This window comes from Sphaerodactylus townsendi, linkage group LG02, assembly GCF_021028975.2.
Source record: "Sphaerodactylus townsendi isolate TG3544 linkage group LG02, MPM_Stown_v2.3, whole genome shotgun sequence".
NCBI classification, from domain to species: Eukaryota; Metazoa; Chordata; class Lepidosauria; order Squamata; family Sphaerodactylidae; genus Sphaerodactylus; species Sphaerodactylus townsendi.
The window spans coordinates 155,054,414-155,111,250 of record NC_059426.1 but is presented as its reverse complement, the minus strand read 5'-3'; the positions used below and the strand labels follow the sequence as shown (position 1 = coordinate 155,111,250).

The following is a 56,837-nucleotide window of genomic DNA, read 5'->3' as shown; positions in this document are numbered from 1 at the left end:
GAGAGGGCCTGCTCTGTGCCCAACAATTTCAAAAAATATCACCAGAACCGAGAGATAAACTCCCCCCCCCATCTGAGAACACCTTCTCGGGGGCTGAGTGCAAATATTAGATGTGTTGCAGAAAAAGTTGAGCCAAGCGGCTTGCTGTGGGCAGCGATGAGCACGGGACAAAATGGGCCTGTTTGGAAAAAAGGTCTACCACCACCCAATTACTGTCTTGCCCTGGCTCATGGGCAAATCGGTGATGATATCCATAGATATCATTTGCCAGGGGTCCTTGGGGGTGGGGAGTGACTGGAGGAGACCCTGCGGCTTTTCCTGAGTCCGCTTGGCCCCCGCGCACACCGGCCACCCCCTAACATAGGCTTCTACATCGCTCTGCAGCGAGCGTCACCAAAATTGTCTGCGTGCTAGGTGCAGGGATTTGATGAACCCAAAATGCCCCGCCGACTTGGCATCATGACATAGCTGGAGAGCCACCTTCCTAGCCTGTGATGGGACATACAGCTTGCCTCCCTTCCACCAAACTCCTTCCCTCAGTTCCAACTCCTCGCTATCACAGTTTTCATCCGGGGAACCAGCTGCTTCCCGCCCTCCTTCAATGCCTACTCCAGGCCCACTGGTACAAAGGAGGGCCGCCACGAATATTAGGTCTGGCTCCGGTGACTTACTGGGGCTAACTGGGAGGAGAAAATGGGCAAGGGGCGGTGCCTCACCAGCTCCAGGAGGCGCGACAATGCGTCTACCAAGACATTTGCCAGGGAAGAAATGTAACGTAAACTCAAAACAGGAAAAAAAACTCGGCCCAGCAGAGCTTCTTGGCCGACAGCACCATTGCGCTGGCATGAGTTTCTGCATTTAAATTCAGACTTCAAATGGAAACTGGGCCCCCTCCAGCCAATGGTGCCAAGTGCTCAACGCTAGCTTAATTGCCCCAGTCTCTTTATCTCCCACCGTCCAATTTAACTCTGCCCCCGAAAACTTTTGGAACAGGTACGCGCAGGGGCACAACCGCCCATCCTCTCCCCACTGCAACAAACCTGCAGAGGGGATGGAGCACCGTATGGCTTTCAACACCAGACTAGGCCAGTTTGACTAAAGGCCGCTAGCCTTCAATGCAGGAAACGCATCCCCATGGACGAAGGGCGAGGAATTACATGTCTGCTTACAAGGCTCCATCATTCAGGCGTACTTCAGTGCCGCGAATGCAGCTTCGCACTCCGTGGACCAGACCAACCGTGCCCCAGGCTTCGAGGCCCCCGCCCCCTTGTCCTTAGTCCTAAGCAAGTTGGTGAGGGGAAGAGCAAGCTGAGCAAAATTCGCAATGAAGTCCTGGTAAAAGTTGGCAAACCCCAGGAACGACTGCAGTTGCTTGCAGGTGCAGGGGGCTTTCCATTGCAAGACATCTTGCACTTTCACAGGGTCCATTTACAGCCCCTCCCGGGAGATCCGGAATCCCAGGAAATCCAGCTTGAGCTTATGAAACTCACATTTGGAGAGCTTCACGAATAACTCATTGTCCAGCAACCGCTGCAATACAGCCCTGACCAAAGTCACATGTTCCTCCAGTGAATCCGAGTAAATTAAAACATTATCTAGGTAAACCACCACCCACTTGAACAGGAAGTTCTGGAGCACCTCGTTTATCAATGACATGAACACCCCGGGGGCCCCGGCTAACCCCAATGGCATTATGCAACATTCAAACTGGCCTACTCTGGTGTTGAAAGCCATACGGTGCTCCATCCCCTCTGCAATCTGTACCCGGTAATAGGCTTCCCGCAAGTCCAGTTTTGTGAATATTCTCCCGCCGCCCAAACAAGCTAACAAGTCCTTAATTAGGGGCAAGGGGTACTTGTTGCAGGCCAAGACCGCGTTCAGGCCCCGGTAATCCGTACAAAGTCTCAAAGTCCCATCCTTCTTCACAAACAGTACTGGGGCCACAAACTTGCTGGTGCAACACCGGATAAAGCCTCTATGGAGGTTTTTATCAAGGAACTCCCGCAGGACCTCTGCCTCTGCGGGACTCATCGGGTAGAGCCGACTCTTTGGCAGTTGGGCCCCTGGACGCAGCTTGATTTTTCAGTCCATGCTCCGGTGTGGGGGTAGCCGATCACACTCCCCCTCCTTAAAAACCCTAGACAAGTCCTGGGATTCTGGGAGAATAAGCTCCACTGCTTCCACCACCCCGGCCAATTCCCCGGGGGGGCTGGGCTCCTCTGGCAGTGACCCAGACAGGTGGGCTTTGCAGGGAGGCTTCCAGAACTGAATGGGCCCCGACCCCCAGTCAATCAGCGGGTCGTGGTCCCGAAGCCACTGCAACACCAACACCACTGTGTACTTGGTGATGGGCATGACTACAAAAGAGCGTCTCTCCCAATGTTCCCCATACTGAATCAGTACTGACTCCATCTTATGGGTTGCGGGGCCCCCCCAGCCTATCCATCTGCTCAAACTATATGGGACGGCATAGGGGTATCTGCTTCAAGCCCATTTGGGTGATTAGGGAGGGGTGCATCAGGCAACGGGTGCACCCCAAGTCCACAAGCGCATGCAAGTCAACCTTGACCCCGCAGCTCCGGTTGCATAGGCTAAGGGGGCCAGAATGGGTTGGTGTAAACTACTCACCAGTTGGGTGACACCCTGCATGGGAACCTGGCCTCGGGTGTAACTACCTCGGCACATACCAACATGACAGCAATATATCGCTTTTTTTACAGTAAAGGCAATCAATACATTCCTGCGGCTTTGAAGGTTTTTGAGGCTAGGATTGGCTCCTTGCTACTGTACGGTTCCCCCATTTGGATTTCGGCAATAAATAAATCATTTAATTTATTACATTCCAAATTCCTTCGGAAACTAATGGTGCTCCCTAGATGTGTGCCTTATGCTGCTTTGTGCATTGAGATGGGCCAAACAACTCTAGAAACCTTGGCATGGATAAGGGCCATAAAGTATTGGCTGCATATACATTTTCTAGTGGGATCCAATAGCTATATTCCCTCTCTGTTATCAGATCACTTTATTTCAGAATGGTATCACTTTGATCTTTAGAAAGAGTTGAAATATTGCTCACAAAAGGTAGAAAGCCTTCAGGAGCTGGTTAAGAATAGGCTCTTGGATCTTGATTTTCATGAATTTGACTCATGCCGCCGAGAGACAGCCTGTTCTCCGACTACATTATTAATCCCATGCGAGCGTGGAATTATGGCAGCATATCTTAAGTCTGCTTTGATTGTCCCACCCAGAAGGAGGAGTATGCCCAGCTGCAAGACGCAATGTGCTGCCATCGAAATCTGCTGGAGGGAAGATTTAAGAATATGGAGCGTTCTAAAAGAGTTTGTTCATGATACAGGACTTCACGGTTGAAACACTTGACCATTCTTTGTTTCTATGCCCTAAATTACAGAACGCAGATATGCATGAAATACATTAATTCCATTTTTCTTTGCAATGTTCTCCAGTGACATGGAGTGTTATAAAATGCCCAATCTCCTGAACGCGGCTCTGATTATTGCTCTTTTGTGGGAAACTTTATTTGCAAAATTTTTTATACTGGAAATTAAGTAATTTTAGCAATTTTAACTGTATTTCTTAATCTTGTTTTGTTTTAAAATTTTGTCCTGTTTTATATGCCAATAAAGGAAGCGTATGTTGTAAAACCCACGAAACCTAGCCTCGGGCGCTAGTCCAAAACCAAGGTTGCCCTCGGGCCGTTTCCACGCCGCCAGCCACTGCCACTGCTGGAGTCAGAATCGACCGACTCCTCAGAGCCAGGATCGTCCAGGCGCAACCCAACCCCCTTCTCCACCTTGCTCTTACTGACTGGGCGCCTCCCACCTGGCATGCCCCCCACTCCTCGGGGGGCCCACCTACACCCTTCCCTTTCATGGGGCAAGCGGCAGTGATGTGGCCCTCTCCCCCAAATGATAAACACAGCCCCAGCTGCTGACACTTTGCGTACTGGGACTCTTTGGACCCCGAGTGACTCTTAGCTCTGGCTCGGGGCTTTGCTGGGGTGCCGCTCTGCCTAGCCCGGGGGGGGGACGTCTTCTGGGACTGGTCTGGCATTGGTAGCTCTGGGTCTTGGTCAGGCGGATCTCTGTTTCACCCGCTCTCCGGTACCATCCCGCCAATGTTTGGGGGTCACCGCTCATTGTACCCCACTGTGCGATCTCAGGATCCAGGGCCTCCTTGTAGAAATGTATCAACATTGGCTCGGGCCAGTCACGTATCTGCCCCACCAGCTGCTGAAACTCCAAAGTGAAGTTCGCCACCAAGCGCGTGCCCTGGCGGAGGTTCTGCAGCTTTCACTTCGCCCTTTCCTCCTGAAAGGGGTCCTTGAACCGTTGCCACAGTGCCGTCATGAAGCGAGGGAACGCCAGGAGTTCAGGCGCGTGCCCCTCGTAGAGCCCCATGTACCAGGCTGCCGCTTCTCCTTCCAGGAGGGACCCAACCTCGTGGATCTGCTCGATCTCATTGCTGTATGACTCACCATAGCGCTGCATGTGTGCCTCCACCTGTACCAGGAAGTAGGGGAGGTTTTCGACCTTGCTGTTGAACCGGGCCTTCAGGTCCCTCCGCCGCCGCAGCTTGCTCCTCAGCTGGGCAGGCTGTTGGGGGGGGTTCCCAATGGTTGCAGCAGCTGCGTGAGTGTTGAGCCCACCAGCTGCCCTGAGTTCCCCGGGTCTGGTGCACTTCTCTGCTGTGTCCACAGACGCTCCACTTCCCAGCGGAGTTCTTGTTGCCCCTCCGCCCGAGCTGCGTCCCTCACCCGCAGCAGCTCCATGTCCCAAGATAACCTCTCGACCAGCCACCATAGCTTCTCTTGTTCCTCATGCCAGGGCTCCGCTGCACGCCAAGGCACTCACTCATAGTTGTCCCAGGCCATCTTGTCTTCTTCCTTTAGGTTGCACAGGAACCAGTCTGACTCTCTTCTCTCCCGCCGCTGATGCCACACTTGGCCACGTTGTGAGTGGGTGCAGGCAACAGGTAGGGTGAGCCCTGTGCATCTCCTGGCCACCGCGAGTCATCAGGCCACATGCAGGTGGTCGCCCCGCCACTGCCTCCACAGCCGCCATTGCTCCTTCCATCAGCGTCACCTCCGCCTCCACGAGGACGCCCTCATTTTTCAGGTCATTGGTAGTCTCCTCACCTGAGGTCCCATCCATGGCAGGTATAGGTCTCAGGGCAGTGAGAAATCATCTAAGTGTGAGACCTCAGTCCCAGAATAAAGCAATCTGTAGAATTGTAACTAAAGGCTTTATTGGTGAACAAGGCATAACGAGAGATAGACGATTTCTGAGAAAACATAGTAAGAATAAGAACTTAAATCTCTGCTGCCCTGGGCCTGCCCTTTGCCGGGTCCAAGGTGTTGCAGCTGCAACAAGGTAACAAAAGGGACAATACATTATTCAATTACAAAGTAGTAGATACAAAAGGTGGGAGCCAGGCCACACCCTGGAGGGCCGTGGCTCCATCTGACTATCAGTCCTTCTTGGAAGAGGAGGGGGGAGCAGATGAGCATGTGACAGGCCAAGGCCAATGACTCTCCAGGGGGATGGGAGAGGGCTCTTGACCAGGAAAAAGCCCATCCTGTCACAGCAATCCCTTTATGTAATTTTGCTAGGAATACACGTTTGTGTGCTTGACATGAAAGGGAGATGCCCCAAGCTTTGTTTCTTGTGGTTGCATTGGAGGGTTTTTTTACTTTTTAAATTCTTCCTTAATATCAACTGCAGCTTTAGGTAATGTCTATGTTTAATCCTAGTTCGCCAGTCCGTTTTTTTCCCTCCAGTAATTTTCCCATTTGTAAAGATAACGGGAGCAGCGGCTCTGCTCAGCTGTATTTTTCCCATTCGCTTGCCTTGCTTATGATGCGTTCTCCCACTATCTTCTCGTTCTCTCAGATAGAGACCCCTTCTGGGCTCCCTTCCAAGACAACAAAACAGAGGGGGTATGCAGCGTTTTGTTGCCTAGTTTCTCCTCTTCTTGCACAGTCACAGAGAAGTTTGGAGAGCCCCGCCAGTAACCCCCAAATAAGAATAAGCAAGACTTGGGACCGCAACAATCTCAGTTGCAGCTAGCCGTCTCAGAGCCAAACCGGAAGTCAAGTCTTGTAAGTTTCAATATACATTTATCTTCTTATTTTAATCTGTTTCACTTCAACTAAAATTAAGCAAACCTTCCAGAGTCTTTTTGTTTCCAAACTTTATATTAAGATCCTTTGCTTATTTTGAATTTTTAAAAATCACAGTTATTGCAGGATTTTTATGTCTTCATTTCGTTAAGTCCATCAAACAGCCAGTCTTTATACTTCTTGTCTCCTGAGATAGCATCTTTTTGTAAATTCTGATACGATTAATATAGGTAGCAGAAATCTGATTTGAAGCAGCTTAATTCCTTTCAGTTCCACAGTTGGGTTTAGCTAAGATGGTGGTCCCACTCCCAGGTTTCACTCCAGGGCAGAAAAAAGCGTCCTCCGACACTCCCTTTTCTCAAGGAAGCCTTTAAGGGATACGTGGTTGATCTTGAGTCTATCCCCTAGATTTAGAGATGGCCTCTCAAACCTGATAAACCCCCAGCTGGGTCTCTCTGCTATCACAGAAAGCGATAGTCTCCTTAACCCCACATCCAAATCAACGTTTACAGTTTACTATTTTCACTGATTTTGGTGCTGTATTTTGGTGCTTACACTCATTGTCTTACTGAATATATTATGGGAGATTTAATCTTGTTCTACTGTTGGTGACTTATAAATAACATTTAAAAAAGAAGATATGATCAATATTGCAACACAACATTGTTCCTCAAATGAGTCTCTGATACCATTAAAAGCAGAAAATAAGCCATCAAATAAAATAGAATACACTGCTTTTGGTTGTGTGATTTGGGCACAACCAAATCACGAGAATAAAAGTTCTAAATTATGCATTGTGTGCATCTCAGACAATTGAAATATTTGATCCTGAACATCCTTTTTTGTGCTTTTCTCTTTGTTAGCTATGAACTAGTGAAATCAATCAATTCAATTCAATTCAATAAGCCTTTATTGGCATATACACAATAGTATAAAAATACAGTTCCAGTTAAAAAGTGAATAGTAAAAAACTTCGCGTTTGTCATACATTCAGTTTACAAACTTCTGACAAAAACTTTGCCACTATAAGGCAACAATGAAAACCCTGACAATTTAAAAGCGTAACTACTTTATTTGATTCAGTATAATCAATCATAGAGTCTATGGCTTGGGATAACAGACTGGATCGGAGTTCTTGGTATAATAATAAACAGTTCAGGAGAATGTGTGGGATGGAATCCAGCTGTCCTATGCTACAGGTACAGAACCTCTTATAAGCTTGGAAGACCTTTAGAGTCTACCTCTATGCTTAGCCGAGGAGATGGCATGATGTTAGAAATCTAGCCAGCATATAGGCTCTCCATCTAATGTATGGGATTTGCTTTAGGCTGTAATATAATAGGCTGGGTATCCCTGCGTGAAAGGAATTGACTTATATATTAATTGGTGAACAAGATTGTATTTGCCAAGCTCTGCAGTTGTTGATAGTCCATTTGCTAACAGCCTCTCTCTCTCTCTCTTTAATGAGGGCAAAAGTTTCAGTAAAGGTTAGCATGTATTGGAAGAGTGCGCTGTATCACTTAACCCAGTTCCCCGATCTTCTGCTGTAACTATTGTGCACCATTTTGAATGAGTGGAGTTCACTCAAAGGTAAGTTGGGTCCAATGAGTTTCTGGAACCCGGCGAGTGAATATTTAACCAAGAATTTTTTATAGCGATTGTGGAAATAGTGGCCTCTATAGAAGATATTGGCCCAGATTCCCTACTAGCTTATAAGACCTAGCATTACCCGGCCCTTGGTTTGTACTGCTCAAATAATTTGTGCAAGAATTTGGAGTGGAAATGATTTGATAATGCTGTTATCCGGAGATTAGCCAAATAGGAGCTCCATATGAGTAGCCCTGTGCTCTCACCTGTAAGCTTGGAAGACTTGCAGAGCTGGGGGAATATATTGGTTAGTTACCCCTGGAGTAATAGAACCTCTTAATGGCGCTAATACTTGATTGAGCCAGACCAGTCACATATTTTAGATAGGTGGACCACTTGAAGCAGATTGTTGTTAAACCAGAGTCCTAAATACTTGAAAGTTGTTACTTGCTCAATATAATGGCCCTTTATCTTCGGGTTTGCTTTTTGTTACTTTTCCCAAAGACCAGAATCTTAGTTTTATCATAGTTTACCTGCAGATCATTTGTCTCGCAGAAGTCGACAAATTTATGCAGGAGTCTTGTTAAACCCACACGAGTGAGGGACAGTAGGGCTGCATCATCCGCAAATAGCAGAAGAGGGACATCCGCAAATAGCAGAACTAGTGAAATACATTTGCATATTCAAAAATTTTCCCTTTCTGGATTCTATGATGTCCAAGATTTATTGCAGAGACAGGGTGTGAAGTGAAAAGCAATCTCTGAGGTTTAGGTTGGTTTTTACATCTCTGCTGTGGTGGAATTAACACATGAGCATGTGCCAAACACTGTTAAATGCTTCAGAGACGGTGCTTGTCCATAAAGCATGAAGTCAGGCGTTTGATTTATACTGACACTCCACAGTCTGTTAAGACTGTGGCCTGTACTGCCTCACCCCAAAAATGAAAAGGGAAATTGGCATCTGCCAACATGGCATCTCTCATATATTTCAGAAGTGAGATTCTCCTCTCAACCAATCCATGTTCAAAGGAAGCATATGGATTAGACCTTCTGTGGACTATCCCTTTCTGAGTTAACCACTGTTGAAAACGATTACCCATAAACTCCCCGCCACGATCCATTTGCAGCTATGCAGTTTTGTAGGGAAAGCTGTGTTCTGCCATCTGAACCCATTGTTTAAACCTCTGAAACGTTTCATCTTTTGACTTAAGCAGCATACAGAAAGTGAACCTGCTATAATAATCTACAATGAGTAGGATATACTTAGCACCACCCTGCATTGGTTTAAAAGGACCTGAAAGATCAGCATGGACGAGGGCCAATGGGTGTGCTGATTGGCGTTTACTCACTGTGGTAGAGGGAAAAGCTTTTACTTTTACTTTACAGTCCAAGTACTTATGACAAGGTTTTACCTGTATATCACAGACCTTAGCCATGTGTTTAATGGTGGAAAAACTTGCATGACCCAACACCCTATGCAACGCATGAACACAACCATCATGCAGGGGTTTGTTTGTTAAGCTAGATACTTGCTTTGGACTCATTTTGGACTCATTTTATACAGGTTTTGGTCAAGTTTGCCTTTAGCACACACAACCCCATTCTTTTTCACGTAACAGACATCATTTGCAAAACTCAACTCTATAACCGTCCCCAGTTAAGGCTGCCACACTCAACAGACCGAATTCCAGAGTGGGAACTAGGAGAACATTATTTACAGTTTTCCCCAAAGAAGGAGCATACACAGACTTGACAATGAAAACCAAGTCTATAGGTTGAAAAAGTCACTTTATGGGCTGGTTCAATCTTCATGAAATTGGAATCAGTGTTTTAATGATTATTTACTGAAACTAGTTTTCAAACAGTGTATTGCAGACGCCTGCATTTATACTAAAGGGGAAAATGATGATCAAATTATGGTTCTGGTGTATGTTGATGATGTTTGCGTAGCAGCTAAAACCGATCAGAACATTCAAACTGTGTTCAAGGAGCTTAGCAAGCAATTTAAACTTAAGGATCTAGGCTATCTCAAGAATTATCTAGGCATTGAAATATTATTTATAAAAGTGAAAAATAGATGCAGATAAACGTTCCAGCCCTGTGTGTATTAACTGCAACTTACACAGTACTATCAACAATAGGAACATAACCCTTTAAAGAGTAATACTAGGACTGTACCCTTAGACCTTCAGCAGATTGGGAAATTGCCACAACATCATCCACGAGTTGCAGCAGATCTGAGCAATTCCTTTATACTAAAATTGTAATGAAATATGGTTGATTGTGAAAGAAGTAACAGTCAGGATGGAGACAGAGATCTCCCTAAAAATCTTCTGATCAAATGATCAGTTTGTACAGGGAGCTTGTACAGTGTACTTGCACTGGGAGTTTATCAGTGTTCATTTAAGTATTATTGTCAATATGCTTTGAAGTTAGTTAACATCTGTTGTGGCTGTACAATCACATAGTGTCTATGTTATGGGATACTTTTGGCAACCCCACCATGGGGCTCTCAAGCTAAGTGAGAAGCAGAGGTGATTTGTTATTGCCTTCCTCCACCTTGGTGGTCTCCATTCCAAGTACCAACCCAGCTTAGCTTCCAAGATCGGGCAAGATCTTCACCCAAAATGGTTAAATAACTGAGCCATGTTCAAGGTTTGGAAGATCCATCTAGGATATTCCACAAGGTATCAGCAACCCATTCCAATAAAGAGGCATTTCTTTGATGGTAGGATGTTGGTATGTAATAAAGATACTCCATAAAAGGGTATAAAATATGAATTAAATCAGATCCAGAGGTTGTATATTTGTTTGTCAGCTGTCTAAGGTTGACAACTTTGGGTTAGTAATAGTATATATCTGAAGATTTGAGGGTGGCACCTGGTAGAGGGGGATTTAGGGAGGGAAGGGACAGTGGTAGAATATACTGACATTCCACAGCAGCCATTTTCTCCGGGAGAAGTGGAATAATTGTTTTAAACAAGCAAGCAATTTATGTATCCTAGAGATCTGTTGTAATTCAAGTAAAACTCCAATCCCTAGCTGGATGCTGGCAATCATAATATCATCTTTTCTGAGAGGCTCAAAGGTTGTTGTTGGAAGCCTCCCAATCCCACTGTACAAACTGCAGAGACTAGCTAAGAATCCAGTCAATAAATGATCAATATTTGCTCAGCTTAATGGTTAATAAGGAACACATGCTAGATAAGTGGTCAATGAAGGAATATCATAGCATAACTGAATGTGAGAATGTATCTTCAGAAGACTCTACATAATATACATCATTCTACACTTTGATCCATCAGTATTCAGGCTGTTTGATATATTATGCTTTCTGCAAAATATGATTAACGCAAATGACTTGAACCCCTAAGTTGAGACGTTAATTTATTTCCTAGTTCAGCTGAACATGCTGCTTTGTTATGCATGGATCAAAGTTTGGGACAGAGTGTTCAGGACAAGATAGCATAGAAATCTCTCTCACGTTGAACACCAAAGTGTAGGCACTTTGAAAGCTGGGACAACATTCCAGATAAGCCCAATTTAAAAAATGCCATAAGGCAAATAATGGGGTTTTCTTCAAGTCAAGATATTCTTATCCAAACAGTTGTTTCTGTCTTCATGTAGTATAGAATATTTATTCAGTTGAATGTACGGCTAAGAACCTAAAATGTGTCCCATGCAGAAACATTCAAATCTGTTAAGGACAACAAAAGATTTAAATGGATTCTAACTTGTAACCATCAAGCTTAAATTTTGGTAACAATGAAAACTGAAGCTGTCTGAAGGTTGAAGGTATAGCTCTGCAAATAAACCTGAACATTACTATAAAATACTTTTACTCTTTTAATCTTTTGGGATATTTATAAAATCAATTTTTAAAAAAAATGTAAATTAACCATTTTAAGAAAATAGTAGAGTTGTAGGTATATAACTGTAATACAAGGGAGAACAACCGCACACTTAACCAACCCACTAATTCAACACAGATGAATACTGGGAACGTTTTGTTCATAGAAGACTTGTTGCAATTGCTACTCAAATTTCTGAAAACATTCAAGAATCAAGGTAAGGACATAGAATAACTGAATGTGAGAACGTTTCTTCAGAAGACTCTACATAATATACATCATTCTACACTTTGATCCATCAGTATTCAGGCTGTTTGATATATTATGCTTTCTGCAAAATATGATTAACGCAAATGATTTCAACTCCTAAGTTGAGAGGTTAATTTATTTCCAAGTTAAGCTGAACATGCTGTTTTGTTATGCATAGATCAAAGTTTGAGACAGAGTGTTCAGGACAAGATAGCATAGACATCTCTCTCACGTTGAACACATAACTTTATTCCCAAAATGTAGGCACTTTGAAAGCAGGGACAACATTCCACAGATAAGCCCAATTAAAAAAATGCCATAAGGCAAATAATGGGGTTTACTTCAAGTCAAGATATTCTTATCCAAACAGTTGTTTCTGTCTTCATGTAGTATAGAATATTTCTTCAGTTGAATGTACAGCTAAGAACCTAAAATGTGTCCCATTTAGGGAGGGAAGGGACAGTGGTAGGATATACATACCTACAGACCCATACAGAAACATTCCAATCTGTTAAGGACAACAACAGATTTAAATCAATTCTAACTTGTAACCATCTGTAAGGCTGAATGCACTCAGATGAAGTCGACTTTGAAACAAAGGAACGAACTTTATTGAGATGTATCGCTCTAGGTACAGGGTGCTGGAACTGAGGGTTCTTGCCCTCAGTTCCAGTATATATACAGGTGGGAGTGGGCGGTCCTTTCCCGTGGTGGGAACGGGGGAAACCTGGGAAACCAAAACTTGATATACAACAGAGGTTTAAATGAGGGTCGCAACCCTGACATCCCACTCCCCTTAAGGCCCCCTCCTGCCCGGTTTGTCGGGATAAGTCCGATGGAAGGCTCGGAGGAGCCGTGGAGCTGCGACGTGCTGAGCGGCCACCCACTCATTGTAGCCAGGGGGAGGTCCTTCCACTCGACCAGATATTGCAGCGTCCTCCTGTGCAGCCGAGAGTCCACAATGGCCGCCACCTCTTGGTGCACTTCACCATTGACTATATACACTTCCGGTGGCGGCGCATCCGGGTTCCAGTTGTCATAGGGGGCAGCCTTCTTCAGGAGGCTGACGTGAAACACCGGGTGCACACGGGAGAGTGTCTTTGGGAGTTCGAGCTCCATCGCGACTGGGTTGATAACTCGAGAGACGCGATAGGGACCGATGAACCAGGCACCTAGTTTACGGGTGCCTGGGAGGCCTTTCAGGTTCCTCGTGGATAAATACGCGCGGTCGCCCACCTTATAGTCCACGGGGCGGCGTTTGTGGTCCGCGAATCGTTTGTAGTCCGCCTTCGCCTTGGTTAGGGACTCCAAAGCAGCGGACCAAGTGTCGCGTAAGGAGACAATCCATTCCTGTAGGTCCGCCGGCCCATTCGAGGGCTCCCCCTCCAGGGGGAAAGGCGCATTGTCATGTCCGTAAATGACTTTGAAGGGCCTTTGTCCCATACTGGAGTGAACGGCGTTGTTATAGGCATATTCCCCGAAGGGGAGGAGGGGGGCCCAGTCGTCGTTGTGCCGGTTCACATAGCAGCGGAGGTACTGTTCCAAAATGCCATTAACACGCTTGGTCCGGCCGTCGGTTGCCGCGTGGTACGCCGACGACAGCCCCAGCTCAACCCCCAGCAGCTTCATGAACTCCCGCCAGAACCGGGAGACAAACTGCAGCCTGTGATCAGATACAATCTTGCGGGGGGGCGTGTAGGCGGTAGACATGTGTGAGGAACATGCGCGCTAGTTTTGGAGCTGACGGGGGTCCATTGAAGGGGATAAAGTGAGCCTGTTTGGAAAAAAGGTCCACTACCAACCAAACAGCTGACTGCCCCTTGCTGGCTGGCAAGTCCATGATAAAGTCCATGAAGACATGCCGCCAGGCCCGGTTGTCTCCCCGTGACATTCTTCGCAGACACGCAGGTTGGGCACCCCGCTACTTACTCAGCTACGTCTTTGTGGAGGGACGGCCACCAGAACTGCTGCCTCGTGAGATGGAGGGTCTTAACGAAACCCCCGTGCCCCCTGACTTTGCATCGTGGCAGCCCATGAGAACCCTCCCACACAGATCTGCAGGGACGTAAACTTTGTCCCCCTGCCACCAAAGACCCCCCTTCTCGGAGAGAGTCCCCGCTTCCTGATCAGCCTCGGGAATGGACGCCGAGCGCGTGTGGAGATCCTCCTCCAGGCCCAGGGGCAGGGGCGGCGCAATGCCAGTAGCTGACCTATGTGCATTGGAGCGGGACCTGGTAACTACCTGTAAGCCCAGTTGTGAGGGGGAGAACACAGTCCCTACTGGTCGCTCCTCCGCCAGGGAAGAGTCCAGGAGGCGGGAGAGCGCATCAGCCAGTGGGTTGCTTTTCCCTGGGAAGAAGTTCAGAGTGAAATTGAACCTGGCGAAAAAGTCCGCCCAGCACAGTTGTTTCGCGGAGAGCTGGCTGGAAGATTTAAGGAACACCAGGTTCTTGTGATCTGTCCAGACTTCGAATGGTAGGGAAGCCCCCTCCAGCCAGTGGAATGATTGAAGGTGTCTGCGAGTGCGGGGTGCCGGCCAGTCGACGACCGCCTGCACTTTACCGGGGTCCATCTCCACCCCACACCCTGAAATCTGGTAGCCCAAAAAGTCCACCCGTTCCTTGTGGAACTCGCACTTTGAGAACTTGGCGTACAGCTCATGATCAACGCCGTGTGCGACGCCATGTTGTCTGAGTAAATGAGGACGTCATCCAAGTATACGACGACCCCCTTGAACAGGAGGTCATGGAGGGCCTCATTAATTACGTTCATAAACACCCCGGGGGCTCCGCTTAACCCGAAGGGCATTACCAGATATTCAAATTATCCTAGGGGGTATTGAAAGCGGTGAGGTGCTCATGCCCCTCCACGATGCAGACACGGAAGTACGCCTCTCGCAAGTCCAGTTTCGTGAAAATACACCCCTTCGTGAGATGGCCGAGGAGATCTTTGACTAGTGGGAGGGGGTATTTATTTGTCTTCGATACTGCGTTAAGGCCCCGGTAGTCCGTGCACAAACGCAAGGTCCCATCCTTCTTCCGGAATAGGACCGGGGCTCCCATGTGCGAGGTGGTCGGCCGGATAAAACCCCTGGCTAGGTTCTTATCCAGGAACTCTTGCAAGGCGTCGAGCTCGCAGGGGCTCATCTGATAAATCCTCCCCTTTGGTAGTTGCGCCCCTGGGATCAGTTCTATGGAGCAATCAGTGCTCCAGTGGGGTGGAAGCTTGTTACACTCCCCCTCATCGAATGCCTTGGCCAGGTCACGGTAGGGGGGTGCGAGAGGAGGAGAGTTGTGCGCCGCCCATGCGGAGCCCGACACCAGTGGGTTGGCTCGCTGCGCTTTCTGGGTCATGTTGCCGGGGAGGGACACCTGGTGCTCTGACCACTTGATGACCGGGTCATGGTGGGCCAGCCAAGGCATGCCCAGGACAAGGGGAAAGCTGCCCAGTTTGGCCACCACGAACTGTTGGCGTTCAGTGAGTCCTGCAAATGAAACAGTCACCGGTTCCAATTTGTGTGTGGCCAACGTCCCCCCCAGTAGGGACCCATCCATCTGCTCGAAGCGAATGGGGTTCTTTAGCTCGACCAATTTCAGGCCTAGCGCTTCCACCAGGTCGGGGTGGATCAGGCAACGGGAACATCCAGAGTCTATGAGGGCGTCGGATCGTGTGGTGGAGGGAGATCCCGGGACTGATAGGGTGACGGACAGCACCACAGGCTTGGTGGCGAGGGCACTCACCTGAGTCGTTGCGCCTGCTGGTGTGACCTGGGCATCGGCGCTTCTCACACCAGGTCGTTGTCGTTTCCTGCCGGGTTGTAATCCTGGGACACTGAGGCCTCCGAGTCACTTGAGTATGCCTTGGAGGTGGCCTGGGCGGAGGCGATCGGGGCAGTGACGGTCCATGGGTGCGTTGCTGGTTTTGGTGCTGGCGGTGGGTTCCGGGTGTGGTTCCGGTTGTCGGTACCCCCAGGAGCAGGTTGAGGGCGACGTTCTGGGCACGATGCGGCACAGTGGCCCCCCCTCCACAGAGCAGGCAGAGGCCCATGCGGCGCCGCTGAGCACGGCTGGATTCCGGGGTTGTCGTCCGGGGAGTTCTCTCGTCGGTGGGTTGGGAAGCTGGGCGGCTTGGCGGACGCAGCGAATGGTTCCATCGGTGCTCCGACTGCTCTACCTGCCGGTTTCTGAGTTCGGCTTCTCCCGCTCTCCGTATCCATTCCAGCAGGGTCTCCGGATCTTCGTTTATCAGGCTCCATTGGAGAACTTTCGGGTGGAGTGCGTCCTTGAAGAGTTGCACTAAGACCATCTCTGGCCAGCCCGTAGGCGGCTGGCGAGTCTATGGAACTCCGCAGCGAAGTCGCTGACGGAGCGGGTTCCCTGTCGTAGCCGTTGGAGCGCGGCTCGGGCCTTCTCTTCGGTTAGTGGGTTCTCAAACCGCAGTCGTAGGGCCAGTAGGAAGTGCTCCAAGTTGTGGAGTTCTGTGGCGCCTGCCTCCACGAGGCCAACTAACCAGTTCGCCGCTTCCCCCCTCAACTGAGTCCCGAGTTCAAAAACTCGCTCGCAGTCTGTGCGGAAGCCGGCCCCATGGACCTCCATGTACGAGCCTGCCTGTATTAGGAAAAAGGCTAGGTCATCCGAATCTCCGCTGAAGGTCACCCGGAAGCTTCTGTGGGGTCATCGGTTGGTGCCTAAATTGGCCAGGTAGTAGGGCGTTGGATTGGTCGTTCACCGAGCAGGAGGACTGGAGGCCACGGTCAGGTCATCAATGGCGTAGTCCATCCTTGGGCTCTCGGCCTGAGAGGGTCTCTCTCGGTCGAGGTCGGCCATTAATGACGCCACTTGACACTGTAGGGTCGATAGGTCTGATCAGAGTTGGTCTCGCTCTCAACTCAACTCCGAGGTTCTTTGTTGCAGTACTGCGTAGGCCCACTGCTGCTTATCCATTTCGCGATCCGTCCATCGCACCGGTTCCTCGGATCTCACCAGGAATGACGTTAGGCGGGTTCGCTCCACCGTTCCCACTCTGTGGAGGGTGCCTACTCTCGTCCACGACTCGCGACGAGGGAGCCTTGTCCCTTCATGGATCGGTGAGAATTCTATTGGAATGGAACACTCTCCTGGTCCAGCCATTCTGAGAAGATCTGGTTGCCGTAGAGTGTAGAAAGTGAGTTCCAGCACAATGTAAGGCTGAATGCACTCAGACGAAGTCGACTTTGAAACAAAGGAACGAACTTTATTGAGATGTATCGCCCTAGGTACAGGGTGCTGGAACTGAGGGTTCTTGCCCTCAGTTCCAGTATATATACAGGTGGGAGTGGGTGGTCCTTTCCTGTGGCGGGAACTGGGGAAACCTGGGAAACCGAAACTTGATATACAACAGAGGTTTAAATGAGGGTCGCGACCCTGACACCATCAAGCTTAAATTTTGGTAATAATGAAGACTGAAGCTGTCTGAAGGTTGAAGGTATAGCTCTGCAAATAAACCTGAACATTACTATAAAATACTTTTACTCTTTTAATCTTTGGGATATTTATAAAATATTTTTTTTAAAAAAAATGTAAATTAACCATTTTAAGAAAATAGTAGAGTTGTAGGTATATAACTATAATAAAAGGGAGAACAACCTCACACTTAACCAACCCACTAATTCAACACAGATGAATACTGGGAACGTTTTGTTCATAGAAGACTTGTTGCAATTGCTACTCAAATTTCTGAAAACATTCAAGAATCAAGGTAAGGACATACCTGTAAGGAATCTATGGGCTGCTAGACCCTGTAGGTCAGCTATCAGAGAGGCCAAAGCTCACAGTGAGCCCCCGCAAGTGACATGCTTATTAGATGCTGGCAGTCAGCTGATGTTGGCCAGGGAGTCTTGCTGCAACAAGAAAAGCTTCTTCAGATATGTGAAGAGCAAACATGAGGTGGTGATAGACCCACTGTTGAGTGGAAACTGAGAACCTCTGATAAAGGACAGAGAAAAAACAAAACAGCTCAATGCCCTTGTTGCCTCAGGTTTTTTCCCCTAAAGAAAACAACAGGCTCATTTAGAGATGACAAATTGTCTCCGTGGGGTGCCACATGGCTCAGTTATGGGCCGAATACTTTTCAGTCTCTCTCTCTATATATATAAAAAGCAAACCATGAGTTTGTTCACGATGGTCTAACACAGGAACTGCTGGGTCAACTCCTCTGAAAATTCCCAGCCACTGTAGTCAGCCAGGTGAGAGTGTTTTTAGATGTTCAAATACCTGAAATTTTACACCTGGCCCAGGTAAAACATCTTTTTCCTGGCAATGAAGCTGGTTGTGTTCGACTGTCACCCTTAGAATGTTTGTGTGGCATGTCTGTGGACTATGGGGTTGCTATGCCCTTAGAATGTTCGTCAACATCTCTGTCAACATTTTCTACCCCATGAATAATTTTATAGACTTCAATCATAGCCCCCCTCAATATGTCTCCTCTCCAAACTGAAGAGTCCCAAACGCTGCAGCCTCTCTTCAAAAGGAAGGTGCTCTGATCCTTCAATCATCCTCATTCCCCTTCTCTGCACTTTTGCCTACCTCTTCGATATCCTTTTTGAGATGTGGCGATCAGAACTGAACACAGTACTCCAAATGCGTTCGCACCATTGCTTTATATAAGAGCATGACAATCTTTGCAGTTTTATTATCAATTCCTTTCTAAATCACGAAGCATAGAGTTTGTCTTTTTCACAGCTGCCATGCATTGAGTTGACATTCCCATGGAACTTTCAACTAAGGCACCCAAATCCATTTCCTTGTTTCATGTGAATAATCAACACATCAGATATCAAGAGGATATCAAGAGGATAACAGCTTTCCAATATGTGCAACTCCCCTGGGAAAAAAAGCCAGTGTTGTGATTTAATAGTTGTAGACTAGAAGCTATCAGCGATATTGTTTGCCAAAAACCTCGGGTAGCTGGCCCAGGCTAGCCTGATCTCATCAGCTTTTAAAAGGTAAACAAGATCAACCTTAGTTAGTACTTGGATGAGGGACCACCAAGAAAGTTAGTACTTGGATGGAAGACCACCAGCATTGCTGTGCCAACCACCCCTGCACATCTTTTGACCAGAGAATCACGAAGGGTCACCAGAAACGGGCTGTGACTCAAAGATAATTTACACACACAACAAATGGTAAAAGTAGTCTCTTCTGTGGGTTTCTGATGTTGGGCTTCCTTGCCTTGTCATGTCTTCCTGCATCCTCCAAAAACATGCAGTGGAAGAAGTGAAGCTATTATATACAAGCACCCCTGGGCAAGGTATTGTGAAGTTTGATACAGTTCCAAGGAAAATGATGAAAGGCAGAGTCTTCTCCCATTTTCTTCAAGACAAATATAGGAAACAAATTCCTATCCTAGGAAACTGAGAGTAGTTTCATTGGCTTAGATTGGACTCGCGGAGTATTCATAGAATGAGACCTCCCGGTTAGGAATCATTCAGATGACCTTTACCTTGAATGCTATATAACTGTGCAAACTGCAAAGGCAAAACTATTGCTTCACATTGTTCTGTAAATCTCTTTCATAATGTATGTTTGTGTTGGTTTGTACATAGATTAAGCTTGGCAGACAAGGTCAGACCATCCAGTGGTTGGTTTCCAGAAAAGCTACATAACACCATGGCTACTTACCATTGATACTTACTTACTTGTTGGTTCTCCTGAAATTGTTGCTGGTGGCTTTTTAAACCATTGTCCATGGGACCCTTAAGAGAGTCCAGCTGAGCTGGGAGCACTACCCTTCAATGATTCTGCCTCTAATTGGTTGAAGAATTTCAGTCTGTGGAGTTGAGGAACTGCTGTTCAGCTCTAGAACATGTATGCTTTGGGATTGCTTGGGGACCCATCTTGTCCTCTATGCTCTTTAACATCTACATGAAACCACTAGGAGTCATCATCCAGGCTTTGGAGAGAGGTGCCGCTAACCAGCAACACACAGTCCTATTCTCTTGGACAGCTTTGATCCACTGATTAGTATAATGCATAAATATTGCCAGTTCAGCAATGAATATCTTTTTCTGATACCCTGCTCTGTGTCCCCTCACTTGTACAGGAGAAGAAGGTGGTGACCAGAGACAGGGTTTTCCCAGTGGTGCTGATCTCCCCTGGAGACTCAACAGAATAGCATCTCACAACATAGTGGCCTATTATGCAAACACTGTTTACTGACCATTTCTCAGAACAGCAAAACAGAGGTGTTAGTAAAACAGTGGCCCATTATACATGGAACACCTAACTCAAGGCTCTTCACTGCACAGTGGCATTGTAGTGGGGTGTCTTCACACTTCTCTGTTTACATGACAGGAGGCATTCACGCTTTGCTGCACAGCTTTTCTGCTGAGAATTCTCCTGGACCTGGTTCTGTTAACTCTTCCCATCAACTCATTTCTTTAAGGCACAGATCTCATCACACCTGATAGTTGCAAGATTGCTAGCTAAGCCGGTTAAAATGCTTTTATATTGATATTGCTGTTATTGCAGCTACATTGATATTGTAGCCCTTTCCAAAAGTAACCCCGCCCCCACCTAATAAAAGGTATAGCAATTCCCTGTACCACACACTGCTGAAGAAGGGGACCATGTCCTAGAGCTGACATTCTCTCCCCTCCACACACACATATACTTCCTGTCACTGTTGCCACCACAAGAGGAAGGCTGCGGAGGGGCAGCAGGACAGGCTTCTCAGGGGGAGCCAGAGCGCCACAAAAAGAAGATCGCTTCTGGTGCTTCTAGCACTTGGCAAAATGCTCCCCCCCACCATTGCCACACACCCCCGCTCCGCCCCCAGAAAAAATCACGTACTTTAGGCTTCAGGAACCAGCTGAACAACCTCCACTCCTGTTCTTGCTAAGCTCTGCCTTGTGCTCGCCTCGTGTTCTCTGCCTTGGTAAGCAGGAAACTTTCCCCTCCGAGCCTAGGCCAACCCAATCCTCTCACTACTGAGGTGCTGTAGCAGCATGCATGCCCCTCCCACGATGCAAAAGTGATTGGGCAGGGAGGGTGCTTTAGTAACCCCTTCTTGGCACTCAGAAAAATATAGTAACCACTTCTAGGGAACCGGTGGAAACCGGCTGGATCCCACCTCTGGATGGATGGTATATCTTGCTGTGGGCCCAGGCACAAGGTCTGCTGCACTGAATTTTTAAAGTTTAAAGTGTTTAAAGGGATAGATGTGCCAAGGGCCAGGGAGCTCTCTTTCTTTCTCTCTCTCTCCTGTACTCTACTCCCTACTGTTTCACAGCTCTGCAGTCTCCTGGGAGGTGAGGTAGGGAATTTTAATTTTTAAAGGCATGATTTTGGTTAGTGGGAGTCCAGTTTTCCAGACTGGTGAGTAGTGTTGCCTCTGTGAATCACCTTATGGGGACCCCCATTTTTGGTCTCTTTGCACATGCACATCTTAGGCCACGTCCACACATGCAGAATAATGCACTTTCAATCCACTTTCACAATTGTTTAAAAGTGGAATTTGCTATTCCACACAGTAAAATCCATCTTCAAAGTGCATTTTGCCAAGCTGCATGCCAGAAGTGATCTTCCTTTCCAGCCAGGGGGGTGCCTAGCTGCGAGATTCTATTTGCAATACTAAATTCTTGGTTTTTGGGTATTCATTCATTTTTGTGTATTCATTCATTAGTAGGCACTTCCTAGGGGGTATGACTTCCCATCTGCTGAATATACTCCAATAAGAGGGTATAAAATATGAGTCACAACAGAACTGGAAGTTGTACCTTTGTCTGTCACCTGTGTTGCTCTCTGATATCCCTCTTAAGAGTTTCAGAGATAGGCGTTGAGAACCTCCCAGCCCCACTATACAAACTGTAGAGACTAGCTAAAAATCCAATCAATAATTCCTTGAATCTGATAAATGATCAATATTTGCTCAGCTTAATGGGTAATAAAGAACACTGGCCATTTTATAAATAAGCTGGATAAGTGGTTAAGGAAGGACAGGTGAAATGTGACGCGTTTCTGCAGAAGACTGTGAGTATGATCTACATTGTTCTAAAGTTTGATCTACCAGTATTCCAACTTCTTGATATGCCATGCTTTCTGCAAAATACTTCAATTCTGCTTGTCGGCTTTGGTGATTAAAACAAATGACTAGATCCATCTAAATATAAAGCTGAATTTATTTCTGTTAGGCTGAATTCATTGTTTTAGTATGTATTCATCAAAGTTTGGGGATAGAATATTTCAAAGCAGGGCAGCACAGAAATCTCTCCCACATTGAGTAAACTGTAGGTGCTGCAAAAGGTGGGACAACATAGGACATTTGGGTACAATATAAAAATTATACCATAAAATCATTTAGCCAAGTCAAACAATGGGAATTCTTTCTGCTGTGCAGAAAAACCAGACATTCTTATCCAAAACAGTCCTTTATGTCTTCATAGAATACAGAATATTTTTTCAGTTGAATGCAGGACTGAATACCTAAAACTCACCCCATGTGGAACAATTCAAATCCTATTAAAAACTATGGCAGAATTAAATGGATTCTATGTTGTGTTCATCAGGCACAAACTTCTGAAAGAAAAGAACACTGAATCTGCCTGAAGGAAAAAGGGAATGCTCTGCAAATGAACCTCATCATTATTATAAAACATTTCTATTCTTTTTAATTTTTCAAATATTATCTAACATTCTTTTGTTTAAAAAATAAACTAATTGTCTAAAGTAAATGGTAAATGATTCCAAATTTGGACTTTAATACTTAGAATGTTTTGATAATTTCAAAAATAAAACTCTGTTGGGTATCAAACCTTAAGCCAATAAACGGACTCTGTGTTGTTGATCAGTAGCGCTTATTGATGAGGCAACGAAGCACCAAAGATTAGCAAAGCCAGTTCTGACAAACCTGGCCTTTGCTATGTCCTTTATCCCACTGCAAGTCCCCTCTCCCACTTTCCAAACAATTTGTGAAAAACAGTCCCTGGAGCAAAGGCACCACAAAGTTGGCGGTAGATAGTAAGAGAAAGCCACTTGGCTTCCTGCCCCCACGAGATAATGGACAAAGCTCTGTCTCTCATGGGACCACAGTGTCAGGGGGAAGCCTAGTTATCTACAAAGCATATGAAACCATAAAGTGAAGATCAAGGAAAGAATGCCCCAGAGGGCAGTGCTAACAGATAGCAGGCTGGTTACAAATATCTTTTAGCAGTATCGATTTGTAGCTTTAAGTCATTACATTAAGGTGGGAATGCATCTCAATCACATAGATACAATTCCCCTGACAAACTCAAATAACATTTTAGATATTTTTGTATCAATTTTTTTTTGCAGTACACAGTTAACTGAAATTTACTGATTGTCACTTCACCACCAGTTCCAATGAAGTTCATCATTTGCTTCTTACTATTAACTGGTCTTCAAGGCCTTTGTCATCAGCTCCCAGGACATCATGAGGAACCGGAGCAGAGTGGAGATAAAAACCCAGCTGAACCTCAGCATCAGCCTCCAGCAGAAGGGCAGGGGACTGAAACAACTAGCTTCAAAAAGATAGTCATACCAAGTGCAGAATATGCATTCAGGTTGCACAAACTGTTAACTGGTCTTCAAAGCCTTTGTCATCACATCCCAGAATTTCATGAGGAACCGGAGCACAGTGGAGATAAAAACCCACTTGAACCTCAGCATCAGCCTTCAGCAGAAAGACAAGGAATCGAACCAAATGGCTCCAAAAAGATAGTCATACCAAATGCAGAATATGCAGTCAGATTGCAGAAACTGTTAACTGATCTTCAAGCCCTTTGTCATCAGCTCCCAGGACATCATGAGGAACAGGAGCACAGTGGAGATAAAAAAACTACTTGAACCTCAGCATCAGCCTCCAGCAGAAGGACAAGGAACTGAACCAAAGCACTTCAAAAAGATAGTCATACTAAATGCAGAATTTGCATTCAGATTATACAAACTCATTGCTTCAGATCCATCTCTCCAAAATGTCATTTTCTCTCCTTTGGGCATCTCCTCAGTCTTTTCTATGCTGATGCTTGGAGCTAAAAATGAAACCCATCGTCAGCTTTTCAATGGACTTGCTTTCAACCTCTCAGATGCTGAAGAGAATGAGATCCATGGAGCATTTAACCAAGTCATCCACACACTTAACCAACCCAATAATATCACACAGATGAATATTGGGAATGCTTTGTTCATAGAAGAGTCCTTGCAATTGGAGCCCAAATTTCTGAACAATGTCAAAACCCTGTATGAAGCGGATGGCCTTCCAATTAGCTTCAGAAACACCACAGCAGCAGAAAACAAGATAAACGATTATGTAAAGAACAAAACCAATGGAAAAATCCCTCAAGCAATCCAAGGACTAGATGAAAACGATGTAATGGTACTTCTAGACTATGTCTTATCTAAAGGTAAATAAAGGTGATTGGTAATAAGTATTGATGGCAGAATTTCAGCATCATAACTGAGAACTGTTGAGAATTCTTGGGGTGACTTGTATTTTACCACTTCTTCCTCCAGCAGGGGCGTACCTAGGCAAACTGGAACCCTGGGCAAACCCTGAGTTTGATGCCCCCCCCCCATGGGCGGCCACTTGCTCCCACCGTGACCAAACAATGATTTTTTTCCCCACCAGGTCATTTCAAAGTCACCATAACATTATAGAACATGCCCCAACTCACAAATCTGAACATAACAATGGTCCATGCCACACAGCAGAAATATTTTTTGAAAACACTTTCAAGGTGCTTTCAAAATGTTTTATTACTGCTATGAAAACATTTTATGGTGTTGTATCTAGTCCCCCCAATTGGGAAAAACAGCATCACTTTCAATGTTATTTCAACTGGGGACCCCAGATTCTCCCTGTAAGGTGAATTTAAATGAAGAATCTGGGCTCCCTAGTTCAAACAAGTAATGCTGGAATCCACTCCCAAACAGCATCATTTTCAGTGGTGTTTAAACTAGGGAGCCCAGATTCTCCTTTTAAATCCATCTTAAAGGAAAAATCTGGGGTCCCCAGTTTAAACAACATTGAAAGTGATGCTTTTAGGGGGTGGATTCTCCCCCACCCTGAAACAGCATCACTTTCAATGTTTAAACTGGGGACCTCAGATTCTCCTATTAAATCCATGCCAAAGGGGGTGGATTTAATAATTATAATAATAACCTTTATTAGGCATTGAGAGAATAAAAGAAAGAAAGAAAACCAGCATTGACAGCGAGGGGGTGGATTTAAAAGGAGAATCTGGGGAAATTTAGGGGGTGCCTGCAGTCAGGGGTGCAATTATTAAGATAGCAGGACCAAAATTTCAGAGTATCTTCGTGAGCCCCTATTGATGATACCACCCAGGTTTGGTGAAGATTGGTTCAGGGAGTCCAAAGTTATGGATCCTCAAAGGTGTAGCCCCCATCTCCTATTAGCTCCCTTTGGAAACAATGGGGGATGGGGCACTCCCTTTGGTAAAGTTATGGACTCCCAAAGTTATGGACTCACCAAACTTGGACGATATCATCAGGAGAGTCTCCCCAAAATCCCTGAAATTTTGGTGCTGCTAGCCTAAAAACTTCACCCTCTGCAGGCCACAAATGGAAAAAAACACTGAAAATACAAAAAAATCCCACAAACTAACCTGCATTTTTGGTGCCCGCCACAAGGGGGCACCCTGGGCAACTGTCCACTTTGCCCAATGGGAGGAATGCCTCTGTCCTCCAGCCTTTAAAGCCTTCCTCTGGTAATGAAAGTGGCTGTACCACTGAGGATGAGCCATTTACCTCATTTGAAGAATTCACCTCAAATGAAAGCTCCTTAGGCTATTGGAAGGCTTCAAATATTGCTGAACAGACTGGAGACAAACTTTTGGATGGAAAGTTGAGTTAATGTGCATGTGTCCTCAAGCATTCCACTGCTTTGCCTAGTAGTTGGGTTTTTTTTGGGGGGGGAGCTGCTCAGCTAGCTTACACAAAACCTTTACTTTAACAGAAGATCTTAAGAATAGAATTCCGTTTAGTGTTGTCTTACAATTAAGCCGGCAGCTAGTCTACAATAATGTGCATATATGTGAATCAGCATTTACCATATTTAATGAACCCTTCTTCTTATCCTTAGCACGTTGGAGAAATCCTTTTCACCCTATATTTACTAAGGAAACAGATTTCTTTGTGGATGCAAACACAACAGTGAAGGTCAACATGGTGTACCAAAAAGGTGACTATGATTTTCTTCACGATGAAGACTTGTCTTGTTGGGTGGTCAGAGTGCCTTACGACGAAGATTACGCTGCATGGTTTATTCTGCCGGACATGGGAAAACTGAAGGCTGTGGAGAATGCTTTGTCAAGACAAGTTTTTATGAAATGGATTGCATCGATCAAAACTGAGTAAGTTTCTTTTGTGTGCTATTTTAAGAAGGGCCGCAGTATTGTTAACACATCAGTACAGGATAAGTAAAAGCATTTGTTTTAAAACCACACTAGATCTTTCATTGCATGATCCACATAATTGGCTAAACTTGTAGAAATTTAATGTAACCAGCACAAATTTCCTTCTCTTTTCTGGTAATATTCCAGATATACAATCAATCTCTCGACTAGAATAGAATAGAATAGAATAGAATCTTTATTGGCCAAGTGTGATTGGACACACAAGGAATTTGTCTCCGGTGCATATGCTCTCAGTGACTAGGCACAGTTCTGGGAGTTTACAGCATTTGACATGCAGTGAAATGTCATATTACACTATTGACAGCTGACATGTTTACTCAGAAGTAAGGCTCAAAGACAAAGGCTCAAAGCGCACGCTCTTTGGTAAACGTGCATAGTCTTGCAGGGCTAAGGCTCCTTACGCACATGCAGAATAATGCACTTTCAATCCACAATTGTTTGCAAGTGGATTTTGCCATTCTGCACAGTAAAATCCAGATGCGAAGTGCATTGAAAGTGGATTGAAAGTGCAGTATTCTGCGTGTGCAGAAAGTCACACAGAAGCAATAAAGACTTGCAGTCACCAGGGCTGTGCCAAAGATAATAATGCAAGGCAGATGCTCTGCCACGTACTGCTCTCCAAGGGACTTTGCAGCCTCTGAACTCTCTAGCCTTTTGTCCTGCCTAGTTATGCAAAGGTATTTTTGACTTTCCTTAAGAACATTCAACCTTGCCACAACCTGGAACCAACATGGGAAGCCAATTGGTTCTTTTCCAGTTTTCCTCAACCAAACCAAAGACGTCTGTGAATTATTTTATTTATTTATTATTTATTGTTTGAATTTATAAACTGCCCAATCCCCAAGGGGCTCTGGGCGGTGTACAACACTATGTATGCAAGACATAACAAGGGTCACGATAGTGACCAAATACACTAAAATCCATTAAAACAATTAAAACCATTTAAGCAGCGGACAGAAACAATAACAATAGTAATGATGGTGATGGCGTCCCATAGCCCAATTCCTTTAAACTGCCCCCAAAAAGAGAGGGAGCAGCCACACACTTCCTTAAAATAGCAATAAATATACAAATAAAGTATAAAATAGTGAACAAAAGCCCAAGGAGCGAAGCAAAGGAGGGGGACAGGGGGCGCGCACCTCAGCGACTGGACACTCCAAAGGCCCGGCGGAACAACTCAGTCTTACAGGCCCTGCGGAATTCCCCAAGGTCCCGCAGGGCCCGGACAGCTGGAGGGAGAGTGTTCCACCAGGCCGGAGCCAGGGCCGTAAAGGTCCTGGCTCGTGTGGAGGCCAGCCACATCATTGAGGGGCCAGGAACCACCAGCAAATTGGCCTCTGCCGAACGCAGAGGCCGAGTAGGAGTATATGGGGTAATGCGGTCTCTCAGGTACCAGACGCAGTTGCTGCTCGGGGTGAGGAGGAGTGAAACCAGCAGATGCCACCCCAATAAGGTGGAAGGGGACGGGGAGCCATGCTAGGAAAGCGCTAGCGTCACCGGAAGAAGGGAGGGGAGACTTTAAAGGAGCTCACCCTCCTTTGTGCCGGGCCATGTGCTTGCTGGCTGACGATTTGCCCACCCACCTCTCCCTACTTTTCTATGTTAATACATGCTTATTTTGTCATAGCCTAGATTCTTGGCGGTTTGGCGCATGGGTATGGCTCTGGAAGGGCAAGGGCAAGGGGGCTAGGGAGCTACGCCTTCCCTTTGGGAACGGCAACAGCGGCAAGAGGCGACCGACCCTGCCGGACCGGGCCTAAGGGGAACATCTCTGGCCAGGAAGTGACACACCCACATGGCTCTCAGACCCGTGGGGGTCGAATGACAGCATCATCATGACCCATTCTCTCTTCGGAGCATCACAGCGAGGAAAGGTAAGAAAAAAAACTGGAGGCGGCTCCATACGGAGCTGCCTCTGCGGCCCGCAGAGGTGATGGTCACAGCTCGGGCAGGAGAATCGCGCCTTGCAAACAAGCACAAGAATTTTTATTCACAAACATCAGAGGGGGTAAGGGGGCAGGTAGTAAGGGGGCAAACAAAACCAAAAGAAGATACAATTACAATTTTTGATGGGATTACCAAATCCCGCTGTCAAATGTAGTCCCGTGAGATCTCGCAATGGTGCTGAAAGGAAAGCCGATAAGGTCCATTCAGAAAATCCAGGTGGGCTCGTTGCCGCACCCAGCTATCTTCTTTATCAGATGGTTGTTTCTTTCAGTTATGTCCTGAGGCTCCCGTGCCTCGTCTCTGCAACAAAGGGGGAGTTCAAATTGTCCAATGGTGGTCCCTGCATGTCTTCCAACGGCTGGGGACCTCTGGGTGCTGCCATCAGATTTGATTTGCAAATCCAAAGGGGGTCTTTGTCTTTGCTAAGGAGTCGGCTGGGTGTTGGCCTAAGCTGCGTTCCAGAGCCAACTTCCTTGTCCCTTAATATCAGCCTCTACAGGCTGCTGCTTTTACTGACAAACACAAATCTTAAAATAACATTTTTAAACTTAAACTTTAGAGAACACAGTACAATACAAACACATGAGAATCTCCTAAATTAACAATAACAAAACCTTAAGCTAACGGGAGAACCTAGTCAAACTAAAATCCTAAACAGCGGGCAAATCCTAAATCCAACTCTAAAGGGGCTTTTATCACATCCAAATGGGCATAAACAAGAGGGAAACCATATAACTTTGGCACAATCATACATATGCGCTCTTTGTGATCCTCGTGGAGGCTTCTGAACTACACCAGTCTCTGCATCTTGACATGGAACCAGTGTAGTCCGGCAATCTGATTCAGGAAAATATTTTGTTTATTTTCCTGGGCGGTAACACTGGTAATCATAGACACTTCACTTCCCTGTTCGCCTTCTTGTCATCATGAGGATTTTACATCTTTTTTTTTTAAATTTCAATTTTTATTAACAAATTTAAAGTACAATACCAGATAAAATCACTTAGTTTGTACATACAAACGAAACAACAACAAAAAAAACACTAAATATAGTTGTACATACATTCACTTTGTAGGCAAACAGGTTATTTCTTGTAATTTCTAACTTAAGTCTCCCACCATGGGGTATATGTTTGCCGAGTAAGTAATAAACTTCTCTTCATTACTATCTTATGATCTACCAAAAATGCTTACGGAAAGTGTAACCAAAAGAGTTTCACATGTATAACAATTCACAATTAATAATGTAACATTATATATTAAATTCCACCAATTTGGTTCTGTCTTTGTAGAAAAAATTGTTTTAGGGGTGTCCATATCTTTTCTCTCTTCTTTGTATCTTCGTCCTGCAAAGATAGTGCAATACAGTCCATATCCATAAGAATATAGATTTTTTCTAGCCATTCTTCTAAAGTTGGAATCTTTTTTGATTTCCAATTGGCCGCAATTAATAGCCTTGCTGCCGCCGTCAGATAGGTAATGAGTTTAGAGTGTGATTGAAGTTCTTTTATATTGTACAACCCCAGCAGGTATAACCCTGGTTCCATCTTATATTGGAAATTTAGTATTTTTTGCATTTGGTTGTGGATTTTACACCAGAATCTCTTTATTTTTTTACAATGCCACCAAGAGTGGATAAAGGTACCTGTGTCTCTTTCACACTTCCAGCAGCTTGTTGGGTAAGTACTGTTTATTTTTGCTATAGTTACTGGGGTTAAATACCACCTATGTATCATCTTGTATACATTTTCAATTATATCAGTACTTAATATAGACACGTATGCTCTCTTCCAGACTGCTTCCCACTCGCTCAAGTCAATATTTCTGTCCAGATCTTTGGCCCAATGTAGCATGGTGGTTTTCACCAGTTCTTCTTCAGTTTCTATATCTATCAAATATATATAGATCCTACTTATTAATTTTTTATTACCCTTAATTAAAATCTCGTCAAATTTGGTAAGTTTATGATGGAAACCTGTATATTTTAGGTCTTTTTGGAAACAGTCTTTGAGCTGCAGGTAGGTATACCAATTACATTCTCTTCCTTTTATTTGAATATTAGTTCTTTCTTTCAATTTAGGTTCTCCTTTATCAAATTCTAGTATTTCCTTGTATGTTGGCCATACGGTGTTCCTCGGCCAACCTTTCATATTTATAGCTTCCAGTCTTGACAACCATAGGGGTGTAGTTCTATATAGTAACCGTCTATATCTGTCCCACACTTTGATTAGTGCTTTCCTTACATAGTGTTGGTTGAATGTTCTATATTTTTTATTTTCCTCTGTTAACCAGAGTCTTTCATGCCAACTCAGAAATGGTGGCCAAGATTTTTTCAAATTTAGAGCATTAGTGTTTGTCAAATCAATCCAATCTTTTACCCAAGTTAGAATGTTCGCTACATAGTATAAGTAAATATCTGGCAACGACATTCCACCTCTTTCTTTTCTAGAGATCATTACTTTGTACTTTACTCGGGGTTTTCTCCCACCCCATATAAATTTATTAATGTCTCTTTTCCATTCTCTGAAGGGTTTTAAATTGTCTATAAATGGAATTGTTTGTAATAAATACATCAATTTAGGTATTATTACCATTTTTACTTAGAGTTTATTTTTTTCCCAAAATGGACAGGGAATTGATTTTTGTCCATTTGTTTAAGTCTTGTTTCAATTTTTTCCATAGTCGCTCATAGTTGTTCTTGTATATATCTTGATTGTTTCTTGTTAAATTGACTCCTAAATATTTAATTTCTTGAACTATTTTGCAATTTGATTTGGTTGCCAGTTGGATTTCCTCATTCTTGGTCAAATTAAATGCTAGAATCTTTGTTTTGGTTTTATTAATTGTGAAACCCGCTAAGTTACCGAATTCTTCAATTACTTGCCAAAGATGTTCAATTTTGTTTACTGGATCATCTAATATGATCAACGTATCATCTGCAAATGCCTGTATTTTGTATTCTATCCCCCCAATCTTTAAACCTTCCAATTTCTTATCTTGTCTAATGTTTTGTAGTAAGAGTTCTAATACCCAGATGAATAATTGGGGGGAAAGTGGGCATCCCTGTCTCGTACCTCTGTGTATGTTGAATTCATTTTGTGCCTCTCCATTTATTTTCAGTGTGGCTTTCTGGTCTCTATATATTAATTTAATTATATCCAAAAAGCTTCCATTTATTCCTATTTTTCCTAATACCTTTTAACCATAAATAACCAGTTAATCTTACATCGAGATGCTTTTTTCTGCATCTAAAAAATAATATAATGGAAGTTTTTTGCCTATTTAGCCTTTAAAATCCTCATAATGTATCAATAACTGTTCTAAGATTATTTTTACTATGTCTATTTGGTAGAAACCCTCTTTGTTCTTCTTTTATCCATTTTACCGATAGTTTTTTTAATCTTTCTGACATTATTGATGTTAATATTTTATAATCGATGTTTAATAGGCTAATTGGCCTGAATTTATCAACTTCTGGAATTTCATCTAATAATTTAGGGATTAATATAATATGATTTCTTTTCCAGGTATCTGGTATATCTCTGGATAGGATTATCTTGTTAAATAGTTCGGTAAGTATATTCACATTTTCTTCTTTATATGTTTTGTAGAATAATGAGGTAAAGCCATCCGGCCCTGGTGACTTGTTCAATTTTAGTTTGTTAATTGCTTGTTCAATTTCTGTCTCTGTGAATGGGCAATTTAATCCTTCTAAGTCTTCTTGAGGTATATTTATGCAGTTATGACTATCTAAATAACTATCTATCTTCTGTTCCGATGTAGCCATTCTTTGATATAGATTGGAATAATATTCATTTAATTCCTTGGCTATAAGCTTTGGATCGGATATGTTCTTCCCATCTTTTTTTATTATATTAATATTCTTTTTTTCATTTACTTCTCTTATTTTTGAAGAGAGCCATTTCCCCGATTTATTAACCTGAGCATAATTACGATATTTAATCCTTTTTAAATTTTGCATTAAAGATCTTCTAGTTTTTTCTTCTAGTTTTTCTCTTATTAATTTTATGTTTTTTTCCAGTTTTTTATTTAATGGATTTTTTTGGAATTCTAATTCTAAATTTTTAAGGTCTGTCCACAATTTTTGTTCTGTCGATTTCCAGATTTTTCTCTGTTTTATTTCTTGGCTTATATATAAGCCCCTTATAGCAGCTTTATAAGCATCCCAGGTCATGTTTGAATTGTCTATAGAATTTTTATTTAGATCCCAGAAATCTTTAATCGCTGTTTTAACTTTATTGTGATGTTCTTCCATTTTAACTAACCAATTTTTTAATTTCCAAAGTCTAGATTTTTTCTTTATACCAAAGTCTATTTCAATTGCATTGTGGTCTGACAGGAATTTTGGCAAGATTTTAGTGTCTGTGATGTGGTGAGATAACTTTCCTGTCGCCCATATCATATCCAGTCTTGAGTGGATTTTGTGTCTGTAAGAATAAAAGGTAAAGTCTCTAGAATTCCCATTTTTAAGTCTCCATACATCCTTTATTTTCACTCTTTCCACTAATTGGAAGAAAGTTTTTGGAAGAACATTGTGTCTCTTTTTTAATCTGTTTTTACTTTGTCTTGTCTCTTTTCTATCTAGTTCCGGATCTATCAAGCCATTAAAGTCTCCCATTATTAATAAGTTATCATCTGTGAATTCCAATAGTTTGTTTAATAAATTAGAATAGTAATTTGCTTTCTTACTTGTCTCTGTAGGGGCATATATACCTACTAATATCGTTTTTTCGCCTCCTATTAAGGTTTCTACTATTAAGGTTCTTCCATCATTATCTGTAAAAAGAAGTTTGGGGTTCAAATGTTCCCTTATATAGAATATAACTCCCCCTTTTTTTTCTTACTAGATGCATGAAAGACCTTCCCCAAAATGTCATTTTTGAGTAATCCCACATCTTTTTCTTGAATGTGGGATTCTTGGAGACATATTATATCGTAATTTCTTTTTTTCAGGTATTGGAACAATTCCTTCCTCTTCCTAGGGTTATTAAGACCATTAACATTGTTAGAATACAATTTACAATTCATGGTTATTTTCAATTACAACATATAACAAAGCAATAAAGTCCTATAATCACAATTAATCCACAAAAATTACTTAACCTTAGCTAATACATTCTATTTCCTAATAGGGATACAAAAAAAATAAATTAGTACAGCTTACCCGGGCCTGTGACTTTAGTTGCATAATAGATTAGCTTTATGGGTTGCCAAAAAACTCTGCGTTTCTCCACTGAATTTATGAGAACTCTTGTCTCCTGGAAAGTAAAGGTTAGACCATCTAGTAATTCCCATCTGAAGATAATTTTGTTTTTTCTTAATACTTCGACCAGAAACTGGTAGTCTTTCCTTTTGCGTAGGATGTGACTTGGAACTTCCTTTAGGACTGTCAAGTTCTGTCCCTCATATCTTAATTGATTTTTGGAATGGAAGTGAAGTATTTCATCCCTCATCGATTTTCTTACGCAGTTTATTATCACATCTCTGGGTAATTTATTATTACTAGCATATCTTGAGTTAACTCTGTATAAACAGTCGTATTCCTTATACGTTTTCTTTTCTTCCATTTTCCAAATTTCAGCCAAAATAGGTGCTAGTTTGAGGGATAGATCTTCTCCCTTTTCTTCTTTAAGTCCTCTTATGCGTAATGTTTTTTCTTTTTGTTTTAAGTCCACATCACTTAAAGAGTATTTCAAGGTGGTCCCTGTACTTGTTTCTAGGAGATTCCCCTATTTGTTGGTTCATTGTTACCCTTAGTTGGTCTTGGTTATTTTTAAGAGTCTCTTCAATTTGGCCTATGGAACTCTCCATTTGTTTAATCTGGTTAATCTCTCTTTTCATATCTTGGAGTTCCATGTCAATTTTGTTAAACCTGTCTTTAGTGTCTTTATCTAATTTGTTGAACCTTTTTTGCGCATCGGTATCAAGCTTGTCTAGTTTTTCCTTAGTATCTTTTTGAAAGGTTGTTATTAAGTCTATCAGATGTTCCATTTTTGGATCTGTAGTTGTCTTCTCTGGTGTTTTTGTTTCTATGGCTACTAGTCCATTGCCATTTATTTTCGCTTTTCTTGTGGCCATTAAAATTAATTATTGTATAATTTCTCCAATTCTAGCGTATAAGATTAAATCTTGCAATGAGACAGTAATAACAAAACTTAAAAATCTACAGTCCGTTTAGAAGTTGTCCGTTCAAATAAGGAAAGGAACGAAAAAAGAAGGGAAAAATTCCTTCAAGACAAGTCCTTTGTCCGCAACAAAACAGTGATAAATTATTCTTAAATCAACTTTTAATTTTGTACTTTGTAAAGTTGCAAGCTCACCAGTCAAAATTTTACATCTTAAGGACAAATAATTTTTTCCTTTGGGTGCTGTGTGGTTTCCGGGCTGTATGGCCGTGTTCTAGCAGCATTCTCTCCTGACGTTTCACTGCATCTGTGTCTGGCATCTTCAGAGGATTTTTCCTTTGCTCTGAGTTCTTCTCTCCCTCCTTTCTTGAAGTGACTCAGATTTATGACATGACAAACACCAGATCCAGCATTCCTCACTCAGTTTCTCACAGCTTGTGATCTCTTCACATAAATATTTTGATCTGATGACCAATCAAATCCTATTTTGATCTGATGACCAATCAAATGTCAATATACATTTATCTTATTTTAATCTCTCCCTTTAAGTTCAACTAAAATTAAGCAAACCTTCAAGAGTCTTTTTGTTTCCAAACTTTATATTAAGACTCTTGGCTTATTTTGAATTTTAAAAAATCACAGTTATTGCAGGATCCATATGTCTTTATTTCTTTCTTTGTCCATCAAGCAGACAGTCTTTATACTTCTTGTCTCCTCCAGTTCTGAGATAGCATCTTTTTGTAAATTCTCATACGATTAATATAGGTAGCAAAAATCTGGTTTGAAGCCGCTTAATTCCTTTCAGTTCCATAGTTGGGTTTAGCTAAAATGGTGGTCCCACTCCCAGGTTTCACTCAAGGGCAGAAAAAAGCATCCTCCAACACTCCCTTTTCTCAAGGAAGCCTTTAAGAGATACATGGTTGATCTCAAGTCTGTCCCTTTGACCTGGAGATGACAATCAGGCTTGAGAGGCTTCTCCAGCCTGATAAACCTTCAGGTGGGTCTCCCTGCTATCACAGAGAGCTACAATCTCCTCAACCCCACATCCAAGTCAATTTTTGTAGTTTACTAATTTCACTGATTTTGTTGCTGTATTTTGGTGCTTACACTCACTGTCTCACAGAATATATTGTAGGAAATCCAATCTTATCCTACTGTTCGTGACTTGTAAATAACATTTAAAAAAGAAGACTTGATCACTATTGCTCCACAACATTGTTCCTCAAATGAGTCTCTGATACCATTAAAAGGCAGAAAATAAAGCAATAAGCCATCAAAGAAACCAGAATACACTGGACACAACCAAATCATGAGAATAAAAGTTCTAAATTATGCTCTTTTTAATTGTATGCGTCTCGGACAATTGAAATATTTGATCCTGAACATCCGTTTTTGTGTGTTTTTCTCTTTGTTTGCTATGAACTAGTAAAATACATTTGCATATTCCGAAATTTTCCATGTCTCAATTCCATGATGTCAAAGATGTATTGCAAAGACTGGGTATGAAATATGTCTTTAGTGATGAAGCTGATCTATCTGGGATTACTGGCAAACCCAACGTGAAGGTTTCCAAAGTAAGTATGTGAATGGTTTGAAACTGAATTTGCTGCATCTTTTCCCTTTAAATGATGGTTTTTAATATGTTTCATGGAAAATATTCAGGGGTTTTTCTATAACAAATGACAAACTAACCACTCAGCACCTAATGGAAATAGCTGATTAGACAAAAGCAATAACATTTTAGAAGGAGGGGATAAAGCCAGAATGAATCAGTGTGTTGTACTTGTCTTGACCAGATCCTATGTGAAATATATAATACAACTTTTCCACACTTGCTACAGTCTCATGCAAGTCTAACTACAGTGCAGCAGTTAGAGCTCAGTCTGGCCTCTCATAGCCTGTTGCAGGATTCTTTTCAATCCTAAGGAAAGGATAGAAAGTTTGCTACCAGCTGCCCATTACAAAAATCTGCTTATTAGCCCCACTACAAATTGAAGTCCTGGGTACCCTTAAGTCTCCTGTGGCACCCAGACACACCAGCAGAGATGATTTTTCTACCCATGCTGTAGAATGAGGTGACGAAATTGCTTGGATGGCAGAATGGACAGTTAGTATCTTGAGCTTCATGTGGCAGAACCTGTGGATGATTGCTCCCTTGAGAAAAATTCCCTTCAAGGGAGATACCAACTGAGCCAGCATCTTTCTGTGTTTGCTTGCTACTTGGAGAGAAATTTTGATTCAGAGAAATATTAAGGAACTGATCTTCCACCAGCAATCTGAGTTGCAACTGTCCATTTTATTTCTAGCTCATATCACCTCTGTTAGCCACATACATACAACAGTGCTGAGTAATGCACACATACACTCATAAGTATAAGTTTCTGCCATGAAAAGGTGCTCTTTCTTTCACCCTCTCCCTCCTTTGCTCCTTTCAAAGAGAGGAGCAGGAGCCAGTGTACTCTCCTTTGCCTATTTCTCTGTAACTTATGAGGAGTCTGGCCCAGCCGCAGGTCAGCCCTTGGATCTTTCATGGGATCTGAGGAATGCCCATAAGAAGCTGCCACCACCCCAATATCTCAGCTGGGACTCATTTCCCATGTTTCTTCATCTCTAGCTTGAGGCTCTTTCCCAGCTGATTATCAGTCAGTCAACTAATCAAGAGCCAATTCACTGCCAAAAAGCAGACCAGCAGGCATTGCCTTAAAAGCACCATGTGAGTTGCTGAGAATGACTCAATTGATCCCGCCCCCCTCAGAGTTGAGAAACCATAGTTTTCCTTAAGTCCCTGGCATGCTCATTTCCACCAATTACCCTATCTAGGCAGATCCCCACCAGGCTATTCCTGAGGGACTATTGCTTCACAGGAACAAAATGTGAGAGAGCTCAGTAGGCTACAACAGAAGATGAAGATCACTGCTTGCCCCTCTCAAGAAAAGAGTATTTTAGTTTTCTTCAAGGTATGGTTGGATACAAGCCACTATCTATAATCCTTAAACAGTCACGTAAGTAGGGTTTCCAACTCCAGGTTCGGAAGTTACTGGATATTTGGGGGTGGACATTGGAGAAGACTGGATTGGGAGGGGGATGTAGTGCCAGACAGTCCATCCTCCAAAGCAGCCATTTTCTACAGCTTAACAGATTAGCTCAAATTCCAGAAGACCTCTTGGCCCTACCTGGAGGTTGACTTCTTTTGGTAATCTCTCTGGTAAGAGATACCTTAGCATTATAAGCAGAGTGCACTGAGGCAAAGCACATCAGAGCATCCCCAAGCATGCATGTGTGTGTTGGCACAAAGAAAAGTCAGAGTCATTACGTGGTTTCTAACTAATAAGAGGAGTGAGTCTTTATTAGTGAACTCCATTCAGGATAGAAAACTATCTATCTGGCTAGATTGTGATGGATGCAGTCTACATCCCTCTGCACCTCGTGTAAGATGCAGAGTGAAGGTAAGAGTGGGGGAGATGAGGAGAAGAAGCAGGAAGGAAGGAAGTCCCTAAGAGTAGCAATCTACACATCCAAGGGATAGTGTCCATATGACAGAGAAAAGGTATCAGTGTCTTGACCCACTCTAGCTATCTGACTTACTGGTAAGACCCCCTCTGTCTCTGAGGCAGGAAACAGCATACAGTCCTTCACTTCGAACAACTTCATGACCTGTACATGGGTATCATTATTTCCAAAGTATGAATGGTGGTCTGAGACAGAGGAACTGCGGGTTGCTTAACTCAAGGCTACCTGTGAATTTAAAATTGTGTTGACAGTGGATCTGGGGACATTTTGCTTTTATTTTGGTGTTTTCTGAATAGACATATTATCCCAGGGGGAAACCAGGATTATGCATACCAGAATACTTGTATCTCAGTTTCTTCCTCCGCACGGCTACCTATTAGCACGTTCAGGCCAGGAGAAAGAACTCCAGGTGATTACCAGTATGCATGGCCCTGGGTTAGTTTCATTTTCCTCGCCAACGTTTCCATGCACGCGCGAACTGTCGTGTTTTTCTGACGTTCTGATTGGCTGCAGGCGGCGAGGCAGGAAAAATATAATGGTCCGTCTCCCACGGTGTTTCCATGGGAACGGGAGGACCATGGTTTTTTTAAAAAGAACCACCAAGTTATTGTTTTTTTGTGCTCTACTTCTGTGGCTGATTTACTGTGATTTTTTGCCAATGTGGAAATCAGAGCAGGTTTCTTTTAAAAGACATAGAAGCAGGAACTGGATGAAAACTTAGCAACACAATTTTCTAAAGTACTTTGAGAAGGATCTCAAAACCTTACCTTGAGTTGAGATAAAATAAATCTTGCTTCTCCTACCCCACAGGAGAGGACAATAGGGAGGAAGGGGTAGCAGGAAAGCTGTTTCCTCCCTCTCCTCTTCTGTGCATTTCCCCTGCCACCTGCCTCTGCTCAGAGAGGCAATTGTTGGCACATCTCCACCTCCACCACCCTCAGCAGTTTGACTCATGGGGCATCCAGATCTGTGTGCCTGCCCAGCTCTGGCAGCTGAGGGCCTGCCACAATTGCCTCAGAGGCTCTCAGCATGCCTGCCACAACCTATTTCCCTTTCTCTTTGTATGGCAAATGGGGGTGAGCAGTGGTGGGATTCAAATAATTTAACAGCTGGTTGTTTACAAGCATCATTTTAACAATGGGTTCTGCCGAAGTGGTGCGAACCTGCTGAATCCCACCACTGGGGGTGGGCCAACACATGAAAATTAGTGAGAGCACATGAGAATCAGGACTTGGAAGATTCCCAAGAAGAGGTGCTGGTACTCAGTACCAGTGAATACCTTCACAGAATACTGTCACTGGTTTCTCAGCTCTCTCTCCATCTGCATGTTGTCTGCATCATGTACTTTTCTCCCCTTTTAATTCAAAGTCATACAGGTCACCCCACTTTCCTTGGTATTTCCATGGAAGAAAGGGGTCATCATATCCTCATAGATGTAGAAGCAATGCATGCTGCCCATTTCCTAGAAAGAATTTGGAAAACTATAACAAGGTCTGTGTTGCATAGATATAAAACAAAATCTTGTCTTTTCCCTTCAGGCTGTTCACAAGGCCGTGCTGGATGTTCATGAGGGAGGCACCGAGGCAGCAGCTGCCCCAGTTATGGAGTCTGAATTCGATTCTGATCAAGTCCCTCCTACTCCCACCATCAAATTTGATAGACCATTCATAATGATCAGTGGTCATAAGCCACTAAGGCACTTTACGGTCATGGCAAGAGTTATTGATCCAACTGCCAAATAAATCTTATATGAAAACCCAGAAGCATACAATTGCTCCTTTCTGGTTAATTTCCCCTTCTTTGTTGTAAACAAAAGGCAGCATTGCATTTCCCTGAGAGTCTTCCTGTATTTCCTAAATCCTTTTCTATTGTTCCAAGAGCTACCATTTTAGATGCTCTTTGCTTCTCTGCATAAGACACAGACCTCCGCCTTTCTCTATCAGAAATGAGTGTATCTTTCTGCACCAGCTGGAGACAGCAGGAAGGGCCTTCTTTCTGAAGTTCTACCGGAAAGAACAAGTGCCCTACAGAAATATGTGCTGAGATCATACAGTTTCTGAAGTCCAGACAAGGCCCCAGGAGGGTCCAGTCTGGCTTATCGCCTCAGGGGCACTTTTAATATGTACAGAACATTCTGAAACATTATGGTGTCAGGCAGTTGTTCTGAACTGGGTAGCTGCGCCCCCTACAGGCCAAAAACTGAAAAACACTAAAAATACAAAAAACCACAAACAAGGCGGCAGAGCTTCGGACATATAACAGGGGGGGGGGGAGTTGAACCCAGGAACCCACCCTCTTACCTATGACCTTGGTAAAAGTTTACCCTATCCTGAGACACCTGTGAGTGTGTGTGAAGCTATATGTGAATTAATCTGTAAACTGTAACATCGATCTTTAAGTGAAGTGACTGAAACAGCCATTTCAAAAGAACCTGCATTTTGCTCTGTAACCTTTCAGAAGTATCTGCCCAAAGTAATGCTTAAATGCTTCTCTGAAACAACAACCTGAGAAGAGAAGTTTGCAAAATAAAATCTAGTATTGTTATATCTTTCAAATGCCTCTCTAAGATATGTAGACCACAGTTTCTGGTGGCAGCCTTTATAGATTAGTTTTCCCTGACAGGATTTCTGGTTACAGCCAGGGCGTAATGCCAATTGGGCAAGGTAGGCAATTGCCCAAGGCATCATCTTGTGGGGGGCACCAATAATGCAGGGTTCGTTTTGGGGTATTTTTAGTGGTTTTATGTTTTTGGCCTGAAGGGGGCGCAGTTTTTAGGCTAGCAGCACCAAAATATTGGCGTATCATCAGGAGTCTGTCCTTATGCTACCCCCCAAGTTTGGTGCAGTTTGGTTCAGGGAGTCCATAAAGGGGGTGCCCCATCCCCCATTGTTTCCAATGGGAGCTAATAGGAGATGGGGGGCTACACCTTTGAGGGTCCATAACTTTGGCCTCCCTGAACCAAACTGCACCAAACCTGGGGTGTATCATTAGGGAAGTCTCCTGATGAGACCCTGAAAGTTTTGAGACTGTGCCTTCAGAAATGTGCCCCCTGCAGCCTGCAACCCCCATTGACAGCAATGCAGAAAACTCAATGCAGAACAAAGATTCTTGGGCAAATTTCTGGGATGTTCCTGCAGGGGGCGCATTTTTTGATGTATCGGCACCAAAGTTTCAGGGTATCATCTGGAGACGGTCCTGATGGAGCCTCTCAAGCTTGGTGCAGTTTGGGTCAGGGGGCCCAACGTTATGGACCCTCAAAGGGGGTGCCCCCATCCCCCATTCTTTCCATTGGGAGCTAAGGAGATGGGGGCTACCCTTTGGGGGGTCCATAACTCATGTATACTGCTATATACAGTCTTTCTGCGTTTTGAATGTACTCCTGATTTGTACTTCATAAATGTCTGGTAATGCTCTAGAGCCTATTTTAAATGCCTAATAAAGGTTGTTGTTGTTGGGTCCATAACTTTGTCCTTACTGAACCAAACTGCACCAAACTTGGGGGGTAGCATAAGGACAGTCTCCTGATGACACACTGAAATGTCTAAGGATTCACCCCCTGCAGGCACCAATGACCTGGTGCAAAAAAATGTTTGGTCATGGTGGGATGGCCGCCCATGGGGGAGGGCATCCAACTCAGGTTTTGCCCAGGGCTCCAGTTTGCCTCGTTACACCCCTGTGTCTGTGTGCATGAGTGAGAGCAGTGCCTATGCCAAAGTAAACTATAAAAATAACCACCCACAGCAATACAGTTCCCTCCCTTTTGGGGCCTCTGTCTTCCCTCACGGAGTGGGTGCTGTTGTAGATGTTCTGCAAAGTATAAGGAGTCCATTCCAATTCGTAGGCATTTTTAAGGGGTATGACATCCCATCAACTGAATATACTCCCATAACACTAAAGTATAAAGTATCCCATAAAGTATAAAATATGAGTATTTTTGTCTGACAGCTGTGTTGTTCTCTGATATCCTTTTTAAGAGTTTCAGAGATAGTTGTTAAGAACATCCCAGCCTGCAGTCGAGATTAGCTAAACATTCAGTCAGTAATACATTGGACTCTGATAAATGACCAATATTTGCTCAACTTAATAGTTAACAAACAACACTGACCATTTTATAAATAAGCTGGATAAGTGAGTAAGGAAGGACTATCATAGAACAGGTAAATGTGACACGTTCCTGCAGAAAACTGTGAGTATGATCTACATTGTTCTAAAGTTTGATCTACCAGGATCCCCACTTCTTGATATGCCATGCTTTCTGCAAAATACTTCATGTGTGCCTGTAGGCTTTGATGATTAAAACTAGATCCATCTAAATATAAAGCTGAATTTATTTCTTAGGTGGAATGCATTGTTTTATTATGTATTCATCAAAGTTTGGGGATAAAATATTTCAAAGCAGGGTGGCACAGAAATCTCTCCCATATTGAGTAAAGAACTTCATTACCAAACTGTAGGTGATCCAAAAGGTGGGACAACATAGGACATTTGAGAACAATATTAAAATTATACCATAAAATCATTTAGCCAAGTCAAACAATTGGATTTCTTTCTGCTGTGCAGAAAATCAAGACATTCTTATCCAAAACAGTCATTTCTGTCTTCAGAGTATATCTTTTTCAGTTGAATGTAGGACTGAGTACCTAAAATTCACCCCACATGAGATGATTCAGATCCCATTTAAAACAGTGGCAGAATTAAATGATTCTATGTTGTGTTCATCAGGCACAAACTTCTGAAAGAAAAGAACACTGAATTTCCAAAGGAATGCTCTGCAAATAACCTCAGCATTATTATAAAACATTTCTATTCTTTTAATTTTTCAAATGTTATCTAACATTCTTTTGTTGAAAAAAGTAAACTAATTATCTAGAGTAAATGGTAGACTTCCAAATTTGGATTCAGAATGTTTTGATACTTTCAAAAATAAAACTCTGTTGGGTATCAAACCTTAAGCCAATAAATGGACTCTGTGTTGTTGATCAGTAGCATTTATTGATGAGGCAATGAAGCATCAAAGCTTAGCAAAGTCAGTTCTGACAAACCTGGCCTTTACCATGCCCTTTACCCCACTGCAAGAATTTGTGAAAAACAGTCCCTGGAGCTAAGGCACCTCAAGGTCACTGGCAGATAGTAAGAGAAAGCCACCTGGCTTCCTGCCCCCACAAGACAACGGATGAAACTCTGTCTCTCATGGGACCAGGGTGTCAGAGGGAAACCTAGTTATCTACAAAACATGTGAAACCATAAAGTGAGGATCAAGCAAAGAATGCCACAGAGGCAGTGCTTACAGATAGCAGGCTGCTTACATATATCTTTTAGCAGCATTGATTTGTAGCTTTAAGCAGTTACATTGAGGTAGGAATGCATTTCAATCACATAGATACAATTGCCCTGACAAACTCAAATAACATTTTAGATATTTTTATAACAAAATTTCTTTGCAGTATACAGTTAACTGAAATTTACTGATTGTCACTTCACCACCAGTTCCAATGAAGTTCATCCTCTGCTTCTTACTGTTAACTGGTCTTCAAGGCCTTTGTCATCAGCTCCCAGGACATCATGAGGAACAGGAGCAGAGTGGAGATAAAAACCCACCTGAACCTCAGCATCAGCCTCCAGCAGAAAGACAGGAAACCGAAACAACTAGCTTCAAAAAGATAGTCATACCAAATGCAGAATATGCATTCAGATTATACAAACTCATCGCTTCAGATCCATCTCCCCAAAATGTCATTTTCTCTCCTTTGAGCATCTCCACAGCCTTTGCTATGCTGATGCTTGGAGCTAAAAATGAAACCCATCGTCAGCTTTTCAATGGACTTGCTTTCGACCTCTCAGATGCTGAAGAGAATGAGATCCATGGAGCATTTAACCAAGTCATCCACACACTTAACCAACCCAATAATATCACAAAGATGGATATTGGGAACGCTTTGTTCATAGAAGAGTCATGGAAATTGGATCCCAAATTTCTGAACAATGTCAAAACCCTGTATGAAGCGGATTGCCTTCCAACTTGCTTCAGGAATACCACAGCAGCAGAAAACAAGATAAACGATTATGTAAAGAACAAAACGAATGGGAAAATCCCTCAAGCAATCCAAGGACTAGATGAAAGCACTGCAATGGTTCTTCTAAACTATATCTTCTTTAAAGGTAAATAAAGGTGATTGGTAATAAGTATTGATGGCAGAATTTCAGCATCATAACTGAGAACTGTTGAGAGTTCTAGGTGTGACTTGTGTCTTACAACTTCCTTCTCCAGTCTTTAAAGCCTTCCTCTGGTAATGAAAGCTCCTTAGGCTATAGGAAGGCTTCAGATATTGATGAGCAGACAAACTGGAGACAAACCTTTTCTTTTGGATGGAAAGTTGAGTCAATGTGCACGTGTCCTCAAGCATCCCACTCCTTTGCCTAGTAGTTTCGGGTGTTGTGAGGGGGGGGGGGGCGGATTGCCATCTCATGTTCTGTTTCCCAGCTAGCTTACACAAAACCTTTACTTTGACATAAGACCTTAAGAATAGAATTCCTGGGCTCTTGCGTTTAGTGTTGCTACAATTAAGCAGACAGCTAATCTACAATAATGTGCATATATGTGAATCAGCATTTACCATATTTAATGAACTTTTCTTCTTCCCCTTAGCATGTTGGAGAAATCCTTTTAGCTTTGAATTGACCACAGAAACAGATTTCTTTGTTGATGCAACCACAACAGTGAAGGTCAACATGATGTACCGAAAAGGTGACTATGATTTTCTTCAAGATGAAGACTTGTCTTGTTGGGTGGTCAGAGTTCCTTACAACGAAGATTACACAGCATGGTTTATTCTGCCGGACCAGGGAAAACTGAAGGCTGTGGAGAATGCTTTGTCAAGACAAGTTTTTCAAAAATGGATGACATCTGTCAAAATGAAGTAAGTTTCTTTTGTGTGCTATTTTAAGGAGGGCTGCAGTATTGGTTAATACGTCAGTACAGGATAAGTAAAAGCATTTGTTTTAAAACCACACTAGATCTTTCGTTGCTTGCTGCTTCAATGGAGTGCAAGTGGACAGGGAGGGTGCTACCACTTTCTGAAGGTACAGAGGAAAGAAAGTACACATACGTGGACCTTGGCCACAGAGACTGCTAGCTTAATCTTCTATATATATAAAAAGCTAACAGTGTTTTTGTTGATGACAGTATACCTTAGTAACTGCTGGGTCAATTCCTCTGAAAATTCCCAGCCACTATAGTCAGCTAGGCGAGAGTGTTTTTAGATGTTCACATACCTGAAATTTCACACCTGGCCCAGGTAAAACGCCTTTTTCCTGGCGCTCCCTTGTGAAGGACATGCAGCTGCCTGTGTGTAACTGTCACCCTTGAGAGATGTTAGGTGCTTAGCTTTTAGAATGTTCGCTCAGATGGCCAGATATGAGCAGTGAAAACAGTACATAGGCAGTAACTCGAGTGGAAGTGAAACACATACACACACATACACATGGGGGAGAGAGAAGGAAGGGAGAGGGAGAGGTGGCATGCAAGGGGAAGAGAGGAGAGGGAGAGGAGAAAGTGATGGAGGTGCAGGAGGCATGCAAGGGAAGAGAGGAGTGAGAGAGAGAGGGGAGACAGTGAGAGGGTGGCATGCAAGGGGGGGGAGGCAGGGGCCCAGCATCTTGATATGACCCACCCACCCTAGCGGAGGGAAAGGGAAGGGAAGGAGGGGGAGGGGTGGCATGCAAGGGGAGAGAAGTGAGGGAGGGAAGAGAGTGAGGGGCGACATGCAAGGGTTGGGAGGGAGACGCCCATGGGCACCCTAAGATTCCCTGAATACTGCAGTGTTACAGTTAAGAAAACCAGGCTACGCATTACTCAGGAGTAAGAAGCTCAATTACAGCAACTGTAACATACTTTGAATGGCTGCGTCGCGCCCCTCAGAGGGTTTCCTCAGAAGCGACACCCATTGCCACCAACCAAACTTACTCCCAGGTAAAGGATCATGACCAGCCAGCCTAGATGTGGGGGAGGGGTGCCTTTCCAATCCTCCCCCCAAGGAATGCGGGCACACACATCACTGACATCGCACAGTATCAGGCTGCGTGTTTGCATGAGCATGTACTGCTGGCCTCTGCAATTGATTTGCTGCTACTGTTCCTTACCCATTTCACCACAAGAAACACATACACACTTTGCCGTGTGAGACGTCAGGTGGGGTTCCCCCACACACACACATGCAGGTAACTTTCACTCTCTGTGCCTCACCCACTACTACCACACAACACACATACTCTCATCCACATCCAGCTCATCCTCACACACCTCACTCTGCCCTCCCTCACATCCAACCACCACTTACCCACTTCTTCACCCATATTCGCCACAGCTCTCTTTTACTAAAAGGAAGCTGGAGTTTGCCTTTTTCTTCTAAGAAAATCCACGGGGGCGGGGGGGGCGGCGAACCAACACTACTGCCTCTGCTTCTTTTGCACGTGGCCTTTTAAAAACCCAGGGAGATGGCCTCGATCTGATCGCCTCACCACACTGCCTCTGCTGCCTGACTGGGATAGCCTCCTTGCCCCAGTTCTGCCTTACCCAAGCCAGGACTGTGCGTGTCAACCAGCCTCATGGACAGCGGGATTCGCACTCCTGGACAGTTCCGTTGTTGGAATGGAAAGGGATACACCTTATACTAAAACCAAGGAACAGCACCATATAATAATGTGAATTGAGAAAGGGAAAGAGGGATTCCATTTGACCACCCCCCCAAAAAGAGAAGAAGAGGAAGAGGAAGAGGAGGAGGAGGAAAAGGAGGAGGAGGAGGAGGAGTTTGGATTGATATCCCCCCTTTCTCTCCTGTAGGACACTGAAAGGGGCTTACAACCTCCTTGCCCTTCACCCCTCACAACAAACACCCTGTGAGGTGTGGGTGGGGCTGAGAGAGCTCCGAAAATCTGTGACTATCCCAAGGTCACACAGCTGGTGTGTGTGGGAGTGCACAGGCTAATATGAATTCCCCAGATGAGCCTCCACAGCTCAAGCTGCAGAGCTGGAAATCAAACCCAGTTCCTCCAGATCAGAGTGCACCTGCTCATAGCCACTATGCCACTACTGCTCCCAAAAGGCTATGCTGGGGATCATTGGACCTGCATGGACATCTGTGTGGGTTGCGGACTGTGATGAGAAGGACAATTGCCACAGCAACGCGTGGCCAGGCCCCACTAGTCAGTATAAAATACTGAACATTAACATGTGCAAAAAAATTCAGTTTATTTACTGGACAGAAAGGCAAAATATTGGACTGTCCAGTTGAAAACTGGATACCTGGATGCTTTAAGGAACAAAATGTCCATGACACACCTTTTTCTCACATACACAGAGTGCCTACCACTTTCTAAAACCCCTCTAGAGTTCAGAGTTATAAAGAGGTCAGGCCATTACATATTGCTAACCTTTTTGCCTCTTTTCAAATATATGGACAACCAAGGCCATTTCATCTCTCAGGTCCTCTCTTTCACTAAAAAATAAATCAACAGATACGGTTGCCTAGTCCCCTGTAACTTTCTTTGCACAATGTTCATGCTTTGTTGTGCCAGCTTTCAGTCCTTGTTTTAATCACATTTTTCCCTGTACTTCTGTTTGGTTATCTGGGCTTTCAGTAAATGCCTGTTCTTCATTTCAGTCAATGTCTGTTCATGACTTTCTTTCACATAATTGGCCAGCACAGTGGTTCTCAACCTTCCTAATGCTGCAACCCTTTAATACAGTTCCTCGCTTTGTGGTGACCCCCCAACCCTAACATTTATCTATTTTAGAGATGGAGAACACTGATGCAGAGAGTCCTAGGCGAACCCTGTGAAAGGGTCGTTCGACCCCCAAAGGGGTCACGACCCACAGGTTGAGAACTGCTGGGCTAGCATATGTTTCTCCTCCTCCACGGTTTGCTTTACTTGCAGTATCCCTCTGCCACCAAATCTCTGGAGAAGGTATAGTCTATCAATATCATTACATGGGTGTAAGGCATAGTGCATTGCAGAGGTGTATCATGGAAAATGGTGCCTCCCCCCAATGTGACTAGGGATGGTGTTCTGCCCCTGCTCCTCCCCCAGGCTCCTGGAGCCCGGCAGCCAGCAGCCCGGCTTCTGCCCTCATCTCTGGGGAGAGCAGAAGAGACTGCCATCTTCTGTCCTCCAAGAGATGCTTTAATAAACAGGGGATGGGGCTCAGGCAGGGGGTGGGGACAAGCAATTCTACACCCCCAGGGGTGTGGCCATGCCCCCACCACACCTCAGGTGTATGGCCTTGCCCCCCAAGCCCTGCCCCTGGCCTCAGTGCTAATAAAAGCACCTCATGGAGGGGAGGCAGAAGCTGAGCTGCCAGCTGCCTGGTTCTAGGGCACAGGTCTGCAACCTGTGGCTCTCCAATTGGCCATGCTTGCAGGGGCTGATGGGATTTGTAGTCCATGAACATCTGGAGAGCCACAGGTTGCAGACCCCTGTTCTAGGGAGTTCGGGAAGGGGCAGTGTCCTCAGACATCCTTGGCCCCACCCACATCAATGATAATGTGGGCGGGGTCGAGGGAGCCCAAAGACAATGAAGCAGCAGGACTTCCTGCTGCCTCGTTGTCTTTGCACTGGACCTAGTTATGTGGGGGGCCAATTTTGTGCCCCCCACATGACCACATGACCTGTCCCCTGGCAGATACACCACTGGTGCATTGTCATAAGCCTGCAAGTAATACTGGGAAGCTTCTGACGATGCACTACACCTTACACCCACATAGTGATACTGATATACTTTTATATTATGTTTATATATATATATATATCCTATTTCCTGTCTAATCACTATTTCCTGTCTAATCACAATGGAGGTTACTCCATTGAAATCTCTAGCAGTATAATATGTTCACAAGAATATTCTAGTTTGCACGGTGCTGGGAGGGAAACATTGTTTCCCAAATGCCTCGGTCATTGAGTGAGGCAGGAAAATAGCGTTGCCCTGCCGATTGCAGGGGGGAAGCATGGCGCTACCTCGATACAGAGGTGGCAGCCATGCAACCAGCACACTTGGAACAGTGTTTTCAACCTTCCACAGGCGCTGTTTTTGGTGGAGTGTGCCTCACAGTTTTCAAAATTTTTATTTTTTTGCCTTTGAAATTGAAGAAGAAGAACATCTCCCTTTTCAGTAGTTCAGTAGTTCTCTGTCCCAGCAGTGGGGAGGAAGAGGAAGAGGAAGAGGAAGAGGAAGAGGAAGAAGAAGAAGAAGAAGAAGAAGAAGAAGAGTTGGATTTATATCCCCCCTTTTTCTCCTGTAGGAGACTCAAAGGGGCTTAAAATCTCCTTGCCCTTCCCCCCTCACAACAAACACCCTATTAGGGAGGTGGGGCTGAGAGAGCTCAAAAGAACTGTGACTAGCCCAAGGTCACCCAGCTGGCATGTGTTGGGGTGCACAGGCTAATCTGAATTCTGCAGATAAACCTCAACAGCTCATGTGGCAGAGCTGGGAATCAAATCCGGTTCCTCCAGATTAGAATTATGATCTTTGTTCCCTCAATTATCAGACTGATTGCAAAGTGGGCCTGTAGTATCTGATAGAGCTGGATTGATAGAGCTGGCCTTAAACTTCATAAGGCAATCTCTTGTAATCTCCTTTAGCGCAGCTGAATTTATGCAAAAGATTTGATCAGTTTCCCCTTCCATTATCTCAGGTTTTACATGTACGAGCTGTGCCAGCTTTATGGTAAGGAACTGTTTAATATCCTATTCCTCCACTTCTGGGATTGATCTAAAATGTAAAGGATTTTCTCTTTGTCTGTATTCCAGCATAACAATGTGATCTTGGAGTCTTTCATTCTCCTCTTCCAGATGCAGAACCATCTAATCTATTTTTTATTCGTCTTACAACCTCTGTTAAGGTTCTTTGTGGTGACACCAGTTAAATTTACTTTTTTGTTTACTTCCTTGAGAGTTGCTGTGTTTACTTCTAATATATCATGCAATTTCTTAAGCATATTCATTAAATCTGCATTACCTATTTTATCAGGGTTTTGCTCCCCATTTTTCTGCTTGTTGGGCTTCAATACTTGACTTACAGAGTCTTTCCTTGGTTTTCCTTTGGTAGAGTCTTGCTTGCTTGCCATACTTTAAAACTCACAAACAGCACTTTCTCAAAACAAAATATATTTCCCACCACGGTATTTTCCATGATCACAAACACTTCACTTCTCTATTCGCCTTCTTGTTGTCATGAGGATTTTACATTTTTTTAAGGATAAAGAACTTCTTCCTTTACTCTGAGTTCTTCTCTCCCTCCTTTCTTGAAGTGACTCAGATTTATGACATGACAAACACCAGATCCAGCATTCCTCACTCAGGCTCATTCCGCACATGCAGAATAATGCACTTTCAAACTGCTTTCAGTGCTCTTTGAAGCTGTGCGGAATAGCAAAATCCACTTGCAAACAGTTGTGAGAGTGGTTTGAAAATGCATTATTTTGCGTGTGCGGAAGCGGCCTCAGTTTCTCACAGCTTGTGATCTCTTCCTTACATAAATATTTTGATCTGATGACCAATCAAATCCTACAAATCTTGTAAGTTTCAATATACATTTATCTTCTTATTTTAATCTCTCCACTTTATGTTCAAGTAAAATTAAGCAAACCTTCAAGAGTCTTTTTGTTTCCAAACTTTATATTAAGACCCTTGGCTTATTTTGAATTTTTAAAAAATCACAGGCTGATTCCGCATGGGCCAAAAACAGCAGTGTGAAAACGGTGTGAAAATGGTGTAAAAGGATTTAAAACGATGTAAAAGGGTTTATACTGTTTTCACACTGTTTTCACACTGCTGTTTTTGGCCCGTGCGGAATCAGCCACAAGGCTGATGCCTCATGGGCCAAAAACAGCAGTGTGAAAACGGTGTGAAAATGGTGTAAAAGGATTTAAAACGATGTAAAAGGGTTTATACTGTTTTCACACTGTTTTCACACTGCTGTTTTTGGCCCGTGCGGAATCAGCCACAGTTATTGCAGGATCCTTATGTCTTTATTTCGTTAAGTCCATCAGATAGCCAGTCTTTATACTTCTTGTCTTTTCCAATTCTGAGATAGCACCTTTTTGTAAATTCTCATATGATTAATATAGGTATCAGAAATCTGATTTGAAACAGCTTAATTCCTTTCAAGTTTCACAGTTGGGTTTAGCTAAGATGGTGGTCCCACTCCCAGGTTTCACTCCAGGGCAGAAAAAGCATCCTCTGATACTCCCTTTTCTCAAGGAAGCCTTTAAGAGATATGTGGTTGATCTAGATCCGTGGTGGCGAACCTTTGGCACTCCAGATGTTATGGACTACAATTCCCATCAGCCCCTGCCAGCATGGCCAATTGGCCATGCTGGCAGGGGCTGATGGGAATTGTAGTCCATAATCTAGAGTCTATCCCCTTGACCTGGAGATGACAATCAGGCTTGAGAGCCTTCTCAAACCTGATAAACCCCCAGCTGGGTCTCTCTGCTATCACAGAGAGCGATAGTCTCCTCAACCCCACATCCAAATCAACATTCACAGTTTACTATTTTCACTGATTTTGGTGCTGTATTTTGGTGCTTATGCTCATTGTCTTACTGAATATATTATAGGAGATCTAATCTTGTTCTACTGTTGGTGATTGATAAATAACATTTAAAAAAGAAGATATGATCAATATTGCTACACAACATTGTTCCTCAAATGAGTCTCATATTAAAAGCAGAAAATAAACAATAAGCCATCAAAGAAACCAGAATACACTGGGCACAACCAAATCACGAGAATAAAAGTTCTAAATTATGCTCTTTTTAATTGTGTGCGTCTCAGACAATTGAAATATTTGATCCTGAACATCCTTTTTTGTGCTTTTCCCTTTGCTCGCTATGAACTAGTGAAATACATTTGCATATTCCAAAATTTTCCATTTCTGGATCCTATGATGTCAAAGATTTATTGCAGAAACAGGGTGTGAAGAATGTCTTCAATGATGATGCTGATCTGTCTGGGATTACTGGCAAACCCAACGTGAAGGTTTCCAAAGTAAGTATGTGAATGGTTTGAAACTGAATTTGCTGTATCTTTTCTCTTTAAATGATGGTTTTTAATGTTTCATGGAAAATATTCAGGGGTTTTTCTATAACAAATGACAAACTAACCCTCAGCATCTAATGGAAATAGCTGATTAGACAAAAGCAATGACATTTTAGAAGGAGAGGTTAAAGCCAGAATGAATCAGTATGTTGTACTTGTCTTGACTAGATTCTATCTGGAATATTTGACACAACTTTTCCACACTTGCTACAGGTAGTCCCATGCAGTCTAACTACAGTGCAGCAGTTAAAGCTCAGTCTGACCATTCCTACCTGTTGCAGGATGCTTTTCAATCCTGAGGAAAGGACTGAAGGTTTGCTACCAGCTGCCCATTACAAAAATCTGCTTATTAGCCCCACTACAAATTGAATTGCTGGGCACCCTTAAGACTTTTGTGGCACCCAAACACAGCAGCAGAGATTATTTTTCTACCCATGCTGTAGAATGAGGTGACAAAATCCTTCAGTGTCAAAATGGACAGTTAGTATATTGAGTTTTCAGGTGGCAGAACCTGTGGATGAATGCTCCCTTGAGAAAAATTCCCTTCAAGGGGGATACCAACTGAGCCAGCATCTTTCTGTGTTTGTTTGCTACTTGCAGAGGCATTTTTATTCAGAGAAATGTTAAGGAACTGATCTTCCACCAGCAATCTGAATTACAACAGTCCATTTTATTTATAGCTAATACCACCTCCCTAAGCCACATGCAAACAACAGTGCTGAGTGATGCACACAAACACTCATAAGTATAAGTTTGTGGCATGAAAAGGTTCTCTTTGTTTCACCCTCTCCTTCCTTTGCTCCTTTCAAAGAGAGGAACAGGAGCCAGCGTACTCTCCTTTGCCTTATGCGGGGTCTGTCCCAGCTCAGATCAGCCCTTGCATCTCCCATGGGATCTGAGGAATGCGCATAAGAAGCTGCCACCATTCCAACATCTCAGCTGGGACTCATTTCCCATGTTTCTTCATCTCTAGCTTGAGGCTCTTTCCCAGCTGATTATCAATCAGTGAGCTGCTCAAGAGCCAATTCACTGCCAAACAGCAGACCAGCAGGCATTGCCTTAAAAGCCCCATGTGTGTTGCTGCCTAGATGAATTGATGTTAAGTATGATTCAATCCCGCCCCCCGCCCCCCTCAGAATTGGGGAGCCATTGGTTTCCTCAAGACCCTGACATGCTCATTTCCACCAATTACCCTACCTAGGCAGACCCCCACCAAGCTATTCCTGAGAGTCCATTGCTTCACAGAAACAACATTTGAGAGAGCTCAGTAGGCAACAGAGGAAGATGGCTGCATTTTGGTCTTCTTCAAGGTATGGTTGGATACGAGCCATTACCTGTAATCCTTAAACAGTCATGTAAATATGGTTTCCAACTCCAAGTTCAGAAGTTACTGGTGATTTGGGGGTGGACATTGGAGAAGACAGGGTTGGGAGGGGGACTTCAGAAGGATAAAGTGCCACACAGTCCATCCTCCAAAGCAGCCATTTTCTCCAGCTTAATGGATTAGCTAAATTCTAGATCTCCTGGCCCCACCTGGAGGTTGGATTCATCACCTGCAAAGTAGATGCGTATCATTATTTCAAGGGTATGAGTGGTGGTCTGAGACAGAGGAGCTGTGGGTTGTTAAAGTAACGCTACCTGTGAATTCAAAGTTATGATGACAGTGGATCTGAGGACATTTTGCTTTCATTTTGACTCGCTTTTCCAAATGTGCTCTACACTCTTCTGTAGCTGACTTACTGTGATTGTTGCTAACTGATGAGGAGGCAACCTGCCCTTACAGGAAGATGATCTTCAGAAGTCAGGCAACACCTTTTCTGCCAATGTGGAAATCAGAGCAAGTTTCTTTTAAAAGGCATAGAAGCAGGAACTGGATGAAAACGTAGCAACGCAATTTTCTACAGTACTTTGAGAAGGAGCTCAAAAGCTTACCTTGACTAGAGGAAAAAGAAATCTTGCTTCTCCTGCCTCACAAGGGAGGACAACAGGGATGAAGGGGTAGCAAGAAAACTGCTTCCTCCTTCTCCTCTTCTGAGCATTTCCCTGCCGCCAGCCTCTGCCCAGAGAGGCAACTGTTGGCACATCTCCACCTCCACCACCCTCAGCAATTTGACTCATGGGGCATCCAGATCTGTGTGCCTGCCCAGCTGTGGCAGCTGAGGGCCTGCCACAATTGCCTCAGAGGCTCTGAGCATGCCTGCCACAACCTACTTCTGTCCCTCTTTGTATGGCAAATAGGGGTGGGTCAACACATGAAAATTAGTGAGAGTGTAACCTCAGCTTGTGGGTTCTGTGGGGCAGTACTTGGAAGGAGTTGCAAAGAACCAAATTTAAACAAAACAGTTTACTTCTCTTTACAAATAACATTAAACATCAACATTTAACATTACAATTCAAGGTCCTGTTCAGGTTGCATTTCAAGTCCTTCTAGTTACAGTCTACTGATACTGCCAAGTCCAATTCTTCTTTGCAAGTGGGTTGGCTCCTGAAGACTCCAAGGGCTTGATGTACAGGATGCAACATGATGAAGGTTTCCAGGAGAACTCTCACCCATTACAACCACAAAAAGAAACCCTGAAACAATAAACTCCAATAAACTTACAACATAGCAAAAACAACAACTACCTTCCCAGTAGTTCCCAACAATATTGCAGTTTACCTTAACAAGGTGTCAAGGGCTTATACAACCAAGGTCCGAGTCTGGTAGCCTTGTCTTCTCCAAAGAGCTCTGCAGCCTTTCTGCTGCTCTGAGTCTCCACCCCCTTACTGGTTCAACCCATTCTGGGCATGGGAGTTACAAGAGCACATGACAATCAGGACTTAGAAGATTCCCAAGAAGAGGTGCTGGTACTCAGTACCAGTGAATACCTTCACAGAATACTGTCACTGGTTTCTCAGCTCTCTCTTTCCGTCTGCATGTAGTCTGCACCATGTACTCTTCTCCCCTCTTAATTCAGGTCAGCCCACTTTCCTTGATATTTCCGTGGAAGAGAGGTTATCGTACCCTCATAGTTGAAGAAGCAATGCATGCTGCCTATTTCCTAGAAAGAATAAAAAAAATGTAACAAGGTCTATCTGTGTTGCATACTTATAAAACAAAATATTTTTTCCCCCTGCAGGCTGTTCACAAGGCTGTGCTGGATGTTCATGAGGGAGGGACCGAGGCAGCAGCAGTCACAGTTATGGAGTTTGAATCTTTGCGATTCCCTCCTCCTCCCACAATCGAATTTAATAGATCATTCATAATGGTCATTGGTCATAAGCGACTACAGCACTACATCTTCATGGCAAGAGTTACTGACCCAACTGCCAAATAAATCTTCCATGAAAACCCAGAAGCATACAATTGCTCCTTTCTGGTTGGTTTCCCCTTCTTTGTTGTAGACAAAAGGCAGCCTTGCATTTCCCTGAGAGTCTTCCTGTATTTCCTAGGTCCTTTTCCATTGTTCCAAGAGCTACCATTTTAGATGCTCTTTGCTTCTCTGCGTAAGACACAGACCTCCGCCTTTCTCTATCAGAAACGAGTGTATCTTTCTGCACCAGCTGGAGACAGCAGGAAGGGCCTCCTTTCTGAAGTTCTACCAGAAAGAACAAGTGCCCTACAGAACTATGTGCTGAGAACATACAGTTTCTGAAGTGCAGACAAGGCCCCAGGAGGGTCCAGTCTGGCTTATCGCCTCAGGGGCACTTTCAGTATGCACAGAACATTCTGAAACATTATGGTGTCAGAGGTAGTTGTTCTGAACTGGGTATGAGAAAGGACCCCCATCTCACACCTTCTCCAGAGGGTGTGACCCTGCTAGCAGCCCCCGTCTCACCTGTAGCAACAACAAGCTCTGAATTTGATTCTCTTTTCCATTTTTAATTTTTGGGAAGCTCCCCATTCTCATGTTGTAGCACTTCCCATACTCAGGACTCCAGCACACACAAGCAGCAATCCCTTCATTTTATTTTGCTAGGAATACACGTTTGTGTGCTTGACATGAAAGGGGGATGCCCCAAGCATCCAAGGCGATACAAAATATAGGCTATTTGAATAAGAGCAGTTGAATCTCACAAAGACTGGTATTGGGCTTGGTGTGAATCAGTTTGTTCATAAATGATCCGAAATTAGGGGTAAGCAGTACACAGTGGCTAGGATTACAGATGACACAAAATCGTTTAGGATGGTGTAAACCATGGCTAAGTGAGATTCTTGGGAGAACTCCAAGAGCATATCCCTAAATGGGATAAGTAGGCAACAGTGCGATCAAAGAAGCTAAAGTGTTAGGTAAATGCACACTAAAATAAAAAATGTAATATTCAAGGATATATTGATGGGCTCTAAACTGGTTGACACTGAAAGGGAAACACACCTTGGGATCATAGCAGATAGCATAGTGAAAATGTTGGCACAGGAATGTCTAAGAGTGTGTCTTCCTGCCCAAAGGTGGAATGGGGTGTGCGTGTGGAAATGACGTTGTCACTGTGGGGGATTTCGTGTTTTTCCTGTTTTATTGTATTCAGTTCTGACAGTAAAGTCATCCACTTTTCTATGCATGAAATCAATAAAGAAGAATTCTGCTTTCAAAATACCAATTCATTTGTTGGACAAGTCTGGGGTTGTGATGCTACTAACCAATGAGGTACTTAACTACCCTGAATTTGTTCACTCTCCTTACAGACTCATCTTCTGACAACAACCTCTGTATTTAATTAGAGGGTAGCCATGATGGTAAGCATGAGTCAAAGGGAGTTTGACTTTCCAGAGTTTATACCCCCAAAATCTTGTTGGTGTCTAAGGTGCTAACTGAACTCAAACAGCAAATTTCAAGACTCATTGAGTAAAGAAGTACTTCCTTTTGTCCATCCAAATCTATTTTCCATCAGTTTCATTAGATGACCCAC

The 56,837-nt window shown here is 43.7% G+C and overlaps 2 protein-coding genes across 2 annotated transcripts; both read left to right on the top strand.

The window, feature by feature from the left end:
* The first annotated feature begins 23,624 nt into the window (after nt 1–23,624).
* LOC125426374 (alpha-1-antitrypsin-like) lies at nt 23,625–39,607 on the top strand. The gene is made up of 4 exons (XM_048484630.1): nt 23,625–24,222; nt 25,920–26,190; nt 35,773–35,920; nt 39,395–39,607. The coding sequence occupies exons 1-4, from the start codon at nt 23,625–23,627 to the stop codon at nt 39,596–39,598; spliced, it is 1,221 nt and encodes a 406-aa protein (XP_048340587.1). The 3' UTR covers nt 39,599–39,607.
* Nucleotides 39,608–41,994: 2,387 nt separating this feature from the next.
* Nucleotides 41,995–56,522, top strand: LOC125426676 (alpha-1-antitrypsin-like). The gene is made up of 5 exons (XM_048485276.1): nt 41,995–42,042; nt 43,344–44,015; nt 44,503–44,773; nt 51,752–51,899; nt 55,070–56,522. Exons 2-5 carry the CDS (start codon nt 43,349–43,351, stop codon nt 55,265–55,267), a joined length of 1,284 nt encoding a protein of 427 aa, XP_048341233.1. The 5' UTR covers nt 41,995–42,042; nt 43,344–43,348; the 3' UTR covers nt 55,268–56,522.
* The last annotated feature ends 315 nt before the right edge of the window (nt 56,523–56,837 follow it).

Coding starts and splice junctions, on each gene's coding strand:
- LOC125426374 (XM_048484630.1), top strand. CDS start 23,625: ATGAGGAACAGGAGCACAGTGGAGATAAAAAAACTACTTGAACCTCAG. Junction 26,191..35,772: donor ATTGCATCGATCAAAACTGA/GTAAGTTTCTTT, acceptor GCTATGAACTAG/TAAAATACATTTGCATATTC. Junction 35,921..39,394: donor CCAACGTGAAGGTTTCCAAA/GTAAGTATGTGA, acceptor TTTTCCCTTCAG/GCTGTTCACAAGGCCGTGCT.
- LOC125426676 (XM_048485276.1), top strand. CDS start 43,349: ATGAAGTTCATCCTCTGCTTCTTACTGTTAACTGGTCTTCAAGGCCTT. Junction 44,016..44,502: donor AAACTATATCTTCTTTAAAG/GTAAATAAAGGT, acceptor TCTTCCCCTTAG/CATGTTGGAGAAATCCTTTT. Junction 44,774..51,751: donor ATGACATCTGTCAAAATGAA/GTAAGTTTCTTT, acceptor GCTATGAACTAG/TGAAATACATTTGCATATTC.